General features: G+C 43.1%; 2 long non-coding RNA genes across 2 annotated transcripts; one reads left to right on the top strand and one right to left on the bottom strand.

Moving 5' to 3' along the window:
* Positions 1 to 31,886: 31,886 nt before the first annotated feature.
* On the bottom strand, positions 31,887 to 32,629 carry LOC127692931 (uncharacterized). The gene is made up of 2 exons (XR_007979542.1): positions 32,366 to 32,629; positions 31,887 to 32,127 (listed from the first exon to the last, which is right to left on the bottom strand). It is a non-coding gene; the product is annotated as an uncharacterized LOC127692931 (long non-coding RNA).
* Positions 32,630 to 32,696: 67 nt separating this feature from the next.
* LOC127692932 (uncharacterized) lies at positions 32,697 to 37,592 on the top strand. The gene is made up of 4 exons (XR_007979543.1): positions 32,697 to 32,905; positions 35,019 to 35,119; positions 36,723 to 36,848; positions 37,000 to 37,592. It is a non-coding gene; the product is annotated as an uncharacterized LOC127692932 (long non-coding RNA).
* Positions 37,593 to 72,089: the final 34,497 nt, after the last annotated feature.

The following is a 72,089-nucleotide window of genomic DNA, read 5'->3' as shown; positions in this document are numbered from 1 at the left end:
AGATACATCTTGAATCCCTGACAAATTAAATGTTAGGACTGACTTAATTCAAATAATCCAGTGGACAAGAAGCAAGCAATGGAAAAATTTAAATGAAATAAGCTGACCATATATTAATAATTAATGAATCATGGTAACATTTAAAACAAAACAGAAGACAACATTACCCAAGTGTGCAATGAGCCCCATGGCCTTTCTAAGCCAGCATCAGATCCTCCAAGTGAGGTCCCATCCATCACCACGCCTCCCACTGATTTCCCCTCAAGAACTGCCATCACCTCTCTAGCCACACACATTTCCAGACTGATCTGGCCCCGTCGGGCACTGCCTTCAGTGTTGATCTTTTTGTCATCCTCTCCCTTGCTCAGAATACTCTTTGCCTTTATGGTCCCAGGCAGGCGTATTCCATGGTCCTTCTCAGGCCTGTGCACCTTTCCCTGACTCGTAATTCTGTAGGACAGAATATCTTTGCTTCACCTATGTTATGTTCAGGACTAATACCAATGCCAAAGAAGACAGACCAGGAAAGAAAAGGCATAAAGATATGTCTGAAACAAATATTTCACCGCACAGAAGCTTTCATAAGGAAATGAAGACCTGAAAAAGAGTATGTATTTCTATGTAACATATACTGAAGATCAGCTGAGGCAACTACTGGATTCTTGGACTTCCTGTTGGTGGTAGATAGCCATTGTTAGGCTAGAAGGATCACAGACTGTAACCTACTCTGATAAATCCCCTCTGATAAATCTCTGTCTCTCTTCTCTCTCTCTTCTCTCTCTCTTCTCTCTCTCTCTCTCTCTCTCTCTCTCTCTCTCTCTCTCTCTCTCTCTCTCTCTCTCTCTCCCTGAAGGGCCTCACCCCTGAAGCCCCTGAAGGGCCTCACAGGCCTGTCTTCCCTATCTTGAGCCATGTGGATGGGCAAGCCCTCCATTCTTGTTCTGTATGTAGAAGAAGCTTCCAAGCCACAGGAGCAGTAGCTGCTTTCCTTGTGGAGTCTGAACTGTAACCATCTATGGAGACAGATCTATCCACAATGGAGAACTTAGCAATAGCATAAAAGGAAGCGATTCACTAGCTTCTCAGTGAGCAGAAGCCAGCTCTCTTTAATTATCTGGGGTACCATACTGCCATCTACTTATGGTTCCCTAAAGATCTTGAACCAACCAGATTTTCTGCTCTTAGGACAGAAATGGCACTGTAAGACCCCCCAAAATTGAGGGTGCCCCAGCACCCCACACCCCGGAAGGCGACACTCGCAAGAAACAGTCTCAATGCAATAACATGAGGATTTCTTTATTCCAGAATTCTGGGTTCCACAGCCGTACACCGCGTAGGGTTAGTGGACTGTGGACCACGAGTGCCAAATTGTGACAGCTTTTATAAGTTTACAACAAAGCCCGAAAATCACAAACCAATCATTTCTTAGCATGGAGAGCCCGCAAAATGCGAGCCAATCGATTTGTACCACTCCATAGTTTTTACGCCAATCAGTTTAAATTATCAGAGCCCACACTCAGTGGACCAATTAGTTTCCGATTTTCTTGAATGTCTATAGCTGCGTGAACTCCTGCATAGGGGTAATGGCATAAGCAGTTTACAGAAGCAAGATAAGCTTAGCCCATTTCCAGTTACCTTATGAGGCCAGGATCACCTATTCAAGGCCTTTCTGCTAGCTCTAAACAAAGGGTGGGCTCTGGAATGTGACCTTTTACCTAGTTTCTAACAAAGCATTTTAAACTTCTGACTTCTTGGGGTGATTAGAGTTAGGCTGTATTATTTTCTATCCTTTCAGCACCTAATAGGAGCCTCATTGTTCATTCCTGCTCTAAAGAAGTGAAAATGGGAGAACACTGACCATGAGGTAACCCATGTCTTACCTCAGCCTCCTTCCTGGTGTGGGATCTCAAGAAGGGAGAAGCGAAATTGCATGAGATCTGCTAAAGGTCAATGGTGATAACCAAAGTCTCTTTCTTGGTGATGTGCTCTGGCAGGGATCCACGAATAAGATCCCTGGCTCCCATCCTTGGAGCTTACCTGATATGAAACATCCAGACACTGACCAAGGCAGCCTTCATGTTGTGCCAAACCAGCCCAATGGCCAGGGAAATTTGAAAACAATTATGGGTGAAAAATAAACTTTAATATAGAGCAACCATCCAGAGACAGACTCAGGTTTGAAATCCTTACCACCATCAGTCTAGTTCTCAAGCCCAACGTGAACATTGGATGGAGAGGTAAATATATAGCTGGGCATTGTGGTGCACACCTTTAGCTTCAGCACACAGGGGGTAGAGACACAGGAGGACATAGCTGGGCATGGTGGTGCACACCTTTAGCTTCAGCACACAGGGGGTAGAGACACAGGAGGATCTCTGCGAATTCCAGACCAGTCTCAGAGATACAACTGTAATGGGACCTCAGGTAGCTACCGAGTCCACGGCAACTGTGAAAGATAGAAGGATGACACTAACTGAACACAGGCTGCATGCTTCACAGATGCTGTTTGTGTAGCCACTCTGAAAGACCTTTGTCATCATCTCTGAGTTTTTGAGATGATCAAATAGAGATTCCACCTTTGGGCAAGGTCAAACTGAAAAGGAGAGGTACTGTACACATCTGAGGCCAGGTTTGGCAGAATTCAAAACCCTAGGCTGGCATGGCTTCTCATCTTTTTCAACAGGTTAGAATGAGGCACTGGAAGTTTAACTTGGATGTTCTGTAGTTCAAGTTAATGACTGATAAAAGCTTTTTGCCAGTATGTACAAGAAGCTAATTGAAAGAATTTAATCTTTTTCTCCTATTATTTTTCCTAAGTTTTGGTGTCTATAATCCCTTATTTGTTAGTGTTATCCAAATCAGCCATCCAAAAATGAATTGAAAATTTGGGATGGATAATTAATAACACTCCATGCTTCATTCAGTGCACCTGCTTTTGTCATAAAAATGAATGCTACCAATGTTGATTTCATATGGCATTTGCATTCTGAGAGCTTTGGGGTCTCACAAGGGAGGCATGTATATAAAGTCAACTTTTACAGTGCTTGAGATTGGATGTCCTAAGGTGGACCATCTGCCTATCAGGGAACATCAAGGCGAACCCATCTTCAAAGGACACACCAGGTGTGATAAAATTAATTTCCTATTCAGAAGTAGCTGGTCATGTTCTCTTTTTGTCTTTATAAGTAGCTTGTCTATCGTCGTATCCATGAGAAATAGAAGCAGTCCTGGGTGATGCAATGGATCACTGATTTTCCACAGAAAACATCTCCCTTTCATTTAAAAAAAAAAAAGGAGGGAAATTAGGTCACTGCCTGAAAGCCATGGAAGAGAATTTTTATCCTGCAAACAATTATATAAAAGCCTAGCCCCACTGAGAACCAATCAAACTTCTGGGCCAATAAAGAAACACAAGAAGAGAGAGCTTTGTAAACACTTAGGTCTGAGGCACCATAGCCCTGCTGAGAGGCCAAATTCTTCTTGCAGGTATCTCTTTATTCAGTCTCTCCTCTGCTAACTTACCCACATTAATACAGCTCCATTCTGTGCGTCTCAGGCATTTGCAAGGCTCCTGGATAAACAGGGTAATAAGGTGGCCAGTCTGGGACACAAGAGTGCTAAAGAGAATTTGTATTTAAAGTGTGAGCCATAGAGGATGTAGGATAGGAGTCACAGAGAACTGTGAGCCTTTGGGAGATAAGGATATTAAATATCTACATTGTCACAATGCCCAAAAGGACCCCGAGGTATGACGCAAACAGAAGAAAGAAATGGAGAGTACTTCATCAGAATTCAAAGATTTTGAGCATCAAAGGACACTATCAAAACAGTGATAAAACAAATGAGTAATAATGTATACAAGGTATATGTCCACCAAGAGATTAATATCTATAATACTTAATGAATTTCCACAACTCAACAACAGCAAACATGTTCCTGTTAGAAAATGACCAATGGACTCAAATAAGTATTTCAATTGTAGAAAGGGAATGGCCAGTGCTTACATGGAGAAATACTCAATCTCCCTGATTATTAAGTAATGCAAGGTAAAGCCAAATATTGGCAAGGATGTTCCCAAACTTGTACATTGTCAGTAGTATGGAAATTCCTCAAATAGCTACATGGTATTATTGGGTAGTCCTAGATATCCAACTATGGCCATTAACCCGAAATGATTAAAAACAAGAATGTTTTTCTAATGAGTATCGGTGCTTTCACATTTCATAGGCCATTTTGCACAGTCCCAATGGTTAATACAACCTACATGGTCATGAATGGGAAAACAGACAATCAAGATTTATACATTTAGTTAGTTCTTTGTATCCTCAGGTTCCACAGCCATCTGGTCAACCACAGATTGCAAGCATTGTTAAATGCCTTGTATCTCTACTGAACACATTCAGACTTTATTCCCTAAATGATATAGTAAAAGAGCTACTTATGTAGAATTTGCATTGTATTGGGTATTTTAAACAACATAGAGATGATTTAAAGTATGCAAAAAAAATGAGTATAGATTCTATGTAAATACTGTATTATTTTATATAAGGAACTTGAACATGTTTGGACTTTGTTATCCAAGGAAAGGGATTTATCCTAGAGCCCATCTCTGTATATGTATGTGTGTGTGTGTATATGTAATGTATATGAATATGACTATGTATATGTATACAAATATATATATATGTATATATATATATATGATAGGATGTTATTTAATCTTATAATAAAGGAACTTCTGGTACATGGTACTGTTATTCAGCTCTTAACATTATGGGTACAAATGAGAATTTCTGCAAAGATACTGTCTCTCCAAAGGCTGATCAATTAGATTTTCAGCAATTTGGAGAGGTTGGGCTATTGCAGATCCTGAGTCTAATGACAATCTATCTTAGGCTATCATTAGCACCCGAAAAAGCCATTGCTGGTCTACTCCTGTGTTGGATTTAATATTTTGTAATAGTAGATAAAAGCAGACCTAACATTTGGACAAAAAGATAAAAGCCTTTGTAATGTTTGAAAGAAAACCCTATTCTCTACCAATCAAAAGGTTAAGAATGTTATCAGATAGCATCTAAGACCAATAGCTGAGTTTCCTACACCTGTCTGTAACCTACCTCTCTGATGTTTCTGCCAATGTGTTTTTAAAATATAATTTATGACTTTCTTTGTTTTGTTACTATAAAGTCTTCATGAAATTACTTGCACATTAAAAAACTGGAACTTGGGGTCACTGATAAACCATCATATTTCTATCTTAGGCTTGAAAGTCGTCTTGCAATAAAGAGAAACTAGATTCATTCCTGTTTATGACTAAATCTGTTTCTCAGAAATTGGATTATGCTCTGCCTATAATTTTAACTACAAATGGTTCTGAACTGCTTGTTCTAGAAAACAGGAACCATGCCTTTGTTTTAAAAAGTTGTTTATACACATCTTGCAATGCTACCTTTGTTTTAAAAGGTTGTTATGGCTACCTGTTGTTATAACTACCTCATTACAACCACCCTTGTTTCTAGAGGTCATTATGATTAACTTGTTATGCTTCAGTTCTGCTCCTGTAACCCCGCCTACTTTGTCTATTAAAATTCCCCATTTGGAAACCCCCTTCCCCTGAGTTATAAAACTCCAGACTGATCTCAAACTCATAGCAATCCTCCTGCCTAAGTTTGGGATTACATACATGCACCACTATGCCAAGAATGGCTGTCTTCTTTTTAATAATGCTAATCCCCAAATAGACTTTGGGCAAAACTTTAAAGATTTCCTTGAAGGTTTAGATGTTTCTGTTCTGCTGTTAGTTTTTGATTCTCAATGCAAATCTAGCTAGACCTGCCCTACAAAACCTATGCCTAAATGACACTATCAGGTACAAGCAAATTCTTTTACCAGATAATGCAGTCCATCACCTTAATAGTGCATGCCCATAAAGCTTCAGAGTGTGGACAAAGTGTATATGTGTTCTTTGCATATATAGGAATTCTTATTCTGTTCTGAACAGAGTTATCATTGCCATTGGACCCTTCATCAGAACAGCCTTCATTGTCTCATTCTTATCAACAACCTTCTGGCAGTCTGAGCCCTCACGAGAACTGCCCAAGGTCTACTTACAGCATGCTTTCTCTAACCCGTCATTTCAACTTTTCCAAATTGCTCCCACAAACTACTTCTAAGAGCTTCTGCGCTCGATAACCTACTATAGTCACAGCAACAACTTCTATACAACTGTCCTGTGTCAGGCCTTTATGACGGTGACAGAGTAGCTGTGAAAATTCATTTCAAGAAAGGTTTATTTTGATTTATGCTTCTGTTCATAGTTGCTTGAACATCATGAAAGGAGCAAAGAAAAATACTACACAGAGGTGTCAGAAGATAAGAGTTGGGCAGGGGTCATAATACTTCTTGTCAAGGTCATATTGACCATATTAACCCCTACAATGACAGTAATTCTGTTAGGATTCTGTCTAAGCTCCACCCCACAATTACCTGGCAATAGCCAGGTATGCCCGTCCTCACCATTACCTGGCAACAGCCAGGTAGGCCTGGCCTACTATAAAAGAGATGCTCAGTACCTCTTACTCTCTCTTCTCCCTTATCTCTCCCACCTCTCTCTCTCTCAGCTTTTCTCTTGCCCCTCTTGGGCTCTCTTCCCCTCCCCCTCTCCACGTGGTCATGGCCGGCCTCTGCTTCTCTACTCTTTTCCTTTCCCTGCCTTTCTTTGCCTCTACTACCCCTTTAACTTCCATCCCATGCCCTTAATAAACTCCATTCTATAACTATGTCTGTGTGTGTCTGGTCCCTCAGGGGAAGGGATGCATGGGCCTGCTGGGGCACCCCCTTCCCCCACACCACTGTATACCATATTCTCTAAAAATCTTTCTCTTTTTATGATCACAACAAATTCTTTCCCCTAAGCCACACTGCTACATGTTCTATCATCTCCTAGTAGAACCAAAGTTGGCAACTGTTGGTACAGAGACCTGCGAGGCCTGTGATGTCATATAGGCGACAATTAGAACTATAGGCCTGTTGCCAAGGCAACAGCCACCATATACCTAGAATTCAATGGCCCACCTTTACCTGTAATTTACATCATCACCCATATATAACTGGGTAGCGGTTCTTCCTCTTTCTCTCTTCCTTTCCTTCTTCCCGCCCGCTACCCCTTTCCCCATCTTAAATAAAGTCCCTGCGGCCCACACGGCGGGCAGACAGGTGACCTGTGCTGTGGTGTAGGCAGACTGACCTGCGTAGAAAAACCAACATTTTGGCGAACCCAGTCAGGAGATCCTGCCTACAACTGCTATGCTACCTCTGCAGTCTTAGTCGCTGCTGCTAGTGGACTTTTGCAACTGGGACTCACGGGCTTTATCACGTGAGCTGTGCGCTAACAGCTTGCTGCCACCTGACCAAACAGTTCCATACTCCCGGCTATCTGATTGCACATCTTTTAAAAACAGGCAGTGGCTTATCGGTAAGGTGCTTTGGTTGGCTGGAGGGAACCTTAGCTGCAGAAGGAATCTAGCCAACCTTTTCTAGAGCTAAGATTTGCCTCTCAGCTAACACTCGTGATAGGACATTTAACCCCCAGGTGTACCCTAATCCGGAAGTGACCCTAAAATCCCCCATTGGCTTTTACAGCTGCAGACAAAGTCCTGGCCCAGGCAGGGCACTTCCTCTGGTGTTCTGAGAACGTCTCAGCTCCTAAAGGCCTTCGCGACGGCCTAGGCCCTTTAGCTTAGCTGCATTTTGTTGTTGTTACTCTACCAGGACGCTGAATTTGTGTCTAATAACTTTCCTACTTTCCCACGCTTCCAATGGGCAATAATTTGTCTTCGTCAGTACCTCCAGGCACCCCACTGGGATGTCTTCTGGAAAATCTCAAGTTTCTGAAACTAACGCACAATTTGAGGCAGTCAAAACTAATAAACCTCTATAATAAGGTCTGGACTCAATATAAGTTAGACAATAATTCCAAATGGCCACCTAATGGCATTGTTTTAAGGGATCTTAATACATACTGTCAGCAATCTGGTAAATGGGACCAAGTTATCTATTTCCACTCTAAGCCCTCCCTCTGCTCTGCCTGTTCCCCATCTCAGCTTCTCCTAGCCTTGAAACCTACCCACCCTCCGCTAGAGGGCGCTACTTTTGATCCCACTGACAAACCACCACCCACTTGCACCAGGTCTTTTGGGACAGCGTAATCCCAAACTGCAGCCTCGGTCCCTTCTCACCAGGTCCCAGAGTCTACCAACACGACCCCCCCCCCCCCCAGATCCCTCCTCTCCCTCTGTGCCAGCTTCAGGTTACTCCAAACACCCTGAACTGGGCCAACCTTTACCCCTCTGATTACGCGTTCTAAGGCTACAGCCAAACCCCCAAGTTCTTCTTCTCTGAAGACACCTGACCCAGCACTAGTCCTTCCTCTGAGGGAAGTGGCTGGAATTGATGGTCTGGTTAGAGTACATGTTCCTTTCTCATTGAGCGAACTTTCTCAAATAGAAAGTAGACTGGGTTCTTATACTTCTAACTACTCTAACTTTATTAAAGAGTTTCAGTACATTACTCAGTCTTACAGCTTGACTTTCCATGATATTCATATGATTCTTACTAACAATTTACTTCCTAATGAACGCAGGTGAGTTTGGGAAGAGGCAAAAATGCATGCAGACGAAATTCACCAGACAGACCGAAGCTATCCAATTGGATCTGAGACAGTGCCTGACCAGGACCCTCAATGGAATTACAATTCCACAGGTGGTATTTTAGCCAGAGACAGGTTTGTTACATGCCTTCTGGCTGGTCTCAGAGCGGCAGCCTTAAAGCCAATAAATTTTGAAAAACTCCAAGAGGGTGTCCAGGACAAACAGGAAAATCCATCTCAGTTTTTAGAACACCTCACAAAGGCTTTGTTACAATACACTAATCTAGATCCCGAGAATCCAGAAGGTAAGCAACTTTTAATGACATTTCTTTTTCCAAAGCTACCCTGACATAAGAGCTAAACTTAGGCACTTGGAGAGGGGGCCCCTAACTCCACAGGCGGAAGTCTTGGTGCTGGCCTTCAAGGTATACCATGGGAGGGATGAAAAAGCCCGAAAACAAAAGTACCACATGCTGGCAAAAGCTGTCCAACCAGCTCCAGCTACCACCCCGGGCCCCTGGCCTTCCGAGGCTCAGGTACCACCAGCTAGCTCCCTGCTATAGATGTGGTCAACAAAGTCACTGGGCAAAGACTTGCCCCATCCCCCGCAAGCCAAAAGGACCATGTTCTAGGTGTCATCGTGAGGGACAGTGGGCTGTCAATTGCCCTCGCATCGTGCAGAACAGAGGGCCATCCCATCCAGAAACCCCTCCTACTGACCTCCTAGGCTTGGCTATGGATGAATGAAGGGGCCGGAGCTCCCTCAACCCGACCTCATCCATCACCAGCAGGGAGCCCTGGGTAACTATAGTGGTATGTGGGAGGCCCATCTCTTTCCTTTTGGATACCAGGGCCACTTACTTGGTCCTGGTGGAGTTCTGGGGTCCCACCTCACCCTCACGTCTTCCCATAGTCGGGATATGAGGACAGCCTTACCTTCCTCATCAGACCCCACCACTTAGCTGCACCGTTAGAAATATACCCTTCACCCATTCCTTTTTGGTAGTGCCAACTTCTCCCGTTCCCTTATTAGGAAGAAATCTTTTAGTTAAGTTGGGGGCTTCAATTTCTTTTGCTCCCCCCACTCACCTGAACCCAAGCTCTCCAGCAGTTCCCCTACTTCTCCTTCTAGCCAGTCAACCTACTAACACTAACATGTTATTCCCTCTACCAGCTTCTCAGGTGGACCCCAGAGTTTGGGATGTCCAGATCACCTCTGTTGCTAGGCATCATTCTCCTGTTGTCATCCAGTTACTGGACCCTACCAGGTACATCACCCAAGCCCAATACCCCTCTCTCTCCAGAGCCTCAGGGGACTTACGCCTATCATTTCTGACCTTTTAAGGAAAAAACTCCTTCGTCCCACTTCTTCTCCTTTCAATTCCGCTATACTAGCAGTTAAGAAACCTAATGGTACCTATTGCCTGGTTCAAGACCTCAGGCACATTAATGTTGCAGTGGTTCCTCTCCATCCCGTCTTAGCTAATCCTTACACACTCCTTTCTACTATCCCCTCAGGAACTTCTAATTTCTTAGTCCTAGATCTAAAGGACACATTTTTCTCTATTCCTCTTGACACCCAGTCAGAGAACATATTTGCCTTTACCTGGACGGATCCTGACACCCACTTTTCTACCCGACTTACCTGGACTGTTCTACCTCAGGGATTTCCAGACAGCCCACACCTATTTGGCCAGGCCCTAGCTTCTGACTTACTCTCTTTATCTCTCCCTAGATCTAAAATTCTTCTTTATGTAGATGATGTCCTTGTCTGTAGCCCATCTCTAGAGATTAGCCTAGCAGACACCTCTGCTCTTCTAAATTTCCTTTCCAGTCAAGGCTACAGGGTCTCACCTTCTAAAGCTTAACTGTCCACTAGGTTACCTATTTGGGATTAACAATTACCCCAACCCACAAGGCTATTACCTTAGATAGAAAGAATCTGATTTAGTCTTTAACTGTTCCTTCTACAAAGGAAGAGATTTTATCATTCCTAGGAATGGCTAGCTTTTTATGTTCCTGGGTTCCTTCCTTTTCCCTCCTTTCTCGACCCTTATATGATGCAGCATTAGGCCCCACCCATGAACCTCTTCTCAAATCTGTTGCCAAGCCCTTTCAGAGGCTCCAACAGGCTCTCCTTAAGGCCCCAGCCTTACATCTCCCTGACCTGACTCGCCCTTTTTTCCTCTATGTAACTGAAAAGAAGGGGTTTGCCCTTTGAGTCTTAGGTCATCAACTGGGACCTTCTTTTGCACCTATAGCATACTTGTCAAAAAGACTAGATTTAACCATCCAGGGATGGGCACTTTGTATTCGTGTCTTAGCAGCTGCTGAACTCCTTATTCGAGAATCAAAGAAACTAAGCTTGGGTCTCCTATAACTGTGCTCTCTTCTCACAACCTGTCACAGCTCCAAACTTACAAAGGCTTGCAAACTCTACCTTCCTCCAGAGTTCTTTCTCTCCAGGTAGCGCTAATAGAGGATTCCACGCTCACCTTCCAATCATGTCCTCCTCTTAATATTTCTACTCTTCTTCCCCGACCTAATACTAACCACTCCCTGTCTCATTCTTGCACTGAGACTTTAGAGCAACTATTACCTCACCCCTCACACACACAGGAAGGTACATTGCCTCAAGCCATTTATAGTTGGTACACAGATGGAAGTTCCTTTCTATATGAAGGGACTAGAAAAGCTGGCTATGCCATAGTGTCAGACACCGAGGTGGTAGAGGCACAGGCCCTTCCTGTACACACCACTAATCAACAGGCTGAGCTGATAGCTCTCACCCGTGCCTTTCAACTGGCACAGGGACAATCCCTCAATGTCTATACAGATTCCAAATATGCTTTCCATATCCTCCTGTCCCATGCTGCTATCTGGAAAGAGCGTGGGTTACTTACCACAACAGGAGGATCAGTAACTAATGCAAACCATATTTTAGCCTTGCTAAAGGCCTCTGATCTCCCCACAGCTATTGGGATTGTCCACTGCAGATCCCACCAGACAGATGACTCTATTGTATCTAAGGGAAACAACCGAGCTGATGAGGCAACTCGAGCTGCGACCCTTAGAGGGCTAAACTCATCTCACCTTCCCCAAGACATCCTTACACTACAACCCACATCTCTACCTCTACCCCCTGACACTGGCCAAACTCTATCCTATCTTCACCAACTCTTTCATCCTAACAGCCGAGTGTTATCTTCTTTTGTTAAGACCCACTTACAGCCTACTCCTGAAGACTTAAATTTCTTAAAATCTATCACTGCTTCTTGTAAAATCTGTCAGATGTCAGATTCAAACTTGAGGTATCGTAGTACCCCTTTCCCTACCCATCAGGCTATAGGTTTCTTTCCTGGAACTGACTGGCAACTTGACTTTACCCATATGCCTACTGTCAAGCATGCCAAGTAGCTCCTGGTCTTGGTGGACTCCTTCTCAGGACGGGTAGAAGCCTTTCCCACCACTAATAAAAGGGCTCAGACAGTCTCTGATCTCCTTCTCCAAGAGATCATCCCCCGATTTGGTGTTCCAGCCTCCCTTCAGTCAGACAATGGTCCTGAATTTACTTCCCAGATCTCTCAGAGTCTATCTAAGGCCTTAAACATCCCTGGACATTTTCACATTCCCTACCATCCTCAATCTTCAGGTAAGGTAGAAAGAACTAATCGCTCTTTAAAAACCACTCTTACTAAGCTATCACAGGAACTTCACCTTGACTGGGTATAACTCCTACCTCTGGCTCTTTTCAGGCTACGAGCTCTCCCCAAGCGACCACTTCTTATCTCATCCTTTGAACTCATGTATGGACGTCCAGTTTTAACTCCTGGTCTCTCACCTAAATGCTCTCCCCTCCCAGACCACCTACTCACCCCATTGCTTTGCCACCTTTGCTCTCTCTTATGGGACTTTGCTGACCACCATCTACTGCGGCCACAGACTGTCTCCTGTCCCCTACCTGTCAACAGTGGAGACCAAGTCCTCTTATCTCCTCCAGATCATCAGCCCTCACCCCTCTCTCCCAAATGGCAGGGCCCTTTTAAGGTGATTCTCATGACCCCTACAGCTGCTAAACTCGAAGGATTTTCTCATTGGGTCCATCTATCTCACCTTAAACCTTTCATCCCTCCACCTAAAGATAACTCTTCTTCATACACGTCAACCCTGACAGGACCATGCTCTATTAAGCTCCGGAGGACATCGGGACCACCCACCTTGTCCCCAATTCCAGAACATGAGACCCCACTCTGGCAGCTGAGCTCAATCTCATTGGATTAGACATGGGTTTTTTTGTCCTACCCCTGCTGTTCTTCATTTCCATCCAGGGCAGTCCTTACATCTGGAGATTCAAGGTTCAAGAAACCCCCACAGATAATAACCAGTCTTTCCAAATAGGGTCAGGAAACTGCTCCGTAGCTGGATGCCAGGAACCAATCCAAATCGAGATCATCCCTGTATCTGTTATCCCATCTAAGTATTATGGTCTCTATACTTGTTTTCTCTTTGACCGGACAGATTACTGTAAAAATGGCCAGATGAATATGGGGGCTGCCCATATTGGTCTTGTCAGATACATATGCTAGGATCACCAGTCAATCATTTCTTCTATCAACACTGCAAGACACTTTTCTTCTACATACAAGACCCGTGGGATCCCAGGTGGGAAACAGGAGTTGTTGGTAAGCTCTATTGTAAAAACCAGCCCAGTTCCCCAGTAAGTACCATCCATATTCAGAGAAAATATATCTCAATCGCCCAACCCCTAGATACTGGGAAAGTAGGGGAGATAATTAAACACTCCTCTGAGGTCCTTGATTCTTTGACAGCACCCCTCATAAATGGCACTGACTTGTATTTCACCTGTTGCTTCAAACCTTGACCTCAGCATACCAGCTCCTTAATGTCACCAGGCCTGGTCACTTTAAAGATTGTTGGTTATGTGTACCCCCAGGAATTGACTCAAAAATGTCACTTACAGCTTCTCCAGTGATACTGCCAAATAACCTTACCTCACCTTTTGTTAGCTGTCCTGAATCCACTGTCACCATGACTCCGTACCTTACCTCTGTTCCTCTCTTTGGCATGGCAAACTGTTTTAAGACCTCTGGGACATGTTCTGTAGGAACACTAAGCTCCCTAGAATGTAATAAAACCACAAGCCTTGATATATCATCTCTGCCACAATGCCCTGCATCGCCTACCTGCCAGCTGGTCAGGAGTTTGCACGTTGGTACTCCTTTTCCCTGAGCTGGGAGTCATCCCGAGAAATGAGCCCCTGCCAATCCCAGTTGTAGCTGCTCGACACGAGAGGGCAGTTCAGATCGTGCCACTCTTGGTCGCTACAGGAATAGCCATAGGTGTTGGTACTGGTGTGGCAGGAATAACTACTTCTCTGGCCCAATACAATACATTCACTTCCCAGTTTAAAAGTGATCTCCAGGGAATGACTGAAACTGTGCTTACTATCCCGAAGCAGACCGATTCTTTGGCAGCCATGGTGCTTCAGAACCGATGGGGCCTAGATGTCCTGACAGCTAAAGAAGGTGGCCTTTGCCTGTTCCTCCAAGAAGAATGCTGTTTCTATGTCAACCAATCGGGGATAGTGAGAAACAAAATCCAGGAACTTCAGTCAGACATAAAGAACTTCAGAGATTGTGAGACCTCCAGTTCTGGCAATTTTGAAAACCCTATATGGAAACGGATACTCCCTTTTGTAACGCCTTTTCTAGTCATCTTCCTGGTGTTATTGTTTGCTCCCTGCCTAATTAATCTTGTTTCTACATTCTTCCAGCAGCAAATACAAAAAATTTCTAACCAAACTATTAATCAGCTTATGTTACAGAATTACCAGCGCTGCCCACGGAAGAGCCACTGTCTGCAGACGTACCTGATGCCAACATGTACCAAGTGGATCCTGATGATAAAAGTCAGCCACACCCTGAAATTGACAACGCCCCTAGACAGCAGGAAGTAGTTTAAGAGACATGGTGCCCTCACTCCTTTTCATCATCGGGTCCCCCCCCCCTTTTCTTTTCCTTTTCTTTTTAATGGAAGAAGTGCAGGGATGTTGGTACCGAGAGCTGCGAGGCCTGTGACGTCATATAGGTGACAATTAGAACTATAGGCCCATTGCCAAGGCAACAGCCGCCATATACCCAGAATTCAATGGCCCACCTTTACCTGTAATTTACGTCATCACCCACATATAACTGGGTAGTGTTTCTCCCTCTTTCTCTCTTTCCTTCCTTCCTTCTCCCTGCCTGCTACCCCTTTCCCCATCTTAAATAAAGTCCCACATGGAACTCTTTGGCCTGGTGTATCTCATTGCGGCCCATGCGGCAGGCAGACAGGTGACCTGTGCTGTGGTGTAGGCAGACGGACCTGCGTAGAAAAACCAAGAGCAACCATGTCTTCAACTATGGTCTTGGGAGAGCATTTTAGATTTAAACTACAAGATGGTATAATATGGATGAACCCTGAGGACCTTATACTAAGTGAATCTAGCCAACACCAAAGAACAAATCCTGGGATTCCACATGTATATGGTAACAAGCTTACTCAACTCCCTTAAGGGTCTGGAGACAGAAAGCTGTCATCCTGGTAAGTTAGGTTCATAGAATAATTAGCACCCAGATTACCAGGGTTTTGTTTTGTTTTTGTTCTCTATTGTCACTCCATGGCACTGCACAACATTCTTCTGGTCCATGTCCCTGCCTCAGTCTCCTGGGGTGAATAGATTTTGTTTGAGGGAAGGCAGACCATATTAGTCCACATAAGCAAAATTTATAATGGAAAAGAGGTAACACTTAAAAATCTAGTCCATCTCACTAGTGATAGATTATCCCCCCATAACTATGTCTGGTGCAAAGATGAGAAACATACCTGCAATTAAGCTACCTGTGCAGACTGGTTGTATTTCAACTTGACACAGGCTAATGTCAGCAGAGAAGAAAGAGCATCAGATGAGAAAATGCCTCTGTAAGATGGAGCCTGTAGGGAATTTTCTTATTGATTGATGGGGTAGGGCCCAGGCCACTGTGGGTCCTGGGTTCTATAAGAACACAAGATGAGCAAGCCATGAGGAGCAAGCCAATAAGCAGCTCCTTTCAATCACCTCTTCAACTCCTGCCCCCAGGTTCCTGTGCTGTTTGAGTTCCTGTCCTACTTGCTTTCAAAGATGAACTGTGATGCAGACTTATGAGTGAAATGAATCCTTTTCTTCCCAAGCTGCTTTTGATCATGGTGATTCATCACGGCAATAGTAACCCTAAGTATGAGACTATCCAATATTTATTAACATACAGCATCCTGTGGTATAATAAAGCACTGTACTGGGTTCATCTAATAGGTGTCTTGCTCTCTCCTTCTGTCTTTTCTGTACCTTGAGTCATATTTGCTGGAGGGACATTTCCTTAGGTTTTAGCTAAGTAGCATCAGGGTTGGGACTAGGAGTGGAAGCCATTGTGATGTTCCTCATGGAGAAAAGAAGACACACTCATGGGTGAGAAAGACTACTCCCTGGGTGTGGTCACTGCCTCACAGAATCTCCCCTTCCACTTACAAAAGCCCATCATGTTCTGAAACCCATGTTTTCAGCAATCTCTGTTAAGTCTTCTTCTAAAAGTTTATACTTGACATTGTGGTCTGTGATCACATGTTAGTCATTTGTATAAGATAGGAGATTTAAGTCCAGAGTCACCTTTTGGTCTGTGCACTGCCTTAGTGTGCTTGGCCAAGATCTGTTGTCACACTTGGCAGAATAACAGTCTCTCTTCACATCTACTGACCCAGGAGTCCACTCCTCTACCAGTATTCTGCATGTTTGAATAATGTATGTAATAAATCTCGACATAAAGTGATTAACTCATTTTATTCTTAAAAAAATTATCTCTGGCTGCTCTAGAACTCACTCTATAGACAAGATTGGCTGAGAACTTATGGAGATCTATCTGGTTCTGTCTTTGTTTTATTCCTTTTAAAATTTTGTTTTATGCAGACTGATAAATACATTGTATTTATATATTTAGGAATGTGAATGCACATATATGTAACAATAATTAGAGAAAAAGGGGTCATGAATTTGAAAGAGTGCAAGAGGGGGTACATGGAAGTGCTTGGAAGGAGGGCAGGGAAGAGGGAAATAATATGTGTCTTAGTTACGGTTTTACTGCTGTGAAGAGACACCATGACCAAAGCAACTGTCATAAAAGCAAACATCTAACTACTTATTGCTTACAGTTTCAGAAGTTTAGCCCATTGTCATCATGGTGGACAACATAGCAGCATGAAGGTAGACATGGGGCTGGAGGAGTTGAGAGTTCTACATCTTGATTCAAAAGCAGCCAGGAGGCAATTGTCCTGTGCAGGCAGCCAGGAGGAGTCTGATTCCACAATGGGTGAAGCTTAGGAAACCTCAAAGCCCATCCCTACAGTGACAAAGTTCTTCCAACAAGGCCACACCTCCTAAAAGTACCTGTGGGCCAAACATTCAAACACATGAGTCAATGGGAGTCAAACCTACTCAAACCACCACGATGTGATTATATTATAATTTAATATTTGAAATTAAGTCCCCATATTCTGAAGCACATGTTCCCAACAATTACTTATTAGGTTTTCTTTTTCTTTTTTCATTAGGTATATTCTTTATTTACACTTCAAATGTTGTCCCCTTTCCTGGTTCCCTCCTTCCCCGAAAGCCATCTCCCCTTCCCCAATCAACCCCACCCCTACCCCCACCCCTACTACCCCGGATCCCTGTCCTGGTATTCCTCTACACTATGGTATCAAGTCTTTCCAGCATGAAGGGCCTCTCCCCCATTTGGTGTCCAACAAGATCATCCTCTGCTGCTGATGTGTCTGGAGCCATGGGTAATTCCAAGTCTACTCTTTGGTTGATGGTTTTGTCCCTGGGAGCTCTGGGAGTACTGGATGCCTCATATTGTTGTTCCTCCTATGGCGCTGCAAACCTTTTCCGCTCCTTTGGTCCCTTCTCTATCTCATCCACTGGGGACCCTGTGCTCAGTTCAATGTCTGGCTGAGAGATTCCCCGTCTACATTTGTCATGTACTAGCAGAGCCTCCCGGGTGACGGCTATATCTGGCTCCTGTCAGCAAGCACTTGTGGGCATCCACAATAGTGTCTGGGTTTTGTAATTGTATGTGGGATGGATATGTAGGTGGAGTAGTATCTAGATGGTCTTTCCTTCAGACTCTGCTCCACACTTTGTCTCTGTATCTCCTTCTGTGGATATGTTGTTCCTCCTTCTAAGAAGGACCAGAGTATCCATACTTTAAAGTTTATACTTTTTAACATTGTGATCTGTGATCACATGTTAATCATTAGTCCAAGTTAGGAGATTTAAGTCAAGATTCCCTTTGTTTGAAATATTCTAACATTTATTGCCTTTGATACATTTTAGCATATTATCTTTATTCACAAGATCATCTTGGTAATATGTTGGGAAACTACTATAAAATACATATCAATTTTGAGACTTGGCAGCTTTGCTATGTTGATTATTCAAATCTATAAAAACAGTGTCTCCACTGATTTGTGTTTCCTTTTCTTTCTCTCATCAGTGTTCTGAAGTTTGCTGAAGTATTTTATATCAGTTTTAAAATATTACAACTAGTATTTTAGTGTTTTACATGACAGCAAATGGTTTTACATTTTTAATTTTAGTTTCTAAGTGTTTGTTATCTTTCTTCATTAATCTTGTAACTGGAAGTTCTTTTCTTTTTCTATGTTGGAGAGAATTCATACTAGGGGAGGCCATGAGGATGTTTGCAAGAGTCAGTTCTCTTCTTCCACCATGCGGGCCCACGTCAAGTCACCAGGCTTCTCAGCAAATGGTACCTCATCAGCACTAATCTTGTCTTCTGTCATTTGCTATCTCTAGGAATGTTTTAAAGAGATATTTATAATGTTTTTATATAGGTGTGCCACCCACAAAGGATGCTTTTTATTCTTTTCTTTGTGGTTATTGAACCTTGTAGTTCACTTTGTCTTATTACAGAGGTAAGAACTTCTCGTACTGTGTTTCTTAGTGGGGAATGAACAGATTTCCTCATTTAGATATTAGGGGCTCTTAGGGATTCTATTGCTGTGATAAAGCACCATGACCAAAGCAACTTGGGGAGGAATGAGTTTATTTGGCTTATATCTCATCATCAAAGGAAGTCGGGGCAGGAACTCAAGTGGGTAGGAGCCTGGAGGCAGAAACTGATACAGAGGTCATGGAGGAGTGCTGGTTACTGGCTTGCTCCTTGTGGCTTGCTCAGTTTGATTTCTAATAGGTCCCTGAACCATCAGCCCACGGGTAGCTCTGCCTACCATGAGCTGGGCCCTCCCACAGCAATCAATCAGAATGATCCAACAGGCTTCCCACAGGCCAATGCAGTAGTATTTTCTCAGTTGAAGTTTCCTCTTCCCAAAAGACTCCAGTTTATGTCACACTAAAGAGCAGTGGGGGGGGGGGGGGAATCAAGTCTTTCAACATGAAATGTGTCTTTACTTCTGCCTGGGAATCTGGGTGTCTGGCTGGGAACAGTCATGCAATACTCCCTATTTTATAATCACTTTATCACTTTCAATATAAAAGGGTACTGGGGGCTGAGTCGGACATTTTTTTCTTCATCGAGTGACATACGTCTCTTTTGTCAGTCTATTAATGTGGTATATTGCATATATTGCATTGACTGGTTTTACTAAATTGAAAACCTGAAATAAACCTCAGACAGTCGTGATGCATTGTATATTGCTTCATTCAGTTTACATATTTTATGGTCTTCCTTGTTATATGTTTCTCCACTGTTTTTGTATCAAGGAAATAATGACCCCATTACAAAAATGAGAATGTTCTTTCCTGTATTTTCTGGAAGTTGAGTAGAACTGGTGTTAATGTTCCTTTAAAATTTCATTCACAAGTGCTGATAATCCAGCAGCATTTTCAATGAAACCATCTTGAGATTTCTTTATTGATAGACTTAGGAGTCAACTATCTTAAGAATCATACAGCTATTTGAAGTATTTATTTCATATCGAGTCTAGTTACTCTCTGTTGCTACTCTGAAACACTGCCCCCAAACAACCTGGTGAGGAAAAAGGGTTTATTTGGTTTACCGGCTCCAGTCCGTTGTTGGAGGAAGTTAGGGCAGAAACAGACAGGGAACATGGAGGACAGCTGCTTGCTGGCTCAATTTTCATGGCTTGTTCTGCTTGCTTTGTTATAAAATCCGGACGTTTATCCAGAGGTGGCAGTACCTATAGTGGGCTGAACCCTTTCACATCAATCGGTAAGCAAGAAGCACCTATAGGAAAACTTGATGATTGGAATGTCTCAATTGAGGATTCTTCTTCCCAGATGGCTGTAGTTTGTTTTGTTAGGGGCCTGCTTAGGTCCAGCATAACTCAAACACCAGGTCAATGCAGATGATAAAAAGTGGTAATCAAGCCACTACTGATCTATCAGGGCCACAGAACAAACTCTGGGAGCTGAACTGTGACCCTGAGCCAGAAAATCACAGAATATATAAGTTTGCAAACCACATGCATCTGTGCCAAGTTAGTAGTATATGTTTTCACCTATCCTGATTTAGTGATAATGGCTTTGGATTGATCTATGTGGTTGATCTATGTGAACTGATACAGAGTGTAGATTTTACTGTCAAACCAATCAAATCCATTTTCTCTTTTGTAGTTAGGAACAATCATTATGGTTAGGGGGGACAAAGGATGAATAATGGGAGCTGTGGTTAGGAACAGTCATTATGTTCTGGAATAGAAGATGACAGCAGCTGTTCAGCTATTGTGAAATCCCCAGATCTCCCAGGTCCTGGGACCTTGAACTTACTTCCCGTTATGATTTTATAGAATCTGAAAACAAGATGGCAGTACTTGAGACAAATTGCTCCCAAGAGCTCAAGTTGACAAAAACTAATCAGCACAGGGAAGTTATTGTAGCTTTTATATTTCTCTTTTCTTTCCTTTTTCCTCTTTTCTTTTCATTCAGGAACATGTCTGTTTCATCTAGGTTGCATGTTTCTTGACTAGAGTAGCTCCTGACATTCTCTTGTTATCCTTTTGGCACTTGCAGAAATTGAAGTATGTTATTTTGCTATGAACTAGCATTTTCTACCCTTTCCTTTCTATCTTGGTGTTGACTGGTCAGTTTCTTGTTATCGTTTTGCTTGAAGAATTATTTCATTGTCTTCCTCATTTTTTCCTGTTTCTAAATTCAAACAATTAAAGCAAGACTGGGGGAGGAATTGAAGAGGTGATTCAACAGGTTACTGTAGGTTGGAAGGCTAATAACCCACAGCCTGACAACCTTAGCTGAATTTTCGGAACACACGTGGGTGGAAGGAGAGAAGTGACTCCCATGAGTTTTCCTCTAACATCTACATGCATGCAATGACTCATTTGCATGTACACACACACACACACACACACACACTGTTAAAAAAATTATATGGGCCTAAAACACACTCACATGGAGGTGGCTTACAACTAACTTCAATTCCAACTTCAGGAAATCCAATCCCTTTGTCTCTGTTGGCACCCTCACTCAGGTAAGCATACCTCCTCCTGAACACACACACACACACACACACTCGAAGTAAACAAACCATTACAAACTTGGATGTGTATGTGCTGTGAGAGTATACATAGGCATGCTCACATGTGTGTGTATGTATCTTTATGCGCATACTTTTGAAGGCCAGAGGTTGTTGTTGGGCTTCCTTTGCAATCAGTCTCCACTTTACTTCCTGAGGCAGCATCCCTCATTGAGCTTGGTGTTGGTTTCCTTCCTTCTCCTTGCTTTGGCCTTTCTTTAGATTTTGTCTTTAGTTTCTTGTGGTAAAGATTTAGAATGTTGACTTGAGAGGTGGCTGTGTGCAAATTCCCCTTTCAGAACTGACTTGTGTTCCATAAATTTTGATATGCTATAATTTCATCTCAATTCATCTTAATTTATTTTTATTTCCTTTGAGATACTCTGCATTGAGATAATGCAGGAGTTATTTAGAAGTGCAAGGTTTGTCCTATATTTTGTAATATTTTATTATCAACTTTTTAGTTTGAATCCATTTTTAATCACAGAAATACATTTCCATTTTCAGTTCTTTTAAGTTAGCCAAGGTTAGTTCACGGCGTTGGCACAGCATGTCTTCACTCACGTTCCCTGGGTGCTTGAGCAGGATGCGTATTCGGCTCTTGATGGAACATTTCATAAATGTTGACAGGGTGATGTTTCTCTGCCCTGAATTTTTATTTGTTTCCTTCTTGCTATTTAGTTTCTTGCTGAGAGATAGTTTTGAAGTCTCCAACTATGGTGACTGCAGAGATGTCTCAGTGTGAACAGTTCTTGTGGAAGACCTGAGTTCCTCTCACCTATCTTAGGCAGCTCATAAATGCCTATAACTCAAACTCTAGGGGATCCAGTGGCCTCTTCTGGACTCTGTAAGTATCTGAACTGAGGTGTACAAATTCATACACAGACATACATATAGATATATAACTTTAAAACATTAATCTTTAAAAAGTCTCCAATTACAGTTATGCTTTATCTATTTTTCTATCAGTTTTTGTTCAGCCCTACCCTGCTTTTTCATATTGTACACTCAATTTTTTGGTATGTGTACATGCTTTCTTGGTGTAATGTCCCTCTCTGTATCTGTTTGCTTTGTTTGACCTGAGCTATTTTCATTTGGCACTAGCAATTGTAGTAATTTCTCCTTTTAGAATCAATATTAGTATGGCATAATTTTTGTCTATATCATTATATCTGGAGTAGAATTCCTATAAATATCATATACTTAAATGATGTTTTAAAATCTATTCTGCCAATTGTCTTTTATTTGGAATATTTAGGTCATTTATATTAAGTGTAACCATGGATATTGGGACTGGAGTCTACCATGTTACGCTTTCTTTTTTGTTTTTCTTTTCTTTCTTTCTTTCTTTCTTTCTTTCTTTCTTTCTTTCTTTCTTTCTTTCTTTCTTTCTTTCTTTCTTTTCTTTCTTCCTTCCTTCCTTCCTTCCTTCCTTCCTTCCTTCCTTCCTTCCTTCCTTCCTTCCTTCCTTTCTTTCTTTCTTTCTTTCTTTCTTTCTTTCTTTCTTCCTTTCTTTCTTTCCTTTCCTTCCTTCCTTTTTCTCAATTCCTATGTATTCATTTTTCTTTTGTGTGATGCTTTGTGCCAGCTGCTGGGAGGAACTTGGCAATCAGTCTGCACCCACCACCCTTACTGGTCTTACAACATGTTGCCTCCTTCCTGTGAATGAAGCACTGTTTAGTGGCACCATAGTGAGCTCTCTGGTGGCACTGTATCTGTATCATTTGCACTAGGCAGAGACTGCCGTGTTATTTGCTCTTTGCTGCCTTTTATGCGTCAGAAGCCTTCACTTGGGACTGGTATTTGGATCTTCTTGTTCGGTGTGCTGCAAACCTCTGGGACCTGTGTTTATGACATCCAAATAAGCCTCCCAAGGCTTTAAAGGCTGAGCTTTAATCCCTATTGTGTTATTAGGAAGGTGAAGCTCCATTTAATCATGGTGCTTACAGGAAAGGCCTGTGGGAGGAAATGAGGATGAGGATGAAGTCAATAGGGCGAAGCCTCAGATTCTATCCTCACAGCTTCATAAAAAGAGAAGCAGGAAATAAACACCCAGACCAACTCCTGTAATATCCTAGAGTGTTTGTAAGAAGACCATCACTTACGTAGATCCTTGAGCTTTTAATAGAACTAGGAATTCTTTTACTCTCTGGCTATAAGAAATACTTTTGCTCTATAAAGATGTTCTCCCCTGTTCCTTTAGTCTATGGTAGAGCCTCTTAGTAGCACATCCCTAGATTTGGGGGGGAGAACGGTCTCTATAGACATTGAAACCCAAACTCAGAGGAAGGGAGAGCAGGTTAGCACATGAACGTGTGCCTGTCACTGATGAGTGCAGTCTGAAGATCCTGCCTCAGTCTGGGAACAGACCCCGCCTGACCATCCACGCTCTAAGGAGCGAGACTCGTGATCCTAGTCTATTTTTATTTTTTCATTCATGAGTGCCGGGCTCTGGGTAGATCTCTGGAATAAGGGCAATAGAAGTGCAGGGACAAAACTCTTGGCTTTCTTGGGCTATGATCATCAATAAAATAGGGCAAAAGAGAGCTGTAATCTAATGTACCATATTACTGTAATTAGAGCTTCATGTGTTCAGCCCTCCCCGCCTTCCCTCTGAAATAATGAAACAGCTTAATATAAATAGTCATGACTTTCGTCTCTGTCATGGGGTGTACAGTGATTGGAAAATTAGGCTAACAGTGCACACTAATGGATTCAGAGCTCGGAATGTAAATGGAAGGACACAGCACAGGAAGTCAGCCTGGCCAAGCCAAGAGGCCCCATTCCACCAAAGCGGACACCAAGACCCAGATGGGGCAAGTGACTTGTAGACAGATGCCAGGCACACAGACCCAGCACCCAGGCCCCTCTTTCTTGGTCTGAAGGTGATGAACACAAACTCCAGACCAGTACTCAAACATGAGAAGACTCACTCCAGAGCGGTCCACCTCAGAGTGCATCCATAGCCAAGCTTGATGTGAATTTCTAGCCTGCCACTGGCAGGTGTAGAGGGCCCCATGTCTACATGGATTCATGAAAACCTAAATCACAGGGGAATTAAGCATGTAGAGGGCTGAGTGAGGAAACAAACAATCTCTGTTTTGTAGATGAAGAAACTGAGGTACAAAGAGGAAGACATCCAGTCTGAGTCAACCAGCATGTAAAATGGCCTAACAGAGTCTCACATGTAGGTCTCTCCTCTTCTCACTCATAAACATGATTACTCAAGCTGTTTCCCTCCCATAGTCATCTGCTCTGGACATCTCCTTTAGGGAGAATTGTCACCTATTTTGAATAGAAATGACTTGTCATTTCCTAAAGAAATCCGAGCACCAGCCTCTGAATATTTCTGTGTTCTTACTGAGTTCTCATAGAAGTCCACGGAGCAGAGATGCAATTCTGCAAGATCCTGACTGTCTACAGCTAGTAATTAACGTGAAAATAAAAAAGATGCTCCCAGTGATTTCAAAAAAATCACTTTCTTTCTAATTTGCATCTCAGTATTTTTTTTTGGGGGGGGAGGTTAAATGGACACAAAGGAAGAAAAGATAATTGCAAACAAGCTTCCTTATTTCTTTGACTCCTTGCATTATATCAGACATCCCACAAATGCTTGTAAAAGAACTGGATAAACTGATTAGAAATGAATGCAGCAGTCCCCACAGATTGTTCTAAAGACTCAGATTTACAGGGATTGGGTAAACTGCACCCGAGAACATGCACTGGTTCTTTGCTAAAAAGTCACCTTTATATGTTTGATATTCCTGATGCAAGAGCGAACATAGCAGAGTGCCAGCTCAGTCACAGCTCACACTGGGGTTATAGGTGTGCAACTCAGACTTGAGTAGGAGGCCCCCAGGCTTCTGCCAGGATCAACAGCAAGTGTGAGGCTGGGCGAGGGAAGTATGGCCGACTTTCTTTGAGGTAATGTGTACATTATGTGATTCTTGCTGGCAACATGCCCGCTCAGATCCTATTTCTACTCATTTGATAATTCTTCAAAAAAGCAAGATGGAAAGAATTCACAGGCTGACAGCTCTGAGAAACAATGTGCATTTTACTAAAACCATCTGAGTTCTCACATAGAGAGGAGACTGGGCCTGTTAGCCTGCCTGAGCTGGCTTTTGGGCTCTGTGATCTTCTGCTAGCCTATTTTCTGTTACTATGACAAAATGCCTGATGCTGAATGCTTCCACAATAAAGGAAATGCTTGAATAGCTCACAGTTAGGAGGTTATGATTGACTTTGGTGAGGAACTGAGGACCAATGGTATTACAAGGGAGGGAGGAAAAGAAAGAGAGAGGGAGGGAAGGAGACAGGGAGAGAAGAGAGAGGGATAGAAACTGAGAGAGATGGTGAGATAGAAAGAGACAGATACAGAGAAAAACAGAGAAAGAGAGAGAGAGAGAGAGAGAGAGAGAGAGAGAGAGAGAGAGAGAGAGAGAGAACACTTGAGCCAACCCATGGGGAGACTCACAGGCAGGGATGGACCAGTCTTGAAATCATTACTAAAGACCCACATTTTCAAGTCCCTACTATTTCTTAGCCACATGCTGGGTACCAAGCTGCTAACCCATGAGCCTTGTAGTGCTAACTACATGTAAACCATAATGAATTTCAACAAGCTTCTTCTCCATCTGCAGTTGTGACAACAGCAAAAATCTAATGAACAGAATGTGTGCACGCAGAACATACCTGCAACAGCACTGGCAGCAGGGACCAGATAAGCAGGCTTGCTTCCCGTCGCTGTGAGCACCAGCGGGTGTCTGCAGAGGTGGGTCCCAGTGAGTCCCTGGCTGGCTCTGCGGCCAGAAGCAAGTCTGATCGTGTCTCTTCACCCCACCCTCAGGAACGCTCAAGCTTGAGTTTCCCCAGCTGACCATTCAGGTGCGGCCCCCTCTGTGCTTCCTGCCATAGCCAGTTGAATCTTACCTGCCGCACCAGTCATACCTGCCCTGGTATCAAACTGAGGTTATTTCTATGTGAATCTTCATATTGTCATGACTCACAGATTTGACACGCTGGTGATGAGCTTCTTTTGCACACTACTGATGCAGGAGTCTTAAGCCAAAGACCACTGCATTGCTTACTGCAGACAAGGGTTGTGTCCTCAGAAAGAGGCCTGCCAGTGTCTTGTACATACACAGAATGACTGCGATATCCCCCGGCAGAGCAGAAGTGCAGCCATGAGCGTTGAAGGCCATTACAAGCTATAATCACCATCTAGCCACATTTAACACGAGTTCCTATAGCAAGTCACAGTTTTAACACATCCGTGGCCATTAGACAACATGGTCCCCACAACAGACCCACAACAGCAAGTGATACAGGCCATTTCCACAAGGAGTCTGAGACAGTGGGGACTTCCCACAAGAACACTGCAGGCATAGTACTCTGCACTCTACAACTTCCCATTTTCACTCAGCCCTGATCAAGGGCTATTATTAATTTTTTAAAGAAAATCTGCTTTTCCCCCTTAATTAGGCGGAACTCTCACACCATCTTTCTATTCATTTGTTCTTCTGCCGAACACCCATCCATTCGCTGATCCACCTGTTCACTGTATATCCCGAGCCATCCATCTATTCATTATCCACCCATCTAATCCATCTGTCCTGGCATGCATACAGCAAAATCCTTTCCCTTTATTTACTTCTGATAGTCTATACATCTACCCCACCCCTGTGTGTGTCTGATCGTCTGTCTGCCTGTATGTCTGTCTGTCCACGGAAACTTGCATATGTGATGCTGAGGATTCAACTGACGTCCAGTAAGCAAACACTCTGCCATTGAGCAGGGCATATCTATTTTTTTTATTTTGTAATTTTTTTGCAAATCCATTTCTTAATCTTCCCTTACACAACACACACACACACACACACACACACACACACACGTCATCATCATCACCACCAGCACCACCACCAGCACTACTACCATCTACCCATCCGCTCACTCACCCATCCATCTTGCCTTCCTCCCTACCTCATAATCCATCATAATCCACCCATCCACTCAGAATCTGAGTGTCTTCTCTACATCCAAGGTCCTGGGCCTTTCCCTCCAGACTTCATCCTCACAAACAGCTTAAGTTTTCATTTTCAGCAGTAATAGCAGTAAGAGTGGTGCCTCTGCAAGTCTCTCCTCACTTAACATGGATTTTCCCTGATCCTAGCAAAACAAAGAAAATACACTCTACTTTTTTCTGACAACTGAGGTAAGAAACTTAGGAGGCTGAAGACAAAAGGATAGAAAACCAACTCCAGACACCTCTAGGAGCCCTTCCCTTGAAAAGTCTGTCAGAACCACAGCAACCTAACTGGAGCTTATATAATTGGTCCACTTGAAACACAAAGGACATGCACTTCCTGCTGTGCCACACAAACAAGTTAAGATACTTAGAAATCCATCCCCAGTACACAACTTTCGGGATCTACTAATTTAAGTGTCTAGTATTTTCTTGGGCTGCAGTCCAGAGCCAAGATCCATGGATCAGAAGGATCATGCTCTATCTGGGATTTTCAGTCCTCAGTTTTGGGCTGAAGGCAGTGAACCATCATCAGTGGTCAGGGTACTTGAGGACAGCGAGTCCCCATAAAGGTAGGCATCAGTAGGTCACCAATATCAGCAGATGGAACATGAATCAATTGTCAAGACATATACCAAAGAGAAGGAAAGAACTCAAGTATGCCAAAGAAAATGAAATGTTTGAAATTTTCAAATAGAAATAAGACTTCAACAATTCTCCCTCTCTTAGCAGCTTCTTGGATCTCATTAGGCTGCCGCTGTACTTGCATGAGCATCTCCAGGAGCTGGTGCTTCTCTGGGAGGCTGTGACTCATCACTTGTACCCAGTGGTTCCAGAGCTGTATCTCCTACCTGCTCGCCCTTCTAGTGACAGAGCGTGGCCAGGAGAGAGTATGTTCAGTCCTTATGCATTGCAGAGGACTTTGTAGTACACATCATTTCCAAATGTACTACATGCTAACTGGTAGTCAAAGCTACATGCATACAGAAAGGGATGTGTCTAGACAGGCGTGGTGGCGCACGCTTGTAATCCCAGCACTTGGGAGGCAGAGGCAGATGGATTTCTGAGTTCGAGGCCAGCCTGGTCTACAGAGTGAGTTCCAGGACAGCCAGGGCTACAGAGAAACCCTGTCTCGAAAAAAACAAAAAACAAAAAAAGAAAGAAAGAAAGAAAGAAAGAAAGAAAGAAAGAAAGAAAGAAAGAAAGAAAGAAAGAAAGAAAGAAAGAAAGAAAGAAAGGGATGTGTCAATGCCAGATGTGATGACTTTTGCCTGGAATCCCAGTATTTGGGAGACTGAGGCAAGATGCTTGCTATGAGTTCAAGTCCAGCCAAGATTACAAAGTGAGACACTGTCTCAAAAATGGGATGGGTATGGTGGTGCACACCTTTTATTTCAGCACCCAGGAGGCTGGAGCAATGGACTAACTTCCAGGTTAGTGAGGTCTATTTATGTAGTGAGTTTCAGGCCAGCTGATGCTACATAGTGACACTCGGTATCCAAAAAGAAAAAAAAGAATGAGAAGGGGTACTGGGGAAGGGATACTAGATAGCCTTACAGCACAGAGGAATCTGAGGAATGCAACTCTGCTGAAAGCACCCTCCCCTTGTTAATGAATAACCAGAAGTGCCACACACAGTGAATTGACAAGGAATTGTATCTAGTAAGTAACCAATCCCTGCAGGGTCTTGTAAGTAAGTAACTGATCACTGCAGGGTCTACTAACTGATCATTGCCTGCACACAGGTGTACTGACCTAGCACACAGCCCTCCCTGCAGGTGAAACTATTATTATTAAGAGTACATTGACAAAGAAATGTAATCATTTCCCAAGACCTCAGAAGCCCAAGAGTCATACACAAATTTCCCTTGTCAAACATGAGGTTGTGCGAATTCTCCCTTGTAACCTCAAATTAGTCAAGACCACCCTGTCCCTCACTGGGACGCTCACACCCCCAGGCATTCCGGCTCGTATCTGGAATGAGACAGCAGTCTGCTAGTTCTCCCGGCTTTCTTCTTGCTATGCGGCCATTTAAGTTGTTCCCAGACCTCAGAGCAGTGCCAAAAGCTTTCAAGGGTGGATCTTTGAACACCTGATAGTCCCAGCACCACAAAATACCAACTGTCTGCAACCGACCTCAGTCCTCTGCCTCCCTGCTCTCTGAGCTAATGACTTCAGATGCACCCTCTACACGGAAAACTTCCCTTTCCTTCTGTGTTGTAGCTGAGCTGATCAATGCTCACTTCTCTGTTTCCAACTGAAAAGTTCACAGCCTCTTGGAGTTTTCCCATTTCCCTCTCCAAACAAAGTTAGAACCCACCTTCCTCCCAGTCCCAGGTCCTGAACCTGACAGATGTTGCCCATGTAATTCCACCAAGCAAGGCCCATGTCTACACACCACTGGTTCCAGGGCCAGAACTATTGGACGCCAACTAGACTCAGCAAAGTAAGTTTTTTTTTAAAGATTTTAGAAATGGTTTCTAAAGAATTTTCTGTGTTGGCCAAAGTCAAGTGTTGGTTATAATCTGAAAGCATCTAGGCTGAGAAGGGGTACAAAGCAAGATTATATAGGCAAAGATGCATATGTGCTGTGAGGGATTGCACATTCTATGCATGTAAATACTTCAAAAAACGAGAATGGGGACCGTAGCTCAGTGATAAGAGTGTGTGTGAGCTCATGATCTTGGGATCAATTCCCAGTACCCCAAATTCCAAAATAAAACAAATCAGTTATTTTTAATTTGCAACAAAAAACGACTAAAATACAACCAAAGGCATGAGAACTCATTAAGATGCTAATTCTTTCCCCAAAATTCAGAATTTAAAATACAGCAAGGTAGTTCTTTAGTTTCTGCTCTGAAATGTGACTGTGTGTGACTGGCTAGGCCTTACATAAATTTGGGACTTGAAACAGTTTTAAGACAAGAAATTGTTTCAAAGGCTTTTCCCACAAAATTACAATTTTTTTGGAGATTTTCATGAAACCCCATTTCATAAACTGGGTAGGTCGGAGTCTAGGAAGCATAACGCTTGAGCATCTGAGATATTCCCAACTATGGTAACGGTAAGCACTGCTTAGTGAGGTCTTCTTTTTCACTGTTATTATGTTGTGTTTAAAATTATTTTTCTTTTTTTAAGTTAAAGTCTGTTCATGGACAGTTTCACAGACATATACAAGGCACACTGACCACACTCACATCATTTTTTAACAACTCTACTTTTCCTATTTCCTGCAGAACACAGAGTAAACCACATTATGAGGGCCACCCTTATAGCTCTAAGGTCACCTCTTCAGAGAGGAAACTATTATAGAAGCCTGGATCGGGGCTTTGTTGAGGTCCCTAAGGAAAACATGTTTTCTCATGGTCAGAAGAATAGGCTCCACCTCTAGGCTTGGATGGACACTGAAGGTTCGAAACTATCCAGAGCACAAGAGTTAATCCAGTTGGTCTCTGGACAAAGGGACTGCCCCTCAGAAAGGCAGATTCACCCTAAGTTGTGCCAAAGAGATGAGAGAAATAATTATTCTTTTCTTGAGCTAATTAATGTACCATTCCTTCCCATAACTCCTAGCTGTGTGGTTCTACCACCAATTTTCTAAATTACCTGGAAAAACATCACTTTCTTTTTTCCATTCTTTTTTTATTTAACACCCTTTCCTTCTTTCAGACAGTTGCCTGAGCATGCTGCTCTGAACGTTTTGGACTTTGTCGCTTTTTCTCTGAAGCTGCCCCTAACACCGGCTTCCACCGTGTAATGGGGCTGTCTCTCCCTCTCTGTCCTTTTCCCCTCCTGGAAACCGCTGACATTTACACTTTACCTGCCCTGGGGTTCAAATAAAATAAATTCAAAATTGTCCTCGAGCTTCCTTCCGAGCCCATTCTTAAATTATTTTTATTAATAAGATTAAGAATCCTTAAAAAGAGCTTCTATTACCTCCCTGGAAACATGAGGCAGCCCAAGTGGGGTTCCCCAAATTTCCCAGGAAATAAAGAAGGGCTTAGGATCTTACTGTGTCTTTTCCGAAGGAGGCAGATGCCTGGACCCATTCTAGGAATGTGCGTTTATTCTCACTGTTCTGTGCTGAGCTGGCAAAGGGCTGCTTTGAAACCCAGTAATTAAGATGCTCTTCAGGTGGTGTGAAAAGCACCAGGGTACAAGGTAAGCCTCCAAAACAATGAGCTTCATCAGAAACGCAGCACTCGAAAGGACGGTGTCTACTCTAAGCAAAGTGAACTGCCCTTAACGAGCCGAAGTGGGGTTCCTACAAAGTACTTGCTTCTGCTTCTTTTTTGGAACAGTTCGGTCAAAGTTTCGTTTATGTTTTCATTTGCTATTAATACTTCGGCACTTAAAAGATAAGAGATGAACTCTCAAACTGCAAACCTCTGTCTTGATGAAGACGTTACTTTAGTGTCACTTTCATCATTAACAAGTGACATGCCTCTATGTCCCTTCTAGAACTCGGATTAAAGAGCCAGACACCCAACCCACCTCAGTGGCTATATGGAGGAGGCCTCCTAGGCCCCTTTCTCTGACGGGGAAAGCCGAGGCAGCTCAGTGGCCTGTTGGATGAACTTCCCACAGCAGCTGCACTCACTCGCGATCTAAGTATTACCGGATGTAAAGGAAATGGTCTGACAAAGTTGGCAGTATGCGGGGAGATGAGATGGGGGATGAAGAGGGGTAGTGGGATGGGCGACGGTCAGTGATGGTAGTGGTGGTGGTGGTGGTGGTGGTGGTGATGGTGATGGTGGTGACGCTGGGCCGGCTCCTCTCCCGTTTTTCCATGACTGCAGGTCCTCGCAGCCTCCTCCGTCCCCGCGTGGCCTCTGCCCGGAGAAACAGGATTTGCACCCAAGCCGCACGACCGCGGGCGCGAGGCTGCGGCGCCCCGCGAGCCGGCCACGCGCCCCTCTGCACCCCCGCACCGGCGCCGCCCGAGCATCGGGGCCGAGGCTCCTCCAGCCCGGCCTCCCCTCCGCCGCACTCCACCCCCCTAAGGCAGCACCCGCGCCAGGGCCCGCCCCACCGAGCCCCCCGCGGCCCGGCCCCGGCCCCGTCACTTACGCTGCGCTGGGCCCGGGCGCGCTCCGCGGCCAGAGACAAAGGCTGAGCAGCCCCGGTGCCGCAGGCTGCTCCCCTAACCGCGGCTGCCAGGGACCGGGAGGAAGATGGGGAGGATGGAGAGGAGGAAGGGCGGGGATCAGGAGCAGGCAGTGAGGAAGAGTGGGGGAGAGGCCCACAGCGTCTGCCACCCGCTGCAGCGGTCCCAATCCCAGCCCTCCTCCCTGGCCGCCACCCTCCGGGGGTGCAGACCTTCCCTAGGGACCAGGGTACCGCCCCCCGGGGGCGGGGTGGGAGGAAGAGGAAGGGAAGGAGGAAGGCGGTGAGTGCGCCTGTGTGCTCCTCCTCAATCGTGATCGTCTCCACCCACCTCCGCATCTGCCTGCAACCCTAGGAACCTGCTAGACTCTCCGCCTCAACTGCCCAGCTACCAGCAACCCGCGCCCACCTCCCTCAGTGCAGACACACCTCTGCCCCAGACCAGCCAACCCTATCCACCTCCAGAGTGCGGGAAGGCTCTGGTGAGGGAGAGACATCTGAGAGGTGATAGAGGGTCGGAGTCCTCTGTGAACCACCTTGTGGGGCACCTGTTTCTCTCTAGCACAGACCCTAGTACCTAGGGGCCCGCTAAGGTGACAATTGGGCATGTGAGATCTTGAACCTCCCATGGGTATTTCTCTAGGAAAAGTAGCTCCATGACTTGACTCAGTCATTTGCTTCTTCATGCCAAAAGTGATTTCAATTTTTTTTTCATATTCTGAAAACTTTTCAGTAACCATCTTCAGCCTCAAGACAGGCCAGAATTTTCCAATCTTTCATCCACGCCAGTTGGAAACGTGGCTTTAATTGTCAGCGCTTCCCTGGGCCCAGGCTGCACATGTGCTGCTTGGTTTAGGTGGGAACCGATATAACAAAGCTGATCCACCAAGGCCCAGACTGCTGTGTCCCAAACTCCTTGCCAAATGTGACTGACTGATATCTGTCCCTCCAGAAAGGGAAAAAAAAAATGAACAAGCAGAATGTCCACTTAAGTTCCAAGGGCTTCAGTTCTTCTCTCAGTGAGCCCAAGTGCAGATTACAGGCCATAGAGATAGGCTGAGGCGTTTCTTGCAAATCCTTGGAGTCTGGAGGGTGGAGCTGGGCAGCTACTGAGAGAACCAGATTCCTCAACGATTTGGTTGAGTCCCAGGGTCCACACACAGCATAAACTTCATGGCAGGTTGGTTCCTGCCTGTCCTAAGTAGGCAGCATGCTAAGGACAGATAGATTCAGGCCATCTGAGGGCCTACTATGTGCCTGATGCCTCCTGTTGGCAAAGCAGAGGGGTGTCCTTTGGTGAGTGTCTTGAAGAGCGGTGCTATGCAGTAGATAGGTAAATAGGTCATGATGAAGATTCTGGTCTCAGATTGTGTAGCTTTCTGGCTGTCACCTCTTATCAGCTGTATGCCCCCGGGCCATTGGCTGTCACCTCTTTATCAGCTGTGTGCCCCCGGGCCACCTTGTTTTGTCATGGGAGAAACTAGGAGTGTGGATGGAGTCTATGTGAGAGGCATTTGTGCATGCAGAATGCTTGGTATAGAAAGGTTCAAAAGGTGTGGTAAGCACTTAACCTTCCATGTGGGAACACAGAATACCTGGAGTTCAGAGAGACTGCTGTGCAGAAAGATTTGCGGCCTTGTTTTCAGAGGGGGCCGGAGGCACAGCCCCACTTCATTTGCAGAAGCAGCTCAGTGTACAGAGAGCAGACTGGTTCTTCTCTCACCAGAGGCCTGCAGCGGTCCAGGCCAGTGCTTGCCAGCAGGCCTCTGAAGAACCTCGCCTGGCTCCTTGTGGCATGACTCCAGGTCACAGTGTTTGAAGGGCAATGTCCACTCTCTGTCCACATTTTCAGCCACACTGGCCACAGTGACTAGAAAATGCCTGGTCTGCCTGCTGGCCCTGAGTCTGTATGAGCTGTCCCCAGCACCTCCCCAACCCACAGTTATGGTAGCAGCTGTCAGGTATCCAGGGTGTGCATGGATTGAGTGGTGCCCATCATCACTCTTGGCTTCCCTTGCTCAATCCTTTCAGCATTGCTCAATTCCGTACTATGCAAACTACTTCTAGAATAAGCAAGCAAAACCAATCCTCCAAGAGGATTGTGCACCCCAACCCTTAGTCAACCCATCAACTGGCACAGGTCACTTGAACTTCCCACATGCTCCCCCTTGCCTGGGATGCCGTGCAGGACCTAGAAAAGCTGAGGTACATGTGCCCTAGAGCCCGGGTATCTAGCTCCTGGATAATGGCTCCCTGGTTCGGATTGTTCCCTGCTTGATCTCTGACCTCATCTGCAATGAGAAGCATAGCTCTCTGCTCTAATGGGGCTCAGGACTTCACTGTTTTTTTCTGATGAGAGTTGTGCTGTGTGTGTCATCTTTGCACCACTGTAGAAAAGAACCAGAGAAACCCGGGTTAGAGAAAGGTCGCAGAGCTCTCTGTGGTCCCTTAGCTTCTGTTGCTTTTGGGCAACAAAAGAGGTGAGGCAGAAGATCATGGTGGGAACTCAGTGGAGAAAACTGCTCACCTCGTGGTGCTGGAAAGCAGACAAAGATGGTCCTTCTTGGGCACACCTCCAGTAACCTAGCTTCCTGCTGCTTCCCCCAACACTTTACAGGTTCTGTGGCCTCTGACTAGTGCACGTGGTCTGGTGCCCCTGTTTATTCAAATGCTAACATTCCCCAAGATCTGGTTACTCCAAGACAAGTGAATTCCCAGGTATGCTAGCTTTTGTTGTGCAAACTTTGCCCCCCAATTTAAAACTATGGGTTAAATAAATGTGACTATAGCCAATTACTCTTGGAAATAGAAGGAAATAGGCTTTCAGCTATTTGGCTGTGGGTCACAGGTAGGGACTACCAGAAGAATAAAGGAGAAAGAAGGACACAGAGAGTGAAGGAGGAAGAAGATGGAGGGAACTCAGGTCTCCATTAGATATGATGGACCAGGAGTGTGCACCTGAGGAAATTGGAGCCTGAGGACAGGGTGGTGGAGCAGAAATGACCTAGGAATAAAATGAACAGCAAGTACTTGGGGAACATATCTAGGGAAGCACATCCAGCTATCAGAAAATAGGATTCGGGGTAATCCCTCAGTTACTGTGCAAAAGCTAAATAAATCATAGTCTGAGTCTAATTCATTTGGAAGCAAGGCAAGGATAGGAATAATTTGGATAAGTTACAGCAGACCAATCCTTGGGCATGTGGGCCTCTCTGGTCGGCATTTAAGATCGGAACCAAACATCCCTCCTCTGTCTTTTCTGTTTCATTACCCTCAGACTCCATTCTTCTTAGATCCATCAACCCCAGTGTTCTTTGCCGTGTCACTGTATCCCATCACACTGGGTTTAAAAACCTTTTATATAAATTCAGGAAGATGTAGGCGAATAAAGTCAAGGATGGGTCTTGTTGGATGAGAGAGACAGATAAATGAAGCATGCTGTCTGGTTCTTCATAGAAAAGCTGCCAGATTCTCAGTGTTCTTACAGAACATGGAATGTCTCATGATTCTCAGAGATAACTTTACCAAACAGCGTTGGGAATGGGTTAAGATGAAAGGGAACGAGGGGTATTAGTAGCATCCTTTTGTTCTTTGTGAACAATCTGACATGGAGGGAGAACTCTATAAACTATTAAAATGACAAAGAACTTTAGTCTAGATAAAGAAATAGAGTTCAGTTAGCTAAATGGAAGAACATACAAATGCAAGCGGACAACTTCAGTGATGAATGGGTTCCTTAGCTATAAAAATCAACTTACAAAAGATTAATAGGAGGGGAGATGTATAATATCTGGGCTTCCAGCTGTTGGGGAGTGCTAAACTTATTGACATTGAAGATAAGCTCAGATAAAAGAAATCCCATCCAAATGGAGAGAAAATACTTTAAAATAGACCTAATGCTAGCGACTAAATTAAGGCAGTAAATATATCTGTGGTTCCAGCTCATTTACTCTTATAGGGACTACAGATCATTATAATGAACAGTAGATTATTAACCACAAAGTGCCCTATGCATCACAAGGAATTTGAGCCACTTGCTCTCCCACACCAAGGGAAATCCTGTCATCCCCAAAGCAAGGAAGCTTGCACACATTGGTTGCAGACGAAGAAAAATTGAGAATATCTCAGAGAGTGGTTTGTATCAAGAAGTGAACTGAGTGGACTTGCCAGCCAAGGGAAAATAATAGAAGAATTGATAAGTGCCATTCTGAGGCTAGTTGGTGTGATGGTTAGTGTATGCTTGGGCTGGAGAGTGGGCACTATTAGAAGGTGTGGCCTTGTTGGAGTAGATGTGTCACTGAGCATGGTTTTAATACCCTAGTCCTAGCTACCTGGAAGTGAGTCTTCCATTAGAAGCCTTCAGATGAAGATGTGGAACTCTGCATCATATCTGCCTATATGCTGGCCTGCTCCTGACTTGATGATAACAGACTGAAACTCTGAACCTGTAAGCCAACCCCAATTAAATGTTGTCCTTATAGGAGTTGCCTTAGTCATGGTGTCTGTTCACAACTGGAAAGCCCTGAGACAGTTGGTAAGTAAACTCAGGGAGTCCATCAGGTCCACTCAAAGTGTTTGCCCTTATTTTCCCTCTACAGGAGATGCTAGCCCCGAACCACACCCAGACTTATGAAGAACTCATGAAGGTATGCTAAGGTCAACAGTCTCAGCCTTGCTGGCATTTAAGCCAAGGCACAGGATGAGGATGAAGATGCCTCCAGATGGTTGTGTGACCAATCCTCAAGTACCCTCCATTGAGTGTTTCCAAGTTCGACTCTGGCCATCATAGAGAAAACTGCCACCCCTTTGATAACATGACCAAATTTCTGATCTCCCAACTCTGTACCACAGTGAAGTAATCTTGCTTAAATGTTAAGAAATTTGGGTAGTTGAAGAGAGAGATAACAAGTATACTGAATAATATACAGACGTGTGCCAAAGGAGAGTTTACGCCACAAAGCTCAGTCTTGGCAAGTCCCCATGGTGAAAAAGCTGAAGTAAAAGTTAGCAGTTCTACTGAATCTCAGGGTGTACTGTATCACCTACAACTCCACAGGGCCGAGAAAGTGGTGGCCTCCTGCCTACATCTATAAAATAAAACAATCTGATCTTCATAGGGGAGTTAGAACATGGACTGTCCACAGGTGTTGGTCGTTATTAACAGTATTGCACACCAGGTGGTACCTATCCAGTGCCAGAGCACAGCACAGGAGGGGGATGGCGTGGGGTGGGGTGGGGTGGAAGACTCCTGCTTCCCAGCCATAGCATTTCATGAGTTCTGTTTCTGCAAAGTAGAGTCATGTAATGGGCTTGCTAACAAGGCCCTGTGGTTTTATACTGAGTTCACCTTAAGTCAGAGTTTTACACTCTTGTCTGAATTGTCATCTACTGAAAAATACACATTGTGATCCAGGCACACAGCATCTACCTATGTAAAGGCATATGCAGATGTTGATGAAACAGGAAGCCTCTAAACTGCACACTGACACTTTCTATTTTTTCCAAACACATTACTTTGATCTCACAGTCTGCTAATAAATCAAAACATACAAGTTGAAAGCCAAGCACTAAATATTTTTTATATAGTTTTTGCAGTGGTTCATCTGAGGTGCCAACTTGACAAGCCTAAAGGCTGCCCAGAAAGCTGGGGAGGAGAGAGAGAGACAGAGAGAGAGAGAGAGAGAGAGAGAGAGAGAGAGAGAGAGAGAGAGAGAGAGAGAGAGAGAGAGGGAGAGAGGGAGGGAGGGAGAGGGAGGGAGGGGAGAGAGGGAGAGAGGGAGAGAGGGAGAGAGAGTGTGTGTGGTGTGTATATGTGTATGTGTAGTGTGTATGGTTGGTGTGTGTGTATGATTAGTGTGTGGTATGTGTGGTAGGTGTGTGTGTAGTATGTGTATATGTGTGTGTGTGTGTACTTGTGTTTCCAGAAGAGTGCTAGAACGGGGGAGGGGGTAGAGAACCTTACCCTCCTCAGTTTCAGTTGGCATCACCCAATCCATTTAGTTCTCACATTAAATCAGAGGAGGGCAATGCCATGCTCTTCTTAAGCTGGGAAACCATCTTCTGTTGTCCTTTGGCCATTAGCTCTCCGGTTCTCTGAGAACCTTAAACCTTGGTTTATATTGGAGCTAAACTAGCGGCTCTGAATTATTCATCCAACAAATGACACACCATGTGACCTCAGCCACCAAAATCCCATGAGCTAATAGAATACCATCGTCTTCTACATTTCAGTTTCTATGCCTTAGTCCTGACCCAGGCAGGTGCTTTACAGCAATTTCACTGGTTTGTTTTTGTCTTGTTCATCTAATCTTTCTCACTTTCTGTACATCCCACCCCTTCAGGAGCCGCCCCCCCCCCCAGCCTACTGTCTTCCCAGAATGAACACCAATTCTGCACTCTTCATCACCAAGGGGCCATCCTGTATAGTGGTGCAGGATCTCAGGTGGATGCCACTGACTCTGCAAACCCAAGCACCATGCCCAACACAGAGAAGGCTCCAGATGGGCTCTTTGGAGTTGATCTTGGAAAAGAAATACTAACCCGTATTTTTTTCTGCTCATGCTATGTGTGTGGGAAGTGGTCAGTTGCTCCCAGTTGTTATATAATTATATGTTGTCATTGATAGTGATGTAATTTAAGTGTCAGGGGAAGGGATTTGGCAGGCACTCTTTTCTTTGGTGCCTCAAACAAACATGCCAGGCACTCACTCCTGTCACATGCTCATCTTCTGGAAAGCTGCTTTCCCTTTTAACACCAGGACATTTAAAATCAAAATCCAGAAAATGCCTCTCAATTAGAATTTTACACTGCCCGTTGCTGCATGCCAGCATTGTTACTGCTTTGTGTTGCTGCCCATTATAAATAATGACCCTAGGACACATTTCGTAACCAGAGCCATTAACGAGCATACCATTTTGCTGACATGAAACAAACCATGCATCTGCTAAGGCGACATGCTGGAGAGTTTTTTCCTATCCTTGCCCCTACAGAAAATGGAAATTTTATAGAAATGGAAGTCGTCGCTGCAGCTTCTTTGGGGGGCGGGGGGCGGGCTTCTCCATTTGACTCTCAATTTGGGAGCCATACAGGGGGCTGCTGTATCAATAAATGAGAATTTAGTAGGGCGTTGTCTTGTCTTTATTCCGTGGTTTCAGAGACAGAGAATGAGCTTCTCTTCAAAGGAAACTTTATGGTGGAATAGAAAAAGGCCAGAGCTTGCTTCACACAGACAGGATAGTGAATACCAAGACTGTTATGTATCACAGTTATACTGAGGCTGGGACGTCTTTCAGGATAGTGCAGGCCTCCAGGCAGATGTGATGAAGCCTTCCTGCTTCATCACAGCACAGCAGTAAATAGTGACAGAGCATGTCTCTAACAAAGCCATTCACAACGTGACAGAACTGATCTCTAACAAAGCCATTCTGCAATAACCCATTGCTATGAAAGGAGCCAGAGCCTTTATGGCCCAAACTTCCTAAAGGTCCACCCCAAAAACCTTGTGGATATAAACTTGGGAATTAAGTTCCCAACACATGAAATTGGAAGACACATTTAACTGTAATAAAACACGAAGAGGCAAGGAGAAGACTGCTAGCATTTCTGCTAAGAACAGCCACCAGGACACTCAGCCAAGGGACACAACAGTGGGGAAGATGACCTCTACCCTCCTAAAGACACCCCCACTGGATGATCTCATCCAGAGGACAGAATGAAAGGCACCTAATTGATGACATGGGGTGCTGAACATCCCGTGGTGGAGCACAAGGTTTTGACCTAGAACGATTTGAGTTCTTGTTGGTTTTGACTTGGTTGCAGTCTTCTATGGTTGCAAGCCTGTGGCTCCATGAGTCCCCTGGCATGTGAACAGAATGCCTCATCTCTATTGGGTGCCACTCACCTAAAGCTTTCTCGGACTTTTTAGACTGATGTCCTTATATCCATGCTTGGCCTGGCAATTCCCTGTAGACACTTTGGTTTGGCAGTGTGAGGGCTAAGGCCCAGGTTCACCATCTGGCATGTTCCCATATGCTGTGGAACCTAACATTTTCGAGATGCCAGCATGAGAGGTAATTTTTCCATTGTCTTTTTATGTGTAATGGACTTTTTATGTGTAATTGCTAACACAACCCTTTGTTTCCTAGACCATGTATCTAGCTTCTGGGCAGACACAACCAAACACTGGCCATTGGTTCCAGACAGATGCTTAAACAAGCTATCAACAGCTTTAAGGATGGTACCTCCCATCTACTATCACAACTGAGCTTCCAGGATCCTGATAATTAATGCTGCTCCTAGGTAGGGGAGCTTGGGGCAGTAATTGCCCAGTTCATGAACCTCGGACATCAGGGAGATGCTCTTCATGGCCCACCCTGTACTAAGGAGCTGTTGGCAGTTGAGAGCTCCTAGGGAAGGGAGGACCTTTCTTCCTTGAGAATGATTTCTCAAAGAAGATTTCCCTAGTTTATGAATGGCCCCACAGCCATGTACATATGAACAACACTAATTGGACTTAGTGTGTTGTTGAAAATAAAGGAGGAGAAGGAAGAAGAGAAGGAGGAGGAATGAAACTTTGAGAGGGATATGTTGAGAGGATTTAGAGAAAGTTGCAGGGAGAATGGAATGAATATACTATTTCACATACACACATACATACACACTATATATCACTATATATCATAAAAATTATATCTATACATATGGATATTAAATATATAATTTTCAAAGAATATGATAAAGAGCAAAATAAACTATGACTTGAAAGAAAAAGACAAAGGAAAACTTTGCTAAAGGCAGGAGCTTTGGTGAGTATCCTGAGTCACCGACTGGAGAAATGTCACGAGACTGAGAAGAACATAAGGTTCTCGGAAGCAATAGGTCACATGGTGGGAATGACTGTAAAGGGTAAAGAACGCAGTGTCAGCATCAGAGCGCAGTGCTGTTATAGGACATACTGACCTCCGACCAATGTCTTTTGGTATTAGTAAATGTCCATAGAAGAAGGTGGCAAGAAAACTTTCCTCAAGTGGGAATTTCTGGTTTCATTGGGGACTCAGTTGTGTCATGTGATGTTTTTCTGGAAAATGTCTTATGAGAGGATGTTTTGCAGAAGTAGACACATGATGCTTTTCTGGAAGCTTTCTGGTGAAAGGGCATGTAATGTTTTGCTGGAACAAATGCTTGAGCGGACACATATTTGGGAAGAGTATAAGTATTACACAACAGCCAGTAGACGGCACTCTTGCATTGGTTCACCTTGCTTCATTTGCTGAGCTTCACTTGTGATGACTTTGTACAGAGTAACACACCAAAGAACTTCTGGTGGTATTCTGGCTGCTTCTTGCCACTTCCATAGACTCATGCCCATTGGCAGAGCCTCATAGTTTATTCTGGATTGAGCCACTGCATGTTTCGTGTTTTGCTGGTGAACTGGACTGCTGACAGTGAAGAATGGAATTGCCCCAAAGAACTGTTTCTAAACAGGTCCACAAACCCTGTTACCTATTGACCTTTCTTTCTCCTACCTCTGGTGGATAGTGGGCTAGAAGGGAGGTTGAAGTGTTAAATAACCCCTATTAAAGTAGGTTTTGAAAAATCTAAACTAACACTTTCCTGATTGAGAATCATCACACTAAACAACGGAATTGATAGAATGACTCAAACACTCACTGTGATGAGCCTTTGTCACTCTCCAGTTGACAGCAGGGTGACCACCATATGCAAATGGCCATCGATGATGGTCAGTTGTTTTTAAGTATCTCATATTCTTTGGCAAGTTCATTCATTGTATGCAACGTAACTTGGTTCCATCCACCTCAACTTCCACCCTCTCACACCTTCCACCCAGCTCTCCCACCCTAACCCATTACCATATCACTGTCACAGCCTTTCGTGTTTTGTCTTCCAGTCCCACTGAATCCAATCATTGCTACCCCCTAGAATGCTTACTGATCCTTTTGGCTTCCTCTTGTACAGCCAACCATAGCTGCAGTGAGCTCTTGAGTATAATAGTATGGTGGTTTGAATATGCTTGGCCCAGGGGTGGCACTATTAGGAAATGTGGTCTTATTGGAGTAGGTGTAGCCTTTTGGAGAAAGTGTATCACTGTGGAGGTGGGCAGTGTGCCCCTCCTCCTAACCCATCTTCTCCTAGTGGCTTTCAGATGATACAGAACTCTCAGCTCTGCCTAAACCATGCCTGCCTGGAAGCTGCTGTGCTTCTGTCTTGATGATAATGAACTGCTTTTTCTCCTTTAAGCCTCTGAACCTTTAGGCCAGCCCCAATTAAATGTTGTCTTTGTAAGAGTTGCCTTGGTCATGGTGTCTGTTCAAAGCAATGACTCCTAACTAAGACAAACAGCTATGTCATGTCCAGCAGACAGCATCTCAGAGTGCTGCTACCTTCTCTTTCATTCTTACATTCTTTCCACTTCCTTTCCTTGCTGTTTCCTGAGGCTTATGGGAGTTTACAAATATGTCCCATTGGGGGCTGACTACTTCAGTCTCTTGTTATCAGCACTTTGACTAGTTATGAGTTGCTGTATCAACTGTTGCCCATTTTAGAAAACAAGCTTCTCTGGCCAAGATTGGGAGCAGGTGTAATTCATGAATATTTAGAAAGCAGTTTGATCCCATGTTTATTTAGCAAAACAAAAGTTAATGTCAATTGGAGACTAGATGAGATACACCCAGGAGATTAAGGAGCCCCATATCGGGGTCTGTCTGTGAGGCCATTTTCAGGGACGGTAAGGGCTCTGACTTAAGGGATGGTTTGTCCTTGGTGGACCCAAACTTGAACAGATTTATTTCAGAATATAGCCCAATTCGACAATCAGTGAATATAGTGTTGATAGACACAGACTATGAACAGGAGAGCCTGGGGAGAGGCAGGGTAATGTGGATGTGTTTTGCCTTGGCTCTAGCTTGCTGCTTCTCTGCTCTGTTTCTGTCTGCTATAATATAAATGCTCCACCGTGCTCCCCACATTGAGGAGGAAGACTGTGAAATCCTGAGCAAAATGAAGCATTCATTCTTTAAGTTGTTTGTATCAAGGTGATAGGGGCGTAGCGGGCATGCTGTGGCAGCAAGCATCAAGGTTGACCCTAAGCACAGCGGCTCAGAGTCCCATTACCAAAGCCGAGCTTGCTACTATCTCTTCCAAATGCCAACCGACTAATCAGTTCTAATCTGACAAAAGCACAAACCAAAAATAAATGTCCAATAGGGCCCCACTCCTCAAAGAATACAACTGGTCACTTGGTGGCAAAATAACTCCACCCATTTTTAATAAGAAGGATAGATTTTTAGGGTAATATTTTCCCTTTTTACCTCAATGGCATAAAGAACATCTTCCAAGCCCTAGCATAATGTTTGATTCACTAGTGAATCAGTATTAATCCTGTCACTTGATCCTAATGTGTTGTCATCTGGGTCTTGCTGTCTTTGGGGAAATTGTAAAAATTTCCCAAAAACAATAAATTATTCACCTGTGAATGTAAATTTTGAATGCAAACTAACTAATTCAGAGCCCATATCTACAACGGCCTCCTATGTGGGGCTCTCACAGTCTGAGTCATTCTGCCATAGTGATCACAAGGTCAGACACCAGACAACAATCCCTATACCCCAAAGCTCATGGTAACCACCCAAATCAGCCCATCTAAAGTCCCATCCGTCCCTTCTTGTGGGAAAAGCCTACTAAAAGGTTTGTTCTTAGGTTCTCTTCTCTTCCATATTCCCAATAGGTCCCAGGCACTTCCCCACCACCATGGTATGCCTTCATCTTGGAAATACTGATTGTTTCTGTAGCCTTTCTCTTGTGATATGTTGGCCTCATCCAACTTAGATAAGAGTTGCTGTGATTATAAAAAGATAAAAAGGTATTAAGATATGTTCTATGGGGTGTGGTGAGGTATGGGGGAAGGGGGTGCCTCAGCAGGGCCCACGCTGAGACATCCCTTCCCCCTGAGGGACCAGTCACAGGCAAATATATCCTATAGAATAGAGTTTATTCAGGGCATGGGGAGGGAGTTAAGATAATAGTAGAGGCAGAGAAAGGCAGAGAGAAGGAGAGAATAGAGAAGTAGAGGCCGGCCATGACCATGGGGGGGGGGGGAAGGAAGAGGGAGAGAGAAGAGCCCAAGAGGGCAAGAAAGAAGCAAGCAGGAAACAGGAGTGAGAGAAGGAGGGGCAAGCAGCCCCTTTTATAGTGGGCCAGGCCTACCTAGCTGTTGCCAGGTAACTGTGGGGTGGGGCTTAGACAGAATCCTAACAAGAGTTAAAACTTAACTATTCTTCCTTTGTAAAACATTGACTTGTAATAATTAATTATACATAATAGATTATGCATAATTTTGCACATGCCTGACATATGCACTGACCACTCTCTTCCCTCCCCAACTTTCCATCCACTTCCCACTTGTCCACAGATCTCTTTTTCACTTTCATATCTATTTGTTTTGCTTTGTGACCGGCTGAGATTAACCAAGGCCATTGGGGCTGTCCCTTGGAGCCTGGTGGGATCAGCTGTGGATGAACAACTAAAAATACTGCCTCTAGTCTCTGTGGCACTTATTCTGACCAATGTATACAATGGGTCCTGATCAACAAGAACAATTAGCATTTCTTTGTTCATGCCATTTCCCTCTTTAGAGCCTTTTCGTTCCTCTTTACAGTTCTGCAACAATGAGATTAAATGTTCTTTCGAACCACAGTCTGTCACCAAACTGCAGAACTCTGAGAACTCATCAGACTCAATGGTCTGTTTTTTCAGTAAAAGAGGCAGCCAGTCTGTTACCATGAAATCCACTGGTTCTACAAGTCAGTTCCCTCTGGGGGAAAGAAGCAGGGTCTCCTAATGTCCTGGAGGAATTTCAGGAGCCTAAGCAGGAAAAGCTGTGAGAAACAAAAAGGCATGCACTCCCCCCTAAGGCAGCACCTTGCTGGTGCTGTGCACAGCACAAACTACTCATTGTCTTTGTCAAGGCCACTACAGTTGCTGGAGTTGTCTGACCTGAAGTCAAGTGTGGTGAGAGGCTCCCCATCAGGGGATATAGTGGAAGAGGTGGAACATGGAAGCAAAGTCACCCACTTTACAGCTCTCTGCTGGGTTGGATACAGCTTTGTGGGCTTTTATGCAATTCTGATTACCTTGTTTTGATCAACTGATAAGTTCTGCCCCTGTAAACTCGCCCCTTTCGCCCCCCATCCCCCAATTTGGAAACCCTCAACCCCCAAGCTCTATAGAAGCCTTGTCTTCCTCACATCAATGTTGATCTCTCAAACCCTGCCTTATGCCCTATGGGGGCGGGGGGGGGGGGGCAGCCTGTATATACAAACAAATAATAGCTTACTTTAATTACTTGACCATGATAAATTGGGTTGGTGACCTTTCTCCTCCCATATTTAGGATTAACAGAGGATGGCAATGTTACATGATTGGAAGCCACACTAATGACCTCATTCCAATCTAAGTAACTTCACCAGTTCTGTGTCCAAGTACAATCATGTTCAGAGGACCTGAGAGTAAGGATCTCATAAGTAAATACGGAGCGCACACAGCTCAACCTATAGATTTTCTAATGAGCATCTTGATCTCCAAGCATCTGCTTTGAAAACACTCAGCCCAAGATAGCCCTGAATTCCTGAATTCCTACTTCTTACTTAGCCTGATCTCGGCTTACATTTCTCCTCTTTTGGTCTTCTCCATTACTGACCCTATCCCTCTACCTTGATGAGTATATACACCATCTCCCCAAAGAGCAAACTGCCAAGAATGTAGCTTTAGTTTATTAAATTAATATTAATATCCATGTAGCTCCTAGTTGGTCTATTCTTCATTCTGTGGCCTTAGCTGAGTACATTAGCTCATCCGCCATCATCCTTCACATGGGTGTTTGTGCGGCATCCTCAGGAGCCTCCCTGCCTCCAGGCATGACCATGTTTAATTCATAGCCCTACTGATCTTCCCAAAGAATTCAGGAAACAGGATGCCTTCCTAATATTAAATTGCTCTGTTCCCCTCCCTGTACCTGATGTAGTCTCCTCTTGAAATTGAGTTGGTGGCAGACAAAGCTGGAAAGAGAGACTGCAAATGCCCAGAGGCTTCGTTTGGGTTTACATGACAATGAGATATTTTAAGTTCCTGCAAGAAATGTGTTCATTTCAACTTGACTGGAGTGGGTAAGAAATGGTGCAGGGTTTAATTTTTTTAGGTGTCTCCAAAGCATTTATCCGTTAGTCATCCAGAGCCAGATGGAGTCCCCAGCTCAGGACCCTGCTAAAGTCCTGCTAAAGATTCAGGGGCAGCAGATTTCCCACACAAAGGACAAAGCAGGGCTTCTGAAGATGCCTGAGGAAGGTGGAGAAATGTACTCAGGAGAGAGGACCAGACAGGACACAGAGGCCAGGACCATGGTTGGGCTTCAGGTTAAGGCCTGACCCACCCAGGTTCCCTACCCCTCCTGAAATTTACAGATAGTGTTAGTGGAAAGGACAGGAGGGAGTGGACTCTCCTTCCTTCCCTCCTTCATCCCTCTTTCTCCTTTCTCATTCTCCCTCCAGTCTGTTCCTTTCTTCCTCTACCCACCTTTTTATTTCCTCTCTTTCTCCCTTTCTTAATCTCTTTTTCTTTTTTCCCTCCTTTCCCTTCATGCTTTAATTAACAATGTATTAATCTTCACCTTTCTTCAGTTCAGAGCTAACCATGCAAATTTTCTATCAATATCCTTCAATTCTCTTCTTGTGTGTGTTGGGGGGGGGAGGATAGTGGGGCAAAGATGTCCACAACTTTGGCTACGAAGAAAGAGCGTGGGTGACTGCTGGTGTTGCAGTTTCCACAGAAGACTCTGGGAGCCAGGTGAGTGAAACTGAGAAGAACTATTGTGGTATCTGCCATGAAGGAACTGATTTGTTCTTTCTGCGAGTTATATACTCCCTGGATAGGATGTAACCCAAAGGCTCAGGGAAGAGCCTGGAAGAAGAGAAGATTCTAGCCAGATATTGTGGAAGATCAAAGCTATACAGTGTCTTCTGGACATAGCTGGACCATTGTAATCATGAGCTCACACCAACTGGGGTTGTCTGAGTAGAACCAGGACAGTCAACAGCACAACAGAGGAGGGAGGGGCTTTTCATCCCCACCTTTCACTGAGAAGCTATTGACTGCTGTTGCCCTCTCTGTGAGCCAGTTTTCTTTAAAGGTGTGGCCCCTGCTCCAGGGAGTGGCCCTATCTCCATGATTATATGGGTAGCACAAGTTGCGCTCTGCAGGTTATTTAAAAAAACAAACAAACTAGGAAGTTTGGAGTGGAGGGAAGCTAAAGAGAGGAAGGAGTGCAGGATTACAGGTATAATGATCAACGTACATTATATGCACTGAACGAATTAATAAGTTATATATATTTTAAAAGGTAATAGTTTCACTCTAAAGCAAAAGAATATACCTTTTTCTCAGCACCCCATGGTACCTTCTCCAAAATCGACCATATAATTGGACACAAGGCAGACCTCAACAAATATAAGACTATCGAACTAATCCCATGCCTCCTATCAGATCACTATGGTGTAAGAGTGGTTTTCAATAGCAACAAAAACAACAGAAAGCCCACATACACTTGGAGGCTGAATAATACCCTACTCAATGACACCTTGGCCAAAGAAGAAATAAAGAAAGAAATCAGAGACTTTTTACAATTTAATGAAAATGAAGGCACAACATACCCAAATCTTTGGGACACAATGAAAGCAGTGCTAAGAGGAAAACTCATAGCCCTGAGTGCCTCCAAAAAGAAAATGGAGAGAGCATACACTAGCAGCTTAATGACACACCTGAAAGTCCTGGAACAAAAAGAAGCCAATTCACCAAGGAAGAGTAGAAGACAGGAAATCATCAAACTTAGGGCTGAAATCAATCAATTGGAAACAAAGAGAACTATACAAAGAATCAACAAACCCAGGAGCAGGTTCTTTGAGAAAATCAACAAGATAGATAAACCCTTAGCCAGACTGACCAAAGGGCACAGAGAAAGTATCCAAATTAACAAACTTAGAAATGAAAAGGGGGATATAACAACAGAAACTGAGGAAATCCAAAAAATCATCAGATCCTACTACAAGAGCCTATACTCAACACAACTGGAGAATCTGGGGGAAATGGACAATTTCCTTGACAGATACCAAATACCAAAATTAAATCAGGACCAAATAGATCATCTAAATAGTCCCATAATGCCTAAAGAAATAGAAGGAGTCATAGAAAGTCTTCCAACCAAAAAAAGCACAGGATTAGATGGTTTCAGTGCAGAATTCTATCAGACCTTCAAAGAAGACTTAACACCAATACTCTTCAAACTATTCCACAAAATAGAAACAGAAGGAACACTACCCAATTCCTTCTACGAAGCCACAATTACTCTGATACTAAAACCACACAAAGATCCAACAAAGAAAGAGAACTTCAGACCAATTTCCCTTATGAGCATCGATGCAAAAATACTCAATAAAACTCTTGCCAACCGAATCCAAGAACACATCAAAACGATCATCCACCATGATCAAGTAGGCTTTATCCCAGGGATGCAGGGTTGGTTCAATATACGGAAATCCATCAATGCAATCCACTACATAAACAAACTCAAAGAACAAAACCACATGGTCATTTCATTGGATGCTGAAAAAGCATTTGACAAAATTCAGCATCCTTTCATGCTTAAAGTCTTGGAAAGAACAGGAATTCAAGGCCCATACCTAAACATAGTAAAAGCAATAAACAGCAAACCAGTAGCCAGCATCAAACTAAATGGAGAGAAACTTGAAGCAATCCCACTAAAATCAGGGACTAGACAGGGCTGCCCCCTTTCTCCTTATCTTTTCAATATTGTACTTGAGGTACTAGCTCGGGCAATTCGACAACATAAGGAGGTCAAAGGGATACAAATTGGAAAGGAAGAAGTCAAACTATCATTATTTGCAGATGACATGATAGTCTACCTAAGTGACCCAAAAAACTCCACTAGAGAACTCCTACTGCTAATAAACAACTTCAGCAAAGTGGCAGGTTATAAAATCAACTCAAGCAAATCAGTGGCCTTCCTATACTCAAAGGAGAAGCAGGCTGAGAAAGAAATTAGGGAAATGACCCCTTTCACAATAGCCACAAACAGTATAAAGTACCTTGGGGTGACTCTTACCAAACATGTAAAAGATCTGTATGACAAGAACTTCAAAACTCTGAAGAAGGAAATGGAAGAAGACCTCAAAAAATGGTAAAACCTCCCATGCTCATGGATCAGCAGAATCAATATAGTTAAAATGGCCATTTTGCCAAAAGCAATATACAGATTCAATGCAATACCCATCAAAATCCCAACTCAATTCTTCACAGAGTTAGAAAGAGCAATTATCAAATTCATCTGGAATAACAAAAAACCCAGGATAGCTAAAACTATTCTCAGCAACAAAAGAAATTCTGGGGGAATCAGTATCCCTGACCTCAAGCAATACTACAGAGCAATAGTGTTAAAAACTGCATGGTATTGGTACAGTGACAGGCAGGCAGCATCAATGGAACAGGATTGAAGATTCAGAAATGAACCCACACACCTATGGCCACTTGATCCTGGACAAAGGGGCTGAAAACATTCAATGGAAAAAAAGAACCTTTTCAACAAATGGTGCTGGTTGAACTGGAGGTCAGCATATAGAAGAATGCGAATTGATCCATCCTTGTCTCCTTGTACTAAGCTCAAATCCAAATGGATCAAGGACCTCCACATAAAGCCAGATACTCTGAAGCTAATAGAAAAGAAACTGGGGAAGACCCTTGAGGACATAGGTACAGGGAGAAAGTTTCTGAACAGAACACCAATAGCGTATGCTCTAAGATCAAGAATTGACAAATGGGACCTCATAAAATTACTAAGTTTCTGTAAGCCAAAGGACACCATCAAAAGGACAAATCGGCAACCAACAAATTGGGAAAAGATCTTCACCAATCCTACATCAGATAGAGGGCTAATATCCAATATATATAAAGAACTCAAGAAGTTAGACTCCTGAAAACCAAACAACCCTATTAAAAAATGGGGTACAGAGTTAAACAAAGAATTCTCACCTGAAGAACTTCGGATGGGGGAGAAGCATCTTAAAAAATGCTCAACTTCATTAGTCATTAGGGAAATGCAAATCAAAACAACCCTGAGATTTCACCTTACACCAGTCAGAATGGCTAAGATTAAAAATTCAGGAGACAGCAGGTGTTGGGGAGGATGTGGAGAAAGAGGAACACTCCTCCACTGCTGGTGGGGTTGCAAATTGGTACAACCACTCTGGAAATCAGTCTGGCGGTTCCTCCGAAAACTGGGCACCTCACTTCCAGAAGATCCTGCTACACCACTCCTGGGCATATACCCAGAGGATTCCCCACCATGTAATAAGGATACATGCTCTACTATGTTCATAGCAGCCCTATTTATAATTGTCAGAAGCTGGAAAGAATCCAGGTATCCCTCAACAGAAGAGTGGATGCAAAAAAATGTGGTATATCTACACAATGGAGTACTATTCAGACATTAGAAACAATGAATTCATGAAATTCTTAGGCAAATGGATGGAGCTAGAGAACATCATACTAAGTGAGGTAACCCAGACTCAAAAGGTGAATCATGGTATGCACTCACTAATAAGTGGATACTAACCTAGAAAACTGCAATACCCAAAACATAATCCACACATCAAATGAGATACAAGAAGAAAGGAGGAGTGACCCCTTGTTCTGGAAAGACTCAGTGAAGCAGTATTCGGCAAAACCAGAATGGGGAAGTGGGAAGGGGTAGGTGGGAGGACAGGGGGAGAGAAGGGGGCTTATGGGACTTTTGGGGAGTGGGGGGCTAGAAAAGGGGAAATCATTTGAAATGTAAATAAAAAATATCGAATAAAAAAATCATTAATAAAAAAAACCCCACACAAACCTGTATGAAAGGGTTATGTGAACTAGCTTCATTATTTCAGCAATACAAATCTTGATCAAAACAACAAGAATTATATGACGGATATGCTACTTTACACATTAAAGTAATACATTAGAAAAAAAGGTAATAGCAGCTAATATTTTATTTTTTTAAAACTTTTTATTGAGTTCTTGTGGATTTTACCTCATGTCCTCCAGGCCCATTCCTTTCCCAGGCCCTCCATATCTACCCTCTGGCTTTGCAACTTTCCCTGAAAAGAAATATTCTTTCACCCAGTTTTTCGCGCAAATGTTTACTGCAGAGAGTCATTGGTCTGGTTTGTGGCCTCTGGCTTCTGTTACACTATTGTGAATACTGGTTCCTCACTGAGACCCCTCTCGGATATCATGTTTGTGTCATGGAGATCCTGCAGCACTGATTCTAGAACAAGAGCCTCTTCATGTGCCCCAGCAGTTCATAGGTGAGGTAGATATTGGGCTAGGCCAACTCAAAGCCCTGGATCTGGGCTTGTGTGGCAGTGGAGCTGGTCAGCCTGCCAGCTCTCCAGCATGGCCCAGGTGAGGAGCAGGGCCAGCTCTCCTGCTCTCACACTCCATGAAGGGGAGTGGTGGCTCTGCTTCATTTACAACCCCAGGGCCAGCTCTGCTGTGCTGCCCAGGCCAGGTGCAGGGCTGAATCTCTCAAGTGCTTCAGCTGGCAAGGGGCAGGGCAAGCTAATCTGTTCTCATGCCTGGGGCCAGCTCTCTGTACAAATAATCTTTTAAAGAGTGGGCAGCACTTTTGCTAAGAGCTGACCTTCAGCACTGCTTAGGAAAGCAGACTAGAAAAGGCAGCTTTTGGCTGGGAAGCAGCAATCTTTGTGTCACAAACTCCTTTCTAGTACTGTCTGCAAAAGTTATCATTGCAGACAAGACAATAAGCCACACACAGTACCCAGCATGGCCTGGGAAGGGCAGGGTTCCTTTGCTTTGGGAAAGAGGGTAAGAAGGTAAACAAACACTGTGGGTCTCTTCACTGTATTCTCTGCTGACAAGCCCTGTCCTGTCCTCTGGGGTTAGATATTGCTAGGGAGTGCTGCTCAAGACCCAGGGTAGCAGATCAGGCCTTCCCAAGTAGGCATGTAGCCTGTGGCTCTACCATTTTGCCTGTATTGAATTGCTCGAATATTAAACATTTGCATAATCAAATGTAAATACAACTCCACATTTGGAAGTCAAATAGAAAAGGATTCTGGGTTTGTATCATTTTACATTATCCAGACTTCTGCTGTCATCCACAAGAATGAATAAATAAGAGTTGCTTGAGATCAAAGCAATTTTCTGGGCAAGACGGAATAATGTGTTAAAATGAAGAAAAGGGGGAAAATCCCCCAGAAGGAGAAAAGGTTTTACCCAAGATCGAGCTAAGAGAGATGGAATCTGCCTTTTATTTTCCATTTCTATTATCTAGCCTTTATTATCAAGGTAATGACAGGTGAGTGCCAGTGCCATTGAAGGGGGACAGGCAAAGATGAACAAACGTTACCCATCAATCAGCCGCAAACCAGGCCCACTCCAGCCCCGGCACTTCCCTCTGCATGCATGAGATGCCAATCAGGTCCCCAGGTCTTCAGATTCCTCTTAATAACGTAATACATTGAGAAAGAACTAGAACAAGACAATCCACTTGCTAGTTCACACTAAGGAGATTGTGTAGTTTTGCCTTCTCTTTCTATTTTTAGAAAAGAGTAGACATTTCATAGATTGAGGACTTCTCAGAGCCTTCTGGAATGAGGAGGAAGGATTCATCACAGAGGGAGATCTCTTCTGACAACTTGGAATTCCTTGTCTTGGGTTCTCTAAGAAGTCCTAAAATCTGTTTGTTAAAAATAGCTTTTTTTAAAATAACGTTTTTTGTTTTTTGGTTTTTTTTTTTTTTGAAAAAATTACTTCTAGCTTTTAATTGTATATCAGCCTAGGTCAAATGCTTGGGTTGGAGAGATGGGGGGGTGGTAGGTTGAAGTGGCATTTTAAAATGGGCTATTTGGGGTTTTCCTACTACTCTGAACACGAAGACTGCTTTTTAAACAGTGAAATACGTCTGCACACAGATACACATAGCTTAACAAGTGGCTGTCGGTGGGATCATTACTGCCCCCAACTCCCGATCCCATGCTCTGCACCGAAGTCCCTCATACAAGCCCATAACTTCCCAGCTTCCATTTTCTTGCGTCTTTTGTACATGCTGACTTCCTGAATATGGACTCCTAAATACAGACCAGTTCCTCTGTCCTTCTTTCGCTTCCTCTCTCATTATGGTATTTTTGTTTCAGTATTTTATAAAAAAACATTTTTAATGTCTTCATTGTCCTAAGAGTATTAGAGGAAGTCTAGCTGGCTGGTGTTTTATTACTAGGAGAAACCACCCACCCACACTGAATAGATTACAAAAACCAGAGGTTCACTTTGGTCCATGGTATCAATGCGTTTAGTTTAAGATCAATGGCCACACTGTTTTCAAGAAATGGTGAAGGTGGTATACCATAATACTAGCATCGGATGGAGTGAATCCCTTCAATTCATACCTGAGAAATGAAAGACAAAAAAGTGGAGCAGACTCCAAGGCCACATAGTTGCTTGTGATGGCACACACACAGTGAGGTGAAAATCTCCTGCTGTCCTCTTAAAGGTCCACTGGCTGCCAGTAGTCCCAAGGCTAACAGTCATATCTTTAACACAGGGGACAGGGGGCTCCTTTGGAGAACACCAAAGAATCAAGATACAGTTTTCTTAGCCACAATTCTCTTCTAAGACATTCTGCATTGTTTTGACTGGTTCTTCTCATCTTTTTTTCAAAAGTCAACTTTATTTTAGTATTACTCTCAGAGAATGAAGCATTTCCATTCTGACTGTAAAGACATGCCCATTCTGACAAAGTATGTTCATGTATGACCGTTGTCACCCTTGAGATGTAGAGTTTCTGTCATCCTTAAGATTGATCTTTTAATATTTTATGTGTGATGTGTCTGCATGAATATGTACCATTTGTGTGAGCTGCCTGCAGAGGCCAGAGAAGAAACTAGATTCCCTACAACTGTAGTGATAGGCAGTTGTGAACCAATACAGGAGCTGAGAACCAAACTTGGGATCTCTAGAAGAGTAGCAAGGGTTTTAACCACCAAGCCATCTCTCTAGCTTCTATGCTTTCAACTTACTTAAAGTGGTAGTTTTAGGGGGGTGATTCTGCCCCATTCTATCCCACTTAGCTTCTAAGTAAGTGATGCAGAGACAGCAGATTTTATTCACAAGCTAGGCAGGTTCTGAGATACTCTAACCTGACTAGTCTGTTAATGATCAGATAAATTCCCCATTACTTGCCAACTGAGTCTTGCTCTGTTCCATGTGTGTCTTCAGGGTGAGCCTCTCTTGGCCATGTGCTCATGGTCCATCTTGCTCATTATGACCCCCTTCTCCTCTCCTTTGTCCTGTTCTCTCTTCATGGACCCTATCTGAGGTCTCCTTACTCAACCCAACATTCTGCCTTCCTCTCTCCTATGCCAGTCAAGGCTCTAGCTTTTTATTTACCAATCAGAGCTAATTGGTGAGCATAATTTATACCACATTGGTCAATACAATGCCCATGTCCAGACTGCAATCTGATCTCTGACTACAGAACTGAACATCTGAGTACACAGCGCACAAATCCAATCCCAACATCTCCTCTTTTTAGTCTGATAAGTGTTATTTCTCTTACAATAATGAACTATATGCAATAAGAACAATTATGAAAACTATTATATAAGTTACATTCACAATGTCCAGTCCATTCATATATGGTAACGTAGAGAAATATCTATTCTATCCTGGTTAGTTCAGAGTTCTGTACCTAAATTATTTTCTATCATAACTTGTATTGCCAATCTAAAAACATCTTATAGCTAAAATATTTTCTTAAATCCTAAACAACTTAAGCTTTTATTGTGAGACTGTAACTAGTCTTTAACCCCACCAGAGACATGAGAAGAAATAAATATTACCTGAGTATGCAGGAAGCACAGAGCAAGGAGCTTCCTAAACTATAGAGGTGACAGAGACGGCTGGCTGCCTGAAGAGTCCCCCCAAATTTCTCTATAACACTGGAATATCTATTTCGGCCTTCTGGCCAGAATATCTGAGACAGTTTTGTGAAGCAGGAATTATGAAGGGTTTGCAATGCTTGGCAGTTGACTTTCCTGTATCTCATTATTCTGTCCATTTGGACAGTATATTGTCAGCAACTGAGGTAAGAACAATTTCTTGCCCAGTGGCTAGCTTGCCACATTTTAAGCAAATTCCATATTGAAGTTCTTTGATGCACATCATCTTCTCTGAAGTAGAATGAGGGCGCTACCAGGAGCTGACATGACTCATTGTCAAAAAAGCCTTGAAATAATAAAATACCTTTAAATGCCATATTCTGAGATTTTTTTGAAGATCTTGTATCTATTATATGTCTATATTATATTTGAATAGGCAAACATTGCTATTTACTATCTGCACAATCTAGGAAATATATTTCTGTAATAAAGTAGACTAGTATTTAACATGACTATGGGTTTGATTGACTAGTTATTAAATTGTAGTATTTAATTACCCTAAACTTTAGCTTTCAAAAGGGCTAGTTGAAACATATATACAGAGTATGTTGTAACAAAATATAACCTTAATATGTATTCATATACAAAGTACATACCAAATGTAAAATATTTGGTTTGTTGCTTTCCTTTGGTCTAGAAGTAAATTCAATAATCCAACCTTTTATCCTATTATTTTTATAAAAATATAACCTTAAACTATATTAATATACAAAGTATATACCAAGTATAAAATATTTGGTTATAGAATGCTCTTTGGTCTAAATTCAATAATTTACCCTTATTTTTATTTATCTTATATTATTCCTATATCCCCCTTTTCTTTCTTTTCAACCCTTCTTCCCTACATAAGAAAGAAAGATTGAGGGAAAAACAAAAAAGAAAAATCCCCAAGTCTAAACCTTGTTTCTTCCCAGACCAAGACCAATTACAGCTTGCAACCAATCTCCTTCTTAATGATGACAGCCCATTGAAGGACCAAAAGCAATCCATCCCTCCTTTTGGGAAATGAGGCATCATTCTCTTAAAATTACTTCCTGCTCTTTTGGGAGGGGGGTGATGCTTCCTTTTGGAGGCCCATAAAAATTGGGATATAGGCCAGTCTTAAGAAGACTAGGTGTAACATTTGTTGTCCTGTCTCTGCATGCTGTGAAAGTACAGGGCTTAAATGAAGTCCCAGTTGGAACAATCTGAAAAGCTAGACCAGTTAGGGGAAGCAGCTTTCTTTTTTTTCCTAGATGCAGATTTTTGAGGAAACAGCTATTGAGGTAGACCAGGTAGGACCAAACAGTATAGTGGAATAAATATGTCTCAGCAGCTCAGCATCCGTGAGGGTAAATCTTGTCAAGGCTGCTTCTCTGTTTTTGATTGATGTTGTTGTTTGTTTGTTTATTTGTTTGTTTGTTTTGTTGTTTTTTCTTTTTCTGTGAACATGTAAACTTTTACAGGTAATATACTTTCCTTCATTAACATAATTATAGAGTGTGCACAATTCAGTTAAAGGTGATTTTCTGCTCTCTGCTTGAGCAGGAAGGCACCTGTCTTTCTTTATAAGTTAGTCTAGATTATATAATCAAACTAATTTAATTTTCTATCTATGCCACTTGAAAGGATGGTGCGATGAGTCTTGAGAAATCTGCAGCCAGCAAGATGTATTGTCTATGCTTATCTGAAGTTATGGCTGGAAACATTTTCATGTCTCAGCCAGTCTTAAAGCTGGCAGTGTCGGATCCCACGTAAAGGGATTGGCAATACAAGTTACTTGTTTTATTGGTCTTTATGTTTTCTTCCTGACTGCAGCTAAGATCAACCCAAACACTTAATTGTGCCTGTTTGGGTAAATTCTTGTTATCTTAGCTTCTTGGGTTTTTTCTTTACTATTGTAACAAGGCACCATATAACCAGCACAGAGTAGAGAAGGAAGAATTTACTGGGGGTTTACAGTTAGTTCAGAGGGTGAGTCCATGATTGTCATGGTAAGGACCTGGGCAGCAGATCTTTAGACATGGTGTGGAGCAGGAGTTGAGAGCATCCATCCTTATTTGCAAATCAGAGGCAAAGAGAGGAAATTGGAAATAGCATAAGATTTTGAAATCTGAAAGCCCACTCCCAATGGCATACTTCTTCCAGCAAGACACCTCCACATCCATCCCAAATAGTTCCACGAACTGGGGAGCCAGACATTCAAATACATGAACGTATGGGGGAGGGGAAGGCATTCTCATTCAGATTACTAGCCTCACTCCCATGACTGGCTCGTGTTGTTTTGTGTCTGCTAATTTTTCATTTTCTGTATTGTTGAGGCTTCCTGCATTGAGGAATGGCCCATGGCGGAACACACTTTATTTCTAAGCAGCAGTTATGCTGGGGGCATTGCGATCTCACACACCAGTGATCGTTTTGAGCTGATTCCTGTGTGAGCTGGGAATAGAAACAGGTTTTGTGTAGACATGGTTTTATGTCTTTGGGATTAAAAAAAAAAAAAGGCATCTCTAAGCTTTGCTGACAGGTCTGGAGAAGGTGGTCACCTAGAGGACAGTTCCACAGCACCTCACACACATTCACACAGCCTAGCAGCTGCACTTGTGGAATCCCAAGAGGAGCGGAGACTGATGCCTATGCAGAACTATGCTCACGATCAAACTTCATTTGATCTCAAGCTGGAGGAAAAAATATTTTAAATTCAAGATAAGAAATTGCTGTAGATCAACTAAGGAATGCTGAGAGTGGGAAGAATAGTCTTCTTCAAGGAAGAACTCAATAATTTATTATCAAGTACCAAGTGGTTAGCCCTGGAAACATATGTAAAAATATTATACAGATTGAGCAGGTTATATTTAAGAATATATATTTATATACATATATGCATGTATCAACAATTATGAAAAAAGAGGCCATGAATTTTAAAGAAGCAAGGAAGGGTGTTTAGGAGGGCTCAGAGTGAAGGAGAAATGATGTGATTAAATTATAACCTCAGAAAAATAAAGAACACAAGCTTGGTGGGTACAGAGGTTGTGAAGGTTTAAGAAGGAGCTGAGGAGGAAGAAGAATATGATCAAAATATATTGCATAAATATTTCTTAAATGATACAAATAAAACATAGCTATAGTTTCAGTCCTCACACAAATAACATTCCCATACTTTAATAACTAAAACTAATAGCTAGCCTACACTTTTCATTAAATTTGTTCCTATTCTGCAAGCAATGCAAATGTGCAGATGAGATCTTGAACGAGAAGGAAAGTTTTCCATTTAATATATTAATAGCCAAGGAGATTTCCTAATACTTGAAATAACATTTGGGAGAAAGAGGTAGAGAAACCCCTCTGGCTCCTCCCTGAGATGCTCTCATGACCTCTTATCACCCAGATGAATCGCCAAAAATAGCCTCTCAGCTTCATTTCTTGCCTCCTATTAAAAAAAAAAAAAAACCAAAAACTGTCCATTCTGTTTATGCTAATGTTTGTAGACAGCCTTGCTACCTTACATGCATACTATCAAAATGTTATAAGAATTTGTCTCAGGTAACTTTGGATACAGAGAGTTACATGCACGTTGAGGTGAGCTTAACTCCTGTGACCCCTGAGCACCTGCGCTCTGAGGAGCCTGGGTTTCTAAGAGGTGTGACACCGGCATTACCACTATGACTTAGTGGTGCTGAAGGTGGCGGAGGAGACAGTGCTGAAGGAAAAGGGTCTAGCCTGTGCCTTCTCTGTTCTAAAACCAGGAGTATTTCTCTTTTCATAACATCAAAGATTTTGAGGTCAACTTTCTACACACTAGGTACTGGTTTAAGCATTTTTTTAAAAATGTAATAAAGCTGGCCAGTTTATTTGTTAAGAAAACCCTTTGAGGTAACAAGTACAGTGCAAGCATTTTGCAGAGAAGGGAATGAGGTACAGGAAAGCACGCCCAGTCTAAGAGCAGACAAGCATGTAGCCGGGGTCCAGATCAAACAGTTGAGACCTTGGTTCATGCTATGCTGCCCACAGTTGAACACAAGCATAGATCATGTGTGGATGTGGATGAGTCAACAAATACATTTGTCCAAAGCTCCACAAGGGTCCAGTCTGTATGTGTTGCTGTCTGCTCTCATTCCTGGCTTGGCATGGGCATTTTCATTAGCGTCACAGTCAGTGAAAGCAATTCCTTCAGGTTGGGAGGCAAGCATTTTGTGGGTTTTGTGCGTGTACGTGGTGTACATGTGTGTGTGTGTGTGTGTGAGAGAGAGAGAGAGAGAGAGAGAGAGAGAGAGAGAGAGAGAGCACCAACTTGCTGACATTTCAGGAAAATTGCTGTCCTGTTTCCTCATCTGTAAACAAGAGCATTCACCTAGAGTCCCCTAGTCTCCAGTGCCATGCTTTTGCGTGTACTGTCAGCTAGAGGGGAAGTCCGCCTACGGATTTAAGGCACTGTTTAGGGAAGGAGTGAGCAGGCATGGAAAAGTCAAACAATGCATAGAATAAGTTATCATCCTGGTTGAGTGTAGGGCACCAAAGTCCAGTTTGGTGAACCGGTGAGTTTAATGGGGTCACTCAAAAAAGTGTGGGTGTGGGATAACTTTGAGCACAGATGCTCAAAGGCGTCTGCCTGACCCCCAAACCCACTCCAGAATGGGAAAAGCTTTCTACCCTGAGGAAAGCCTCAGAACTGGAGGTCTTTAAAGGCAAAGGATCCTCTCCAATAATTACTTGTTTATATAATCTTGAGGAAGGGTCCTATGAATCTTTTAGGTTTCAGGAACATCCTGAGACTTGCAGGTTGTGCATTTCCTGAGCCCTGTAAATTCCACTTACTTTGGGGAGGGGGTGTCTTAAGAATCTTCCTCCAGGGTGAAATGTTTCAGTTTGAAGGAAAAATTGCTACATAATACTTCACTCTTTCTTTTAGTTCTTTTTTCTTTTGCCAATATTTAACTTCATTTAATAAATATAATTAGTAATTAATTGTATGTATTAACTCCATTTTTAAAAACAAAAATTATATAGTACCACAAAAAAACTTTTTTTCTGGTAGAATTGTCCTGCTTATAACCATTTTCTTTTCTTTTCTTTTCTTTTCCTTTAGTTCTTACAACCTTTCTAACATCTCTTCGTAATATTACGCTGAGCCTTGGAAGGGATGATGTGTATTTCTTATGTGTTAGTTTCCTCCAGTGACTGACTGAGGATGATAGTATCAGTAATCTATGAGTGTAACCAGAAATATTTAAAGGTGCATCACATTCATTTAATACACCAGCTCTGGCCTCATGATGGGGCCTTTGTCACTTCCCTACCTGTGAGTTTTTGTTCTGACTTACAGTATTGGATGTACTATTGAGCAGACTCTTAAATCTAATCAGAAATCAAATGATCACATCCATAAAAGTCATTCCACTACTACACCTGTACGCACATCTTGTCTGACACATTGTTACTATAGCATGCCCATTCTACAGCTGAGCAGGAATCTTGGTGATAATTCCCTGCCAACTGACCACCTGCACATAGAACAGCTCTTCTAGCTCAGGTCCAGTCAGCTTCCTTCATATCGTGAAGCTAAAGTGTGTGAAGGATTCAGAAACAGGGAATTACTATCTGGTTTTATCATGTGTCCAAAAGCATTAACAATGTCTTTTAGGATTGTGGGGCCTCAGGGGCATCCCTGGTCAACAACTCTCTGGGAGGTAGCTCTCTCCTCCAGTGGGATTTTACCCAATAACCTATAGCTCCTCTCTTTTCTCTCCACAGAGAGCACCTTTTACAAACTCCTGAACTGCTGCCATACTGCTCTTTTGGATGCTTTTACAAATTTGTAAGACATTCAAGGTTTGCCATCATGTAATGAAACCTTTCTTACAAGAGGTGGGCAGGATCTCTGAAGGTCTGCCATCATCCATTCTGATTAAGTGCCAGTTGGTTTGGGTCTGTGAAGGGAATACTAAAAAGGAAACATAAGCAAAGTCCAACACAATATATATACACATAAACACACACACACACACACACATGCACACGCACACGCACACACACACACATACACATATATATATATTTGCTTCTGTGAATTGTTTAGCCAAAAAGACTGACCAATTTGAGTTCCACGGAATGGACAAGGAGCATTACCTCATCTCACTGTCCAAAATGCATGGACAATGTGTGTAAGTGCTTTGTCTATTCATTCTGCAGCGCCACCTCAGAGCCACTGTGAAACTCTATAACACCAATGGCTCAACAGACTGCATCTGAAGCTGCTCAGCCCAGCTGGGGCCACTAGGCAGAGACTATACTCTTTCTTGCTACACCCTTTGTGCTGGTTACTTCTTGTAAACTTGACCCAAGCAGAGTCATTAGAAAGCAAAGAACCTCAATTGAGATGATGCCTTCTTAAGATAAGACTGCAGACAAACCTGTACGGCACTTTCTTACTTAGTGATTGATGTGGGAGGATCTAGCTCCTTCTGAGCACCCTACACACCCGGGTGCTATAAGAAATCAAGCTGGCCAAACAATAGAAGCATTCTTGTATGAAACATTCACCATGGCTTTTGTGTCAGCTCCTGTTTCCAGGTTCCAGCCCTATTGGAGATCCTGCTCTGACTTCCCCCAGCAATGGAGTATGACCTGAGAGCTGTAAACTGAAAGAAATCCTTTCCTCCCAAGTTCTTGATGGTCATGGTGTTTGTCACAGAAATAGAAACCCTAGGTAGGATAGAGATTGATACCAGGGGTGAGGCGTTGCTTTAACAGACGTGACCAAGTGTTTCTGGGAGGATTGCGGTAGCATTTGAGCTTTGGGCTAGGAAAGCTGTTGACTGTTCACAGTTCACTGGGCTATTCTTTGGATGCTTGGAAGTGAACACGGAAAGAAGTGTGAATGATGGAAGCCTGGTTTGTGAGGTTTTAGAGATAAGCAAAGATTCAATCAGGGCGGTTTATGTGGTTTCTTGAATTAAGAATCATGATTATGGTCAACAGGAGCTGAAGAACTGGGAGAGACAAGAGCCACGAGAGTGAGTGAAGTCTTTACTTTGCTGTGACTGTCATAATGTCTGGAAAGTGTTTCCTCAGAGTAGGCACATAGAAACTGTGGCCAAGAGGTGGCTGTAGCTGCATCTCATGATGGCAGCTGAACTCAGTAGTGTAGGAATCTCGCAGGGGGTGCTGGTTTTGAAGATGTGAAAGGGTCATGGAGAGTCACTGAGGCTTGGCGCCATGAGGTGAGGCCATGAGGTGGAGAAGCAACCTTAGTAGCAGTGAGAACCCCAGGACTGAAGGAATCACCGAGAGAGGCTGAAGCTTGTCACTATTTGGCAGACTCTAAGCCCCTGAAAAGAGCTCCAGAGAGGCTATTGGTGACAGTGCAGCCTGGTTGCCATGGAGACCCAAGGATTTTTATTTTCTTTTTTATTTGTTCATTTATTTGAGATGCCAACACCATGGAACAGCTACCAAGGACAGACAGCAAGAGCCTTGCTTGGAGTGGAGCTGGCGTGAGCCTAGGAGAGCAGGCTATGCGTGCTACTGCAAGCAAGGCCCTCTGTAGCCTAGAGCATGAGCCTCAGAGTCTGACATGGCGTTTTACACTGCTGGGTTTTGGTTTTGCTTTGACATGATTGCGATCATTCTTTACTCTTGAAGTGAATAAGCATTTAACAGATTTTGAGTTTCACAGTTGAGGAGTTCACAGTTGAGAGACTTTGAACTTCTAAAAAGATTCAGGAGTTTTATAGACTTTGGATTTTAAAAAAAATATTGACTATTTTAAAGAAACAGCTTTAAATTTTGAACTTTTACAGACTGCGGGACTTTTAAGCTTATTTAAAGTTTTATGTTGAAATATTATTAACATGTCATTTTGAGGAAAAATGAGAAAGGAAATGCTCAAATTGAAAAGCAATGTGTTTGTGTGTCAAGCTGACAGGGAGTCAGTTGTCCTGGCTAGTTTTGTGTCTATTTAAAATAGTTAGAGTGGGGCCTCAACAGATACAGAAATATTGAAATTATTTCATGTACCAGATGTATCAGATCACCATAGCCTAAGGCTGATCTTAAGCTCAAACAAAAACAATGGAAAACATGCATACACATGGACTTTGCACAATGCTCTTCTCAACAATAGCTTAGTCAAGGAAGAAATAAAGAAAGAAATGAAAGACTTTTTAGAATTTAATGAAAATGAAGACACATACCAAAATTTATGGGACACAATGAAAGCAGTGCCAAGAAAAAAAAAAACTCATAGCTCTGAGTGCCTCCAAAAAGAGAATGGAGAGAGCTTACACTAACAGTCTGACAGTGAAAGCTCTAGAACAAAAAGAAGCAAATACACCCAAGAGGAATAGAAGGTAGGAAATAATCAAACTCAGGGCTGAAATCAACCAAACAGAAACAAAAAGAACTATACAAAGAATCAAAAAAACAAGGAGCTGGTTCTTTGAAAAAATCAACAAGATAGATAAACCCTTAGCAGACTAACCAGAGGGCACAGTATACAAATTTATAAAATCAGAAATGAAAAGGGAGACATAACAACAGAAACTGTGGAAATTCAAAAAATCATCAGATCCTACTACAAGATTTTATACTCAACAAAGTTTGAAAATCTGGATGAAATAGACAACTTTCTAGATACATACCAGGTGCCAACGTTAAAATAGGATCAGATAAACCATCTAAATAGTCCCATAAGTCCTGAGGAAATAGAAGCAGTCATTAATAGTCTCCCATCAAAAAAAAAAAAAAAAAAAAAAAAAAAACCAGAACCAGATGGGTTTAGCAGGGAATTCTATCAGATTTTCAAAGAAAAGTTAATACCAATACTCTTCAAACTATTCCATGAAATAGAAACTCAAGGAACACTACCCAACTCATTCTATGAAGCCACAATAATGCTTATACCTAAACCCAACAAAGATCAAACAAGGAAGGAGAACTTCAGACCAATCTCCCTCATAAACATTGATGCAAAAATACTGAACAAAATCCTGGCCAACCAAATCCAAGAATGCATCAAAACTATAATTCACCATGATCAGGTAGGCTTGATCCCAGGGATGCAGGGATGGTTCAATATATGGAAATCTGTCAATGTAATCCACTACATAAACAAACTAAAGGAAAAAACTACATGTTCATTTCATTAGATGCTGAAAAGGCTTTTGACAAAATCCAGCATCCCTTCATGAAAAAAGTCTTGGAGAGATCGGGAATCCAAGGCTGATACCTAAACATAGTGAAAGCAATATACAGCAAACCGGTAGTCAACATCAAGTTAAACGGAGAGAAACTTGAAGCAATCCCACTAAAATCAGGGACCAGACAAGGCTGCCCACTCTCTCCCTATCTATTCAATATCGTTCTTGAAGTCCTAGGCATAGCAATCAGGCAACAAAAGGAGGTCAAAGGTACACAAATTGTAAATGAAGAAGTAAAAATATCACTATTTGCAGATGATATGATAGTATACTTAAACAATCCCAAGACTTCCACCAGAAAACTCCTAAAGCTGATAAACAACTTCAGCAATGTGGCTGGATATAAAATTAACTCAAGCAAATCAGTAGCCTTCCTCTACTCAAAGGATAAACAAGATGAGAAAAAAATCAGGGAAATGACACCCTTCACAATAGTTCCAAATAATATTTTATACCTAGGTGTGACCCTAATGAAGCAAGTGAAAGATCTATATGACAAGAACTTCAAGTCTCTGAAGAAAGATATCGAAGGTCTCAGAAGATGAAAAGATCTCCCATGTTCATGGATCGGCAGGATCAATATAGTACAAATGGCCATATTGCCGAAAGCAATCTGTAGATTCAATGCAATCCCCATCAAAATTCCAAATCAATTCTTTATAGATATAGAAAGAGCAAATCTCAAATTCATCGGAATAACAAAAAACCCAGAATAGCTAAAACTATTCTCCACAACAAAAGATCTTCTGGGGAAATCACCATCCCTGACCTCAAGCTCTACTACAGAGCAATAGTGATAAAAACTGTTTGGTACTGGTATGCAGAAAGGCAGGAAGATCAATGGAAGAGAATTGAAGACCCAGAAAAGAACCCATACACATACGGTCACTTGATATTTGACAAAACAGCTAAAAACACCCAGTGGAAAAAAGGCAGCATTTTTAACAAATGGTGCCAGACAAACTGGAGTTCTGCATGCAGAAAAATGCAAATTGATTCATCTTATCTCCTTGAACAAAGCTCAAGTCCAACTGGATCAAGGATCTACACATAAAACCAGACACACGTAGCTTATAGAAGAGAAAGTGGGGAAGATCTTGAACACATGGGCACAGGGGGAAAGTTCCTGAACAGAACACCAATGGCTTATGCTCTAAGAACAAAAATTGACAAATGGGACCTCATAAAACTGCAAAACTTCTGTAAGGCAAAGGACACGGTCAATAGGACAAAACGACAACCAACAGATTGGGAAAAGATCTTTACTAACCCTATATCTGATAGAGGACTAATATCCAATGTATACAAAGAACTCAAGAAGTTAGACTCCAGAAAACCAAACAACCCTATTAAAAAATGGGGTACAGAGTTAAACAAAGAATTCTCACCTGAAGAACTTCGGATGGGGGAGAAGCATCTTAAAAAATGCTCAACTTCATTAGTCATTAGGGAAATGCAAATCAAAACAACCCTAAGATTTCATCTTACACCAGTCAGAATGGCTAAGATTAAAAATTCAGGAGACAGCAGGTGTTGGAGAGGGTGTGGAGAAAGAGGAACACTCCTCCACTGCTGGTGGGGTTGCAAATTGGTACAACCACTCTGGAAATCAGTCTGGCGGTTCCTCCGAAAACTGGGCACCTTACTTCCAGAAGATCCTGCTATACCACTCCTGGGCATATACCCAGAAGACTCCCCACCATGTAATAAGGATACATGTTCTACTATGTTCATAGCAGCCCTATTTGTAATTGCCAGATGCTGGAAAGAACCCAGGTATCCCTCAACAGAAGAGTGGATGCAAAAAAATGTGGTATATCTACACAATGGAGTACTATTCAGCCATTAGAAACAATGAATTCATGAAATTCTTAGGCAAATGGATGGAGCTAGAGAATATCATACTAAGTGAGGTAACCCAGACTCAAAAAGTGAATCATGGTATGCACTCACTAATAAGTGGATATTAACCTAGAAAACTGGAATACCCAAAACATAATCCACACATCAAATGAGGTACAAGAAGAAAGGAGGAGTGGCCCCTGGTTCTGGAAAGACTCAGTGAAACAGTATTCAGCAAAACCAGAACGGGGAAGTGGGAAGGGGTGGGTGGGAGGACAGGGGAAGAGAAGGGGGCTTGCGGGACTTTCGGGGAGTGGGGGGGCTAGAAAAGGGGAAATCATTTGAAATGTAAATAAATTATATCGAATAATAAAAAAAAATTTCTGGGGTAAACTAGAAATTGATGTGTCAGTTTACAAAGGGAAAGTACAAGTCTGCACACCTTCAGTGTTTTCATTGACACAGAAAACCAATTTTGGTATCTTGCCTCTCTGCTCCTTCATTACATCAAAGATTTAGAAACCTGTCACGGCATAAGCCAGGACTTAGATGTATGCCTATTTTAAACCTTCTTGTATTTCAAATTATAATAAATAGTTGGATTTTCTGCTAAAAAAAAACAAAAAAAAAACAAAAAACAAAAAAAACAAAGAACTCAAGAAGTTAGTCTCCAGACAGTCAAATAATCCTGTTAAAAAGTGGGGTACAGAGCTAAACAGGGAATTCTCAACAGAGGAAACCCGAATGACTCTAAGGCACCTAAAGAAATGTTCAGCATCTTTAGTTATCAGGGAAATGCAAATCAAAACAACACTGAGATTCCACCTCACACCAGTCAGAATTGCTAAGATGAAAAACTCAGGGGACAGCAGATGCTGTAGAGGATGTGGGGGGAAAGGACCACATCTCCATTGTTGGTGAGATTGCAGGCTGGTAAAACCACTCTAGAAATCAGTTTGGCGATTTCTCAGAAAATTAGACATAGTACTACCAGCAGACCCAGAAGATGCTCCTACATGTAATAAGGACACATGCTCTACTATATTCATAGCTGCCTTATTTATAATAGCCAGAAGCTGGAAAGAATCCAGATGTCCTTCAACAGAGGAATAGATACAGAAACTGTGTATATATACACAATGGAGTACTATTCAGCCATTAAAAACAATGAATTCATGAAATTCTTAGGCAAATGGATGGAACTAGAAAGTGTCATCTGAGGCAACCTAATCACAAAAGAACACACATGGTATGCACTCACTAATAGGCTTATGTTAGCCCAAAAGCTCAAAATAAACAAGTTACAATTCACCCAGCACAGGAAGCTCAAGAAGAAGGAGGACTTAAGTGGGGGTGCTTTGGGTCCTCTGAGAAAGGGAACAAAATACTCACAGGAGAAATAAGGGAGACAATGTGTGGAGCAGAGACTGAAGTAAAGGCTACCCAGAGACTGCCCTACCTGGGGATTCATCCTATAAACAGTCAACAAACCCTGACACTACTTTGGACAACAAGAAGTGTATACCAAAAAGAGCATGTTGTGGTTGTCTCCAGAGGGGCCCTGCCATAACCTTACAAATACAAAGGCAGAAACTAGCAGCCAACCATTGGACTGGGCATGGGGTCCCCAATGGAGGAGCTGGAGGGTGGTCCGGAGGAGCCAAAACGGTTTACAGCCCCGTGGGAAGAACAATGATTTCGGCCACCCAGCTGCCCCAGGACTCCCAGGGACTAAACCATCAACCAAGGGGAACACATGGTTCCAGCCAAAAATGTGGCAGAGGAAGGTTTTGTCAGGCATCAGTGGGAGGAGTGGTCCTTGGTCAAGTAAAGATCCCCCATAGACGCCCCAACAAAGGGAAATCGAGGGGGGAGTGGGGAGTGAGTCGGGTGGAGGGGCATATACGTGGAGGCAGGGAGTGGGAGGAGGAGTTGGGGGTCTTTGGGGAGGGGAAAATTGGGAAAGGTTTTACCATTGGCAATGTAAATGAAGACGATATTCAATTAAAAAAAGAGTCATCTGCAAGAAGGAAACCTCACCTAAGAAATCCTCCTTAATATCAGGCTGTAGGCAAGCCTGTAAGGCATTCTCACCGAGTGATTGATATCGGAGGTCCAGCCATTTGTTGGTGGTACCACACACACCTGGGCTGACAGTCTCAGGTCCTGTAAGAAATCCTGGTGAGAAAGCTGTAGGAACAAGCTAGTGAGAGGCTCTCCGTGGCCGCTGCATCAGCTTCTGTCTCCTTTTCCAGTTCCTGCTCTGACTTCCTCAGCGATGGAGTGTGACCTGAGGTATAAGTTGAAATAAACCCTTTCCTCCCCAAATTGTTTATGGTCTTGGTGTTTCATCACAGCCATAGAAATTCCTCATGCCCCCTGCTCACGCTGGATCTGTGTTCGACAAGTTATGGGCTCTCACTATGACTGCAGCCTAGATGTTGCCTGTCTCAGCCATACGAGGCAGCTGATAGCCCGAGGTAAGTGAGTAACGTTCACTCCAGTTAGTAAAATAACAACACAGACAAAACAAAATCCCAGGAGAGATGTGCAGTTTACTCTGAGGGGAAATTGCCTCTCCTTGGGAGAAGCTTAATCTTTTTTATCTGAGTTGTTTTTATAATTTTTTTTTAACCATCTATGAACTGTCCTTAAGGCTTCCAAGCCTTCCTGGAACCCATTAGCACAACATTTGTCTTTCTGTCGGCTTTTTTTCCCCTTTAGGAACTTTGACACAATACAAATCTTGCCACGTTTGCCTCAAGTGACCCGAGAAAGCACCCCCCGCCCCCCACGCGCGCGCCCTCCCGTGTCTGCTCTGCTCTTGCTCTGTCTCTAGATTGCTTTGGCGCTTTGCCAACGTGATTTATACTCTGATTTATATGTTGGGTGGTCAGATCCACCACAGCCTCCCCTGCTTTGTAAAGACTGAGCCTCACCAAGAGGCTGCACAGACAGGACAGCACCGCGCGTCCTGAAGTCCCTGCTACAGTAACCTCGTTCCTAGCGCTCTCCTGTGAAGACAGCAGAGAAGGTTGCTTTCAAATGTTGACACGCCATGAGACATTTGCTCTCTGCTCACTTGGCTGCCCTCCTGCTGCTGAGTTAACTAAGAGTTGCTGATTCCTTTTACTCGTATTAGAGCCAGCGTGTCCCAGGCTCCAGCAAGGACCGAGGTCCAGTGGCTCTCCAGGAACCTTCCAGGGCTTAGGTACTACTGAGGGACGACTGAGGCAGCAGCCTCAAGGACCATGCGACTAACCAGCTCCTTGTGTCCAGATGTGAGGCATTTGCTGTTACTCCTGTCCGTTGCTTTTTCCCGTGTACACACGTGAGTTTATTTTATTGGCTCAGTTCTCTAGGGTCCCCCAGCTAATACAGTAGTCCTCCTCCCGGGCGCAGGGAACTGAACATCAAACTTTCTCATGCCTGCTTCTCTCAGTGACCCCGTCCCTCCTCACTGTCTTCCAGTCCGTGATATTTATGAGGATCTCAGCCTGTGATAGGCAAGTGTCCCTCGTGGCTCAAACGAGAGGTGAGTAGTTACACACCTCGGTTCCTAGCTTCTCAGACTGGCCCCGTGTCCCCTCTGTCCCAAAGCCTCACAATGCAGGCTGCGTGAGGCGCGTCCACTGCTTGTTTAAAGGTATGTTTGCAATTCAGATGGTAGGATGTTGAGAATTTTTTTTATTATCGGAGTTTCTTGTGTTGGGTTATTATTAAGGCCTCCTATTTGCTTGTCCCTTTGCGCCAATTCCCTTCTCTCTTAAAGGTTTGACATGAGGGGAATCTTCTTTAGCCTTCACCCTACTCTTTTCCCCCATCTGGCCTGTTTCCACAGTTTCCACATACTTAGCTACAGCAGAGGCTCTTTAGCACAGACAAACTTGTGCTCTCCTTTCCTTTAGCCCTTCCTCAGTCCTTAGTAATGGCAAGCCAATGCCTCCTCTCCTCCTCTCTTTTATCCAATTTACCTTGTTTATTAATTCTTTTTTGTGTCTCTGATAAAAGTCCTATATATATATGTATATATATATATATATATATATACACACACACACATATATATGTGTGTGTGTGTGTGTGTGTATTATATACCCAAACAGGAGCTTTCTCACAGAAATTTTCAATGCCAGGAGAGTCTGGAATGCTGTTTTTTAAGTAAAGACAATTGCCCACTCAGACTACTATGTTGAACAAAATTATCTCTCATAATTTAAAGAAAAATAAAACTTTTTATGATAAAAAAAAAACAGGTTAAAGGACCATTAAGCCAACTCTATGAAGGAATCCTTCAGACTGGAAAAAAATACATTTATGATGCTAGAAAATAAAGTTCAGAGAAAGCAAAGAACAGAGGATCAGCACAGCAGGCATTGACACACACCTGTCAATAGCAGCTAGGCTATCAGTGGGTTTTAGCCCCCAATAAAAATGAACAGACGTACAGATTTGTTGCCTGAAAGTAACTTACCTCATCAAGAGACAGAGGCTGCCTCAGTGCAAGGCCAGCTGTGAGAGGAGTTACAACCAGATGGAAGGGATACCAGTAGGTGCCACTTTCTACCAAACGACTGACTTCAAAGCCAGTCAGACTTCATACTGATTAGGTGAACAATGCATCAAGAGGGCATGACAATTCTAAACTTATGTTCTCCAAACACAGGTGCACCCAATTTCATAAAGCAAATACTTGTAGACATGAAGTCTGAATCCAGACTTGCCCCAACATCATTATAGTATCTGCACTCTCACAGGTCATTCCACCATCTCCATCATCATCATCACCACCATTACCAACAACAGAGAAGTACGTGAGTTAAATGATATCCAAGCTCAGGAAAACCTAATGGACATCTACAGAATATTTCCATTCAAACACAGCAGGGCACTCCTACTTCTTAGTGGCCCGTAGATATTTTTCTAAGAAAAAAAATTATATGATAGGATTCAAAGAAAGTCTGAACAAACACGAAGGATTTAAATATCTTCTTCTTGTATTTTATTTGACTGTGGTGGGATAGAACTATATCAACAGCAAGAGAACCTACAGACTACACAAAAAATTGGGGAGACTAAGCCCTGCACTAGGGTCACGGAGACAAACCAAGGAAGTGGTTCTCTATAGCAGCAGACCTGACAGAATGAAGGATTTACTAGAGTGGCTAAAAGCTATGGCCCAGTTAGTCCAACAATGACTGTCAGCCCACAAGCCGAATGTCTCAGCTGATCTCCAGTGTATGCGGGAATTCCACAGAGGGCCTAATACCAGAGAGGGGAGGCGGCAGAGAGCAAGCACGTCCTACATCTGTGTTCTTCACAGTTAGAAGGTGTGGCTGTAAGACCCCAAAGACCGAGGGTGCCCCAGCACCCCACGCCCTGGAAGGCAACACCCAAATCACTCTAGAGAAACGGTCTTGATGCAATAGCATGAGGATTTCTTTATTCCAGAATTCTGCATTCCACAGCCATACACCACGCAGGGGTAGAGGACTGAGGACCCCGTGCAACTGAAGTCAGGGGTATTTAAAGGGAAAAAAATCACAAGACAAGGGTTGGAGGACACAATTCACAAGGCAAGGGGTGGAG

This window comes from Apodemus sylvaticus, chromosome 9 (genome assembly GCF_947179515.1).
Source record: "Apodemus sylvaticus chromosome 9, mApoSyl1.1, whole genome shotgun sequence".
Classification (NCBI taxonomy): Eukaryota; Metazoa; Chordata; class Mammalia; order Rodentia; family Muridae; genus Apodemus; species Apodemus sylvaticus.
Note: the sequence above shows the minus strand (reverse complement) of the source record. Positions and strands in the feature narration are given on the sequence as shown.